The 72,089-nt window shown below is 43.9% G+C and overlaps 1 long non-coding RNA gene across 1 annotated transcript; it reads right to left on the bottom strand.

Annotated features, from left to right (window-relative positions):
* Window positions 1-27,544: 27,544 nt before the first annotated feature.
* LOC120386257 lies at window positions 27,545-49,977 on the bottom strand. The gene is made up of 4 exons (XR_005589619.1): window positions 49,951-49,977; window positions 30,015-30,129; window positions 28,269-28,663; window positions 27,545-27,783 (listed from the first exon to the last, which is right to left on the bottom strand). It is a non-coding gene; the product is annotated as an uncharacterized LOC120386257 (long non-coding RNA).
* Between the last annotated feature and the right edge of the window lie 22,112 nt (window positions 49,978-72,089).

The following is a 72,089-nucleotide window of genomic DNA, read 5'->3' as shown; positions in this document are numbered from 1 at the left end:
CGCGCTCCCGTCGCCCCGCAGGTATTTTTTTTTCTTTTTGTTTTTTTGTTTTTTCTTCCCTTTGCCACTCTGGCCCACCAGGCAGTTTGTTTCATGCCCCTCCCCCACCTCATTGCTCCGACCGGCTGGCAGGTTTCCTGGAATTCCTCCCCGCCCCCATTTGCTGCTCCAGCTGGCAGGTAGGTTGGTTTCCCGCCCCACCCCCCTTTGCTGCTCCAGCTGGACGGCAGGTTGGTTTCCCGCCCCCTCCCCCTTTGCTGCTCCAGCTGGGCGGCAGGTTGGTTTCCCGCCCCCCCCACCCCGTTTGCTGCTTCAGCCAGCTGGCGGGTTGGTACCCTCCTCCCCTCCCCACCCTTTGCTGTTCCGGCCGCTGCGCAGGTTGGTTTTGTTTTGTTTTTTTGCTTGGGGCAGCAAAAAAGCTAGAGCTGGCCCTGGCTCCCTGGGTGCAATAAGAGAGGAAATGGCCACATCTCCCCTGCTTGGGATTCCCCCAGCATGGGAGAGGTGGGTGAAGAACTGCCATAGCTGGCTTCTATGCCAGATCCTTGTGTTTCCCCATCTGCAGCCCTAACCATTAGGGCAGGGCTGTGACATGGCCATGTGAGTGCTCTAACCTCCACAAAGGGCCAACGTCAAACCAGCATGAGTGTGTTCGTTATCTGGCCAATGTGGAAGGTAGCCCTGCATTTGGGGGAGCTCTAATATAGCACCATTTCCCAAAGCAGCACTGAATATATTTGTACATATTTACAGCTATTGATGTGAATGCACATTGATATAGTAGAACTTCGTTTATTTAGACAAAGCCCAGCTATTTTTTTTTACATTCACTGCAAGAAACATGTAGATCTAAGTTATAACCACTTGGACAGATTTTGGCCTGAAGATGTTGCCTTGATTTAGAACCTGACTAAAAATGGCCTGTGTTCAATGACAGCTGGATAGTTCTTTTTAATTTATACCTGCTTTTCTGGTTGTTGGTTGGTTGGTTCTGGCTATGCTGAATCATTTCTGCTTCCTTTTACATCCTCGGGAGTCATGTCCATTGACTGCAATGACATCTAGTTTAAATGAGGGCATAGCAGAGCGGAATACACAGCTGCTGAAAGGAATGGTAGGTTATTGTACACAGCTTCTGAATACAGCCAACAAGCTACCTCCACAGAAGATGCTGATTTGAAGCTAGTGGAAGCCTTAAGGAATAATTTCTCATTGCATTAACTCATTCAGCAAGGATGAGGCCATGAATCTTCTTTTTGAGGAATGAAGTATAGCAAAAAAGAGCCTCCTCCTAAAACTAAACTGGAACAAAACTAAACTAAAACTGTGCTGGAACAAATTCATCTTGTGTAAGACCCCTGGGGAACACTGAAAGGATTTTTACATGGACCGATGGATTTTAAACCTGGGGGGGGTGAGGGGAACGTGTTCTGCAAGGTGGCCTTAGCATGCTCACGCTTGTGGGACAGGAACTGCAGCTTCAAGTTTCAAGAGCCTTCTACAAAAACTAAACCTGTTGGGAATGTAAGAACTCCCCTTCTTTTACTGAACATTCAGAGCTGAGGTTATAAAAAAGGCTGTGTATTGCCCAGTTGACCATGTTTGTTCCTACCTAGGGCTTGCTGAGAATATGGGGACCTTCATTCCGTGCCCTGCCAATGTTATTTTTAGATTAGTTCCCTTTTCCATGTTTAGTATAGTTTGACAGCTTTTCTCTCTGTGTATAGACTTTGATAGCATTGTCATATTTTGTGTGTGTGTGTGTGTGTTTGTTTAGACTGCTATAGCAAAGATCTGCGTGTATTGTGCAAGTGTTATCAGCACACTTTTGTATGGGAGCAAGACATGGACCTTATACTGTTATCAGGAAAAGAGTCTGGACAGCTTTCATATGCGTTGCCTTCGTCAAATCTTTGGAATCTCTTGGAGGGACAGAGTCACCAACACTGAGGTGCTTAAGTGGGCTAGCTTACCCAGCATGCAAACTCTCCTCAGACAGAGATGACTCCACTGGCTTGGGCATGTGTGTCAAATGAATGATGGGCGCATCCCAAGGGACATCTTCTACGGCGAATTGACATCTGGAAAAAGACCTAAAGAATGCCCAAAATTGCATTTCAAGGATATGTGCAAGCGAGACCTCAAAGAAATGGACATGGATGTGGGCAACTGGGAAGATCACACTCAGGACTGCAGCCTTTGGAAACAAGAGCTTAACAAAGGTCTCCGGAGTTCCGAGAGGAAGCTGTCCAGCTTAGCAAAGGAGAAAAGCAGGGCCGCCCGGGGGGGGGGGCAAGTGGGGCAATTTACCCCAGGCCCCGGGCCCAGCAGGGGCCCCCACAAGAGTTTTTCGGGGGCCCTGGAGCAGGGTCCTTCACTCGCTCCAGGGGCCCCAGAAAACTCTCGCGGGGCCCGGGCCCCTGGAGCTTCTTCGCTCCTGGTCTTCGCTGGCAGGGGGTCCTTCCTCTCCGGGACAGAAGGATCCCCCCCCACCGCCGAATTACAGCCGAAGTGGGACCCGCCGCTGGAGTGCAGCCAGGTCTTCGGCGGTAATTCGGCGGCGGGAGGGTCCTTCCGTTCCGGGACCCGCCGCCAAAGTGCCCCGAAGACCTGCGGTGGGGGCTGCACTTCGGCGGCGGGTCCCGCTTCAGCGGTAATTCTGCGGACGGGGGTCCCTGCCGTGGGTCTTTGGGGCACTTTGGCGGCGGTCCCGGAACGGAAGGACCCCCCACCACCGACTTACCGCCGAAGCGGGGCCCCCCACCGCTGAAGACCCTGGGCCCCAGGAATCCTCTGGGTGGCCCTGGAGAAAAAAGCTTGCAGAAAGCAGAGCCCAAAGGGTCAAAACATCACCTTTAAATGTGACAGGTGCGGCAGAGATTCTCTCTCTCCAGTGGGTCTCTTCAGTCACTTTCACGGCTGCCATAAAACCAACTGAGAAAATTCTTTACTTCTCTGGGGTGCATACCCATGATCTCTCGAGACTGAAGGATGCCTACTACTATAGCATTGTCATGTTGATAAAGGTTGGGTGTCAACAGATTAAGTTGTTTTAAAACTCTTGTTTTACTAGGGCTGGCTGGAAACCAACTATTCTGTTTCATGAAAAAGTTGAGGTTTCAACATTTGTTTTCATTCCAATGTGGAACAAAAATTTTCACAAAATAACATATGAAATGGATAACCATAGCCAGTCTAAGCTGGGACTAATATGATTCTATACTTGCAAAAGAGTCACATAAACCCTGCCAGAATGGCCAATGGTGGCCATATGCAGCTATGATCATACATGTAATGGGATATTTGCTCACCTAAGTTGGCTACATGCAACAGCACACACTCTTACACTTGCACATCTGAAAATGTGGTCCCATCCACGGATATGGAGAGAACTACCATTCTGACATGGCATCTGTGGCATTGATACCATGGCACAGAATGCCAGGGTGAGCAACAAAAGATCTAAAAAGCATTATCTCTGGATTCAGCACCTCTGAAAATAAGATCACCAGCAAAGGGCATCTATGCTATAAGTCACTTAAATCCCCTGAGGGACAGGGAACGCAAACGAGAAAAGTTAACAGCATCTCCCTGCGATCTGCCTGGCACCCTCTTCCTGATTCTTAGAAGAACAAAAGGAGCTAGTCCAAGGAGAAGATGGGTTTTCTCATCCACGATAAATTGCTATACTTTTATGCTTCTCGTGTGACAGATTTTACTTTCATCCATCTGCTACTTAAACTAGTTGAAAAACAGGAGCTTTTATTTACTTAGGCTAGATTCTGCCCTAATGTGCCTTAGGAACTTGACAATTTAATGAATTTAGTAGAGTTCATAATTTTTAAAATCAAATGCTTCTAGTCATGCACACAGAGTTAGCAAATCTTTGGCATTAGCACACCTTTCTGTATCAGACCTTTCTTAAGAATGCTAGGATTTTGCATTTTATACTGTGCAGGTCTTGAAAAGTAATCTTTAGATAACAAAGTAATCTTGTACTGAAGGAATGGCTTAAGGTGAGGCAGAATAAGGAGGGTATTATTTAAACCTGATTGTGAAAGATTTATATAACATAAGCCACAAAGCTCAGGAGGTCATTTAAGCTTCTGAAAGGTTACTATTGGCAGAAATAACTTTGCAGAACCAAAGAGTTATGTGCAAATGAGCGCATTCTCAGTATTGTATGGAACATATTGCATACAGTCTTTGGAAAGTCATAGTTGCCTCTCTGTATTCTGTTAATTCATGAGATATGCCTCATTAATATTTACATCAATGTCTAAGACCTCCAAATATTAAGGGTTTAATTAGGAAAAGCTCTGACTAAGAAAATGTTTAATTGTTACGATGAGTTCAGCTGGCACAGGTTGACTATGGCTGACGTTTCCAATTCTTCAGGCTGACTAAGCTCAGCAGTGCACAGGTAATCTCACTAAGGAGAGTGCAGCATTTGTTCTGTAAGCCCGGCTCATTATTGACAAATGCCACAGAAAATTAAGATAGCCCAAGAATCTCATCTAAAATGTTCTTGACTGCTGGACTTTGTGGTTGTCTGGGTTACAGATGAACAAGGCAAAGGGACACGTGCGGGAGAAGGGAGGTGAAAATCATGCTTCTCGCAGCACCGGCCAATCTCAGGCGTTATAGCTCCATCACATCACTCGGGAAGTCTTGTCTTCCCAGAATGCTATCTTCAGGCACAACTTCTAACTCAACAGTTAAAAGCAACAGGGTATCAAACTACCAGGGGCGGCTCTAGGAATTTGGCCGCCCCAAGCACGCCGGTCCCGCGGCTCCGGGGGACCTCTTGCAGACGTGCCTGCGGAGGGTCTGCTGCTCCCGCGACTCCGGTGGAGCATCCGCAGGCATGCCTGCGGGAGGTCCACCGGAGCCATGGGACCAGCGGGCCCTCCGCAGTCATGCCTGCGGGAGGTCCACTGAGTCCGCTGGTCCCGCGGCTCTGGTGGACCTCCCGCAGGGCATGACTGCGGAAGGTCCGCTGGAGCCGCCTGCTGCCCTCCCGGCAAAATGCCGCCCCAAGCGCGCGCTTGGCGCGCTGGGAGCTAGAGCCAGCCCTGCCGGGAGCCCATTGTATTTAACATTGATAAAGCTTGACTAATAAGCTGTCCCTTCTATGGGCATTTATAAATGGTGGCCAGGAGGACAGGAGTTTACAATGCTGCATTTGACTGGAGAGCATCTTTTTAACAGCAACAACTTAATTCAGAAATTAAGATGCTCAGAGATCAGGTGATGCCCCAAAGAAGCATGAGCAGGGCCCTTCTCCCTTCCAGGCACCTGGCAACAGTTGCTTTGCAGGGCTATGGAGAGTACATGCGTCTCCTTTCAGTCTCAGGTGTGCAGTGTGCTCCCGCAGCAGTACCGTCTGCATCTGCCATGGTAGGCCAATTGTCTTAGAGCACCTCTATTCATCCAGTAACTGGGCCACCGTAGCGCCTCAGGCCTCTATGTACAGCAGCCCCGTAGCACTCACATAGCACTTTGCAAACAGTCACTAGTTAATATTTTGAGATGAAATGGTTGGGGGGTGCTAAATCATGTTTCCTTGCATTTTTAGACTGGAAGTGCCTTTTAGCCAGCGGCTTTCAGTAGGATACTTGAGGACCTTAATCTAAGCCGAGAGAGATTGATTTCAGGATGTTTTCATCTTTATGGCCAGCCAATGTTCATTACTGAATTCCCATCAAGTAAATTAACAACCAAGTGAGGCTGTGTGTTGTGCTGACATTTTCATGAGTGAATTCCGGATAGCGAGCAGTACAGTATTTAAAGACCTCAAAGGTTAATGCGTCCTCAGATCTTGGAGTCTGATTTTCCCCTAAAACCTGAATACATAATCACCTCCTTAATCAATCACTTTAACCTTTCAGCATTTGACTGTAGACCTAATGCTATAATGAATGTGAGATTTAAAGAGTGAAATATGCATGAAGCCTTGCTGCAATCTCTCTCATACAGAAGAGAACACGAAGTCACTTTAAAAAATCACAGCTTTCATCATTGCACTGCTCTGCCACAATTTGGGTCTAGCTATTGTTATACCTGGGATAGCAGAGGAGAACTGGCTGAGGCATTGGACAGGATCCAACACAATTAACAAAGGCAACAATGGACATGCCTCCTCTCCCGTGCAGGAAGCCAACTACCTTCCATCACTCCCATCCCTTGCAATGGCAAGAAGACATCTAGCCTGAGAGCCAGCACTGGAGTTTGGCAAGTGATCCTCATGCGTGGCGGATCTAGGCCTCTGGGTTCAAATATTTTTCATTGTGATCATTGGCCCCAGATCACTGATTAGCAATTGATTGACCCTGAAAGCATTTGTAGTGTTTCTCTGCCCTTGTAAAGCGCAAGGCATTTAGGGGAAAATTTTCAGAAGTACTTAAGTGACTTAGGAACGAATGTTCCATTTTCAGATGTGACTTAAGCACTTCAGAGCCCAAGTTCTATTTACTTTCAATTAGACTGGGCCAGTTTCCCAAGGGCCAGATTTTTAGGTGCCTAAAGATGCAGATAGATACTTAGTAGGATTTTCAAAAGCAATTAGGTGCCTAATTCCCACTGATTTCAATGGGAGTTAGGCAACTAGGCTTTATTTAATATCCCACTAGGTGGCTATTTGTCTTTAGGCATATAAACACCTTTAAAATCTTTCCTTGGGAGCCTAATTCACTTTTGAACATTGGATTTTGGCTTCTAAACCACACAGCCACTTTTGAAAATGCCCACTTCTGCATTATCTTGACTCAGTATTCTCAGGATGCCAGCCAGCCTCATGGCTCTAGCTGGCAGGAGTTAGTTATACTATTTGGTTTGGGGTTTTTTTAGACCCATGCTTCTCACTGGGTTTCACAGCCCAAGCAGGAATGTCCACATTGCATATCGTGAGCTCTGAGGGTATGTCTACACTATGGGATTATTTCGATTTTACAGAAATCGATTTTTGGAAACAGATTGTATAAAGTCGCATGCACGCGGCCACACTAAGCACATTAATTCGGCGGTGTGCATCCATGTACCAAGGCTAGCATCAACTTCCGGAGCATTGCACTGTGGGTAGCTATCCCATAGCTATCCCATGGTTCCCGCAGTCTCCCCCGCCCATTGGAATTCTGGGTTGAGATCAGACGTGATGCTGGAAGCTAGAGTCATTGTAAAGAATCAGATGTTTAGAAACCATTTCTGAGAGAAAGGGGACTTTGAAATTTGAAAGCTGACAGGCAGAGTATGCATGTTCAATATGGTTTTCATGTAGAAGCCATTTTGTTGATTTTTGCAACAAAGTACAATAGAAGGACTACAAAATCAAAGTGTTTTTTTCTATGAAAAGTTCATGAGAAATTATTTGGTAGCTTTCTCCAACACCAACTGAAGATAAACAATATGGTTCTTGAAGGAAGAGTGCAATCTGTGAAAAAAGTAATGATAGTAATGTTATTTACTGGAACATCAATCATTCTATTGTACCCTGGAGGTAAGTCCTCTTCTTAGAATTAATTTTCAGTGTAAACTCCTCTTTCTTTCCAAGGACAGAAATAAATATATTTAATCAGTTTTTGTGCTATGAAAATACATAACCTAAATTAACATGAGGTTCAGTTAAACCACATCCACTTTTCAGTACAATCTGTACTCAAGAATCCTACTGCTTGTCATTTTCTATCACAACGGTTCCTCACGTTTTTTTTATTTCCTGCCAACCAGTGGCCATTCAGAGCAGATCAAATATCCTGTGTTTGATCAATAGAGTATTGCTTGCTAAAAGGAAGTCAGATTTCCCCTTGTCCATCACAGTTTGCTTCTCACTGAAGAGCATATTTTCTTCTTCCTAGTCCAAATATTAAGATTATGGTTCATTGACTTTACCTTGAACTAGTAGAGTTGCTGTGGAAGAAAACATTGGAGATCAGACTTCCCCTTTTTCCTTTTTTCACCCAATTTATAATGAGGAAGGGCATCATTATAATTTTTCTCCTTTTTCCAAGAAATTTAATAGGCTTCAGCAAAATGACTTGCATTTTATTATTTTACAAATAAAAAATGTGTTTAGAAAAATCTCCCGGTGCCTTTTAAAAAACATTGTGCTTTAAGTCCTCTAGTCCATGAGTAGAGAGATCTGAGCATGCTCCTAATGTTCATTCTCTGTTCTTCACTCTAGTCCCCACAGCTACCTCTCAAATGTTGCCACTGGCATTTCTTTGAAACTCTTCTTCATTATTTAATTGATTATTGGATCGGAGCCCAGATACTTAACTCTTAATGTTCAAACACCTGACCATCCTTCTGAGGCCCCATCTACTTACCCAGCAAGAGTGAAATTCAACCCCTCCTGCTCTCTGCACCCTACACAAAACCCAAATAAACCACATTTTATATAGGATACTACTTGCAGACTGGGAGATGCTGGAAATTACCGCAACTAACTGTTTCAGCCTCTGGGCTGGAATAGGGCAATGACCCCTCCTACTCACCCAGGGGATTGTGGTCACTGGATCTGCATAACTGTGGACGCAGTGGCCATTACCATGACTCCATTGCCACTCCATGTCACTTGCTGGAGGCCTGGAACAGAGCCCAGCTCAGCCACTCATGTGCAGAGAAGAAGGCATGCCCACTCCACAGTCACCACTCAAACAGCAGATCCTGTACATTTCCACTGTGTGGGGCGGCTTCCATGTCCCCATAACTGAAGGGTGTTAGCCCAAATACAGCTCATACGTGACTTATACGATGTAATAGTTCTGACAGTGGAAAATCTCATCTGTGACAGATGCAACTGAAGATTGACCATAATTATAGTCTGTGGCAATCTAGTCTTCTACATCTGTGAAACATTAGACACCAGTGTTTTAAAGAGGGACCCCTTTGCCTAGCATATTTATGTCAAACGCAAATCATAGAATCATTGGGTTAGAAGGGACTGCAAGGGTCATCTTCTAAATTCCAGCCATCAATATATTACTCCATACTCACCTCTGATATAGCGAAGGCAAGTCAAAGGCAGAGTACAAGCTCCACTCCTGGAGATGATGGAGAGCTGGCAACTGAATTAGGTGCTGAATTGCTGCCACTTCAGTTAGAGGGCCTATGGCAGGCTCGTGTTCTGCTCTGGCCTTCTTCAGATGAATAAACAGCTTGGAGATCTCCTTCAGGTAAAACACCCAGTGATTTATTGATAAAATTCATCCCACCACCTTTTCAGATTGTGCAGCAGCTTTAACAGTATCCTGGGGCTCTAAGGCTTCTGAACCTAGTAGGGTAGAGACCTCCTGTGGTCTTGGCTCTACCAGCCTAGAGCATTTTCAGTTTCTCTCTTCCAGTCTCTGCACTTCTTCCTGTGCCTTTGTGCCTTTTAAGTTAATGAGGTAATTAGCTTTTAAATTTTTTGAGCCTATTCTTCAATCTATCAACTTGGCACTCTTCCCACATTCAGGTGTGCACGGGGCAGCTAATGGAAGTTGCAGTGATCAGAGTGCTGGATCAGCTGATGTTGCCCAGCACTCTGTCACAGGGCCTTTAGCAGCCACGTGCAGCCACTTGTGGGCTTTGCACCATGGAAGCTGGTAGAACTAGGATTTGGCCCACGGTATTTTGCATGCTATGTTTAAAAAACACTGATTAAACAACCTGCCACTAAAAACAGTACCATCTGCAAAGATCTCTGTAGCATGGCGTTTCAGTTCTTGTACAGTGCCTTGTGGAATTTTGAACAGTTTCTATAGAAGCCAAGACTGATGTCTTTTTAGCAGATATGCTACAACTCAAACAGTAGCTGTGGACTTGATGCAGGAATTAATGGGTGAGATTCTATGGCCTGTGTTATGTAGTGGGTCAACCTGGATGATCATATTGGTCTCTTCTGGCCTTGAAGTCTATTAGTCTATGAAATAAGAACATGTTTTTCTTAGCTTGGGATTCAAATCCTAACACATTTTTCCTTTAATACATGTATGGACTTTAGAGGGTAAGTTTTTCCAAAAGTTATACCGAGATTGTGCACACAGAATGTGTACTTCCACATTCAATGTGTATAATAGTAAGTGTAACTGTATATTGTGTGTATGTGTAATGTAGACAGAGCATTCAAAAATTTATCCCCACAGTCTTTGCTGCATGTAGGATCTATAATTCACAGTACCATGCACGATACTCCTACTGAATCCCACCAAATACTGGTTCTGAGCTGATGATTTAAGAGATTAAAGTCTAGCAGATGTAGTACTGGCAGCAGCAGTGCATCCTTCTCCACATTATCTCACCTGTGTTGCCTTATCTGTGACCTAGAGAGACTCCTCCTGCCCCACACCCCCACTTAGGAGTGGAGCAGGCAGTTCAGTTTCCAAACCCTATTGGTTCTTAGCCTTTCTGCCAATACTGCCCACAAGAATGCCAGATTGGGCTAATTATGATCATCTGTGATGTTGACACCTCTCAACTTTACACTGAGACCATCAATTTGTTTCAACCAAGCCACCAAATAGCTTTCAGATGGTGATGATGTGGATTTTTTTTTAAAGATGCCAGACTGATAACCCTAGAGGCTGAAGTATCCATAGACCAGGTATGGGCATGACCCTTACTTCAGGAGGTTCTTCTGAATTTGAGGATCCTACAAAGTAGTCCACACCCCCACATGCCATGCAGCATATCTGTGATGATCAACCACAAACAGCCATTCCCCCTGAGGAGAAAGCTACTTGCAATAGCAGCCATGAAGTTGCTCAAATGATGCTTCAGTCTGGGGGAACAGTTGCTCCCCCAAACCCTCACTCATTTCTTCAGTGCACAGCCTGGTTACTTAGAGTGTGTGCTGGGAACAGGATCCAGGCCACTGCATATTTCATGGACATATCTTGAATTTACTAAACACAGTGGGTTGTTGACTTGAGAAAGCCTAAAGTATATCTGATAAGATATAGTATTCTATTTTACCAAAAGCCAAATCAGTTTCCGTTAATGCTAAAGAGATTAATTGAGTTTAATTATATTCTGAATTTCTTACCTCCTTCAGCGAACATAAAATGAATTCAATTATGCTCCTGTTGTGTGCCAAATGTATGATACAGGGTAAATCTTGGCCCTGGAATTTTATTTAGGATTCATAAATTCTGGACAGGGATGGAAGGAGCAGGACACCAACTAGCTGCTGTTGGAAGAACATTAAAAGAGTCTGAAAGTATGAATGAAGTTCAGATCCTTATAAGAACATAAGAATGGCCATACTGGTTCAGATCAATGGTCCATCTAACCCAATATCCTATCTTCTCATAGTGCCCAGTGTCAGATGCTTCAGAGGGAATGAACAGAACAGGGAAATCATCGAGTAATCTATCCTCTGTTATCCACTCCCAGCTTCTGTCAGTCAGAGACTTAGGGACACCCAGAGCATGGGGTTGCACCCCTGACCATCTTGGCTAATAGCCATTGATGGACCTATCCTCCATGAACTTATCAAATTCTTTTTTGAATCCCATTATACTTTTGACCTTCACAACTTCCCATGGCAAGGAATTCCAAAAGTTGAATGTATGTTGTGTGAAGTAATACTTCCTTATGTTTGTTTTAAACCTGCTGCTTATTAATTTCATTGGGTAACCCCTGCTTCTTTTGTTACTTGAAGGGGTGAATAACATTTTGTTAATAATTCCTTATTAACTTTCTCTAAACCACTCATGATTTTATAGATCTCTATCATATCCCCCTTAGTTGTCTCTTTTCCAATCTGAACAGTCCCAATCTTTTAAACCTCTCCTCATATGGAAGTTGTTTCATACTCCTAGTCATTTTTGTTGCCCTTCTCTTGTACCTTTTTTCAATTTTAAAATATCTTTTTTTGAGAGGGGGTAACCAAAACTATGCACTATATTCAAAGTGTGGGCATACCAGAGCTTTGTAGAGTGGCATTATGATATTTTCTGTCTGACCTTTCCCTCTCTTAATAGTTTCTAATGTTGTTAGCTTTTTTTGATTGCGCTGCACATTGAGTGGATGTTTTCAAAGAACTATCCACAATGACTCCAAGATCTCTTTCTGGAGCAGGAACAGCTAATTTAGACCCCATAATTTTATATGTGTAGTTGGAATTATGTTTTCCAATGTGCACTACTTTGCATTTATTAACATTGAATTTAATCTTACATTTTCTTGCCCAGTCACTCAGTTTTGTGTGATCTCTTTGTAACTCTTTGCAGTCAACTTTGGACTTAACTATCTTGAGTAATTTTGTATTGGCAAATTTTGCCACCTCACTGTTTATACCTATTTCCAGATCATTTATGAATTTATTGAACAACATTAGTCCCAGTACAGATCCTTGCCGAACCCCACTTATTACCTCTCTCCACTGTGAAAACTGACCTTTTATTCCTATTCTTTGTTTCCTGTCTTTTAACTGGTTACTGAACTATGAGAGGACTTTCCCTCTTATCCCATGACTACCTACTTTGCGTAAGAGCCTTTGGTGAGGGACCTTGCCTATGGGCTTTTGGAAGTCCAAGTATACTGTATCAACAGGATCACTCTTGTCCACATGTTTGTTGATGCCCTCAAAGAATTCTAACAGATTGGTGAGTCATGATTTCCCTTTACAAAAGCCACATTGACTCTATCGCAACGTACTGTGTTCATCTATGTGTCTGACAATTCTGTTTTTTTTTTTTTACTATAGTTTCAACCAATTGGCCTGGTACTGAAGGTAGGTTTACCAGACTGTAATTGCCAGGATTGACTCTGGAGCCTTTTTAAAAAAATCGGTGTAACATTAGCTATTTGCCAGTCATATGGCACAGAGGCTGATTTAAAGAATAGACTACATACCACAGTTAGTAGTTCTATTTCATATATGAGTTCCTTCAGAATTCTTGGCTGAATACCAGCTGGTCTTGGTGACTTATTACTGTTCAATTTATCAATTTATTCCAAAACCTCCTCTACTGACAGTTCCTCAGATTTGCCACCTAAAAAGAATATCTTAGGTTTGGGAATCTACCTCACACCCTCAGCTGTGAAGACCAATGCAAGGAATTCATTTAGCTTCTCCACAATGGCTTTATCTTACTGAGTGCTCCTGTTGCTCCTCAGTTGTCCTGTGGCCCCACTGATTGTTTGGAAGGCTTCCTGCTTCTGATGTACTTATTATTTTAATTGTTGTTGTTGTTACACAAACCTTTGAGGGAATATATATTCCTCCATTCTCCCAAACCTTGAGCAACGACAAGGTCTTAAAATAGGCTGCTGCCAATATCCACCCAATTGTCTGACCCATGCTCACAATTCCCTTCCAAAAATCAAACTCCCAATCTGTGGGGTTAATCCAGATTGATTTACAATCAGATTATAATCTGGCTCTGATTGTGTCATGGGTTAAGGAGGAAATTTAAGCCTTCCGCTAATTTGTCTTCTGTTGCTTCTTTTCAGGCTGTCTCTACTACTGAGTAAACTCCAGGCAAATGCTTGGTGCTGTGTGCTGAGAACTGGCTGGGTGATAACTACCATTCAGACAGAGAAATGCTCCTAATTCCCTGTGCTGAAAATTTGCCCCCTGCCTAGAGTCCATGTTAGGCTTTGCCATTCCAAAGGCATATGGGGCCTGATGGAGCACAAGTTCAGGAGCACACTTCCAGGAAGCATGCGGCTCCTCACAGGACCAGGTCCTGAAAAAGTGAGTTTCCCAGAAGTCTGACTTCTCTTTCAGTGCAAGTCTGTCAGAGAAACCAAGAAAACCCAGACATGTATAGCAGGAATCAATGCTGAAAGTCAGAGAGAAGAAGAAAAACAGCCATGTCATCGGTGTGGATTTTCTCTTGGTTCCTGATTGTAAAGATGTCTTTGGAGCCTGACGCTGCCTGAACATTGCTGTTGAATTGCCTTTATTGCTTTGACAATTCTTGACCTTTTTTAATCCTTTACATTTAACTTTATCTACGCTTCATTTAAATTTAATACCTTTAGGCAACTGTGGGCACTCCTGCCTTACTCTCTTTAGACTTTTTTGTTATGTGTGAGAACTCTGTCTCTGGTTGTCACCAGTCTCCCTGTTTCAAAGAGACCTCAAGAGTATCACTAGTTCTGACTTCAGTCAGAGTCGTTCATATTAGCCATAGTCTGGAAAAACACAAAGTAGCTACAGCCAATGTAGCCTGCGCAGACCTACGTATATTTTTGCAACTTTTCTTTTTTAATGCACTGCAAAGCTTGGATAATCATCCTTCTCATTGACTAGACATGAATAAAACATCCTGATTGAACTCGGCTAGGTGAAGTACTCTCAGATGCATTCTGTGATCATTGACCTATTTCATGTCTCTGGAAGATCAGATTTAACTACTCAGGAGCAAGAATGATAAATAAGTGAAGGTGGAGAGACTCCTGATGTGCAGGGTTTTTAGGGGGGGGAGTTGCCCATAGGCGCTGGAACTAGGGGTGCTGAAATGGTTTCCATTATATACAGGGTTTACAGTTTGATTCAACGGCTCTCAGCACCCCCACTACACAAATTGTTCCAGGCACCCCTGCAGTTGCGCGTGTGTGTGTGTGTGTGTGTGTGTGAGAGAGAGAGAGAGGGGGGGGGGGCGACAATATTTAAAGCCCCTGGTGGTGATAGCTTACATGAAGATGCCAATTCCCTCCTGGCAGTGCAACACATTGACACATGTTAGCAGAGTTAGGGTTTGAGTATGAGCCATTCTGGATTGGTAGGCCCAGGCAACCCTGCAGTATATGCAGCTTCTAGCTGGAGGGATGGAATGCCTCATGCCACTCATCAGTGATCTTCTCTGGCTCATGGAAGAAGAAGCAATACAGGGTTTTTGAGGATAGGATGGCATGTGGAGGAAATTTGGGCTTCTTCTCACCCTTCCACTGCCCAAAAGAGCCTCTATATAAATAGGAATTTCTATATTTCTCTTTCTTTATTATTTATCAACAAGAACGTTTGCAGAACAAGAGAATTTTAGTTTTTAAAAATTAATTTGCTGCTACTTCCCACGACCCATCTGAAGTCCATAATCCTCAGACCCACTCCAGCCCCTTTATGCTGAGTAAATGGGCTGGAGGGGCATAAAAACTCTTGAAAGCCCCAGATCTGGCCAGGGGAGGATTGGTCTGGTGCAGAAACTTCAGAAGACACCCAGAAAGCTGCCCTATGAGAACCCCCTTGCAAGCCCTGGCATAGGGATCATGCAGGGGACAGAGCTGGAGGCAAGAGAGGCATAGCAGGGACACGGCTATGGCAGACTGAGGAATATGCTGTAATTTTGAGAGATCTCCTTGGGCTATTTAAATTGTGACAAGGGCTAGGGGGCATCCTGGGATCAGAGGGTACAAAGGGGATTTAAAGCCTTCTTTCTCCTGCCCCCTGGGTTGCAAGTGCTGTGCTACATCTCTTAAAGAATAATTATGTCATAAATAAGGCATTATGACTACAGGTGAGGAATAAGCAAGGTGGGAGGGAGAGATGAATCCTTGAGAGAGACAGAGACTATTTTAATGTAAAAGATTTTTCTAATTAGAATCCATTCAAGGATTCATTCGCAAGAGCAGCTCTTTAGTATCCAGTGCACTGAGTTCTATGGACCAAATTAGTGATTGTATAATAATTACAAATCTGAATATGAGCCATGAGTCCCAATAGTTTACACTATTGCATTAGCAGCAGCAGTTTGAACTGTGGCTATAATTAATGCTAGTAAACATATATTTTATAAGCAATTTAATCACATTAATATTTAATCCCCTTGTAAGCAGAAAAGGTTCATTTCCACTTGTGTCAGTCTTTGACATAGAAATAGTAGGTGTCTGCCTTAGAGAAACTGCATAGGCTTGTGTATATGAACAAAAAATACTGTCTGATATTCAGTACTGCTATCATCAGAACTACCACCAAACTTTGCCCTGGATCACACACTGAGGCCATCTGAGTTGTCTGGGGTGTAAATGAACACCGAATTTGGCCCTAGTATATATTAATAAATTCCTGGATTACAATTTCCACTTCTCTTTCCCATGTAGCAACACAAATTCATGTGACTTCCGTTAGAAAGGCCCCTGCAGCAAAATGGTCTGTGGTGTTACCTGCTTAATAGGTGTGGCTGACAGCATCGTTTTAAGTTGACCCTGTATGACATTCCAGGGTGCAGTGCAGACCAGTGAGAGGTTGTGTCACCACCTGCCCTGCAACCTTGGGTGCCTCACAATGCTTTGCAGCTGTAGTTCCCACCTGGTCCGCTCACAAGCAGCCTGCCAGCATGTAGGTCACACCTTGAGTGTCTGTGCATAGCCACAGCTCTGGTCGAGCAGCTCAGACCCAGCAGCCTGTCAGCAAACACCAGCCGCACGCTGGCTTCCAGTAGCCTTGGTTACCACCTGCAGGGTGACCCCAACACACTCTCAGTCCCAAATTTCTCCCCCCAGAATGTGTGTTCTGCCCTCTCCTGGACAGTTCAGATATATTAGATACACTGCCCTTGTATGGGGATCAACATACAACAGTTTGCAACTGTGACCAGGGTCCTAGGGCTGGGACCACATTGAGATTACTCAATCAGGGCAAACTGTAAAGAATGGGTCAGGTGATCCCGCAAACTGGGGGTTATTCTGATAATTAGATTCACCAAGCTAACAACAAAACAGCTTCTACAATACCTCACTGGTTACCCAGAAGCCAAAAACACAGTTTCCTTAAAGCAATCCAGCCTTGGGCTCCCATCCAGACCACCAAGTAATTTATGATGAGGATTACTGAAAATCTTGTTAATTCATATATAAAGTTTTGCCAATCCAAAAGGATTGGGCCCTTTACCCCCAGGTCACTGAATATTTCAGAACTTACCCACATACACGCTCAGAGCCAACTCTTATTAACTAAACTAAAATTTATGTTTAAAAAGAGAGAGAGAACTGTGGTTAAAAATAATTATACATACAGACATGAATAAAGTTATTAGGTCAGTTTCATAGCGGAGATGGTGAGCTTCAGAGTTGCAAAAAGTTCTTTCCAGAATCAGTTCATCTGGTTATTGTGCAAAATAGGCAGTCCATGTCCAATATCAGCGTGATCCAGACTGGAGCTGGAGATCTTTGATGACACCTGCATAGAGGTGACAGCTTGTCCTTTGTCTTTGAGACATGTGTGGTAATCACATTTCAGACCTAATTTCAGTTTGTGTTTATAACTTTATATATAATGTTGCAACACACATTTCACCGTGACATTATTGACCTGTGAGTTATTAGTTTTCAAATGATACCTCACAAGACGTATTTTGTACAAAGATTATTACAATGGTGTTTAGGGTACAAATACAGAGGTTCATTTAGTCACACCCTGTCAATATTAATCCATCACAGTTCTCTATGTCTCAGCAAACATCTGAACAGTAAAAGGGCTTGGAGCTGTAACAGTTGGGGTGCACTGTGGGTTGGCATTGAGGGAGGAGAGGGTAACCAGCTAGAAGCATAGAGTAACCACTGCTTCACAGATGGCTGAGCCTCCAACAGATCTAGAGGTTTCAGGGTTTAACCACCTTAACATTTCTGCAGAAGGGCAAACCCTTCCAGGCCATCCAAAAGAATGAGCAGTCAGAAACGTCACATAACCAAACATATGACGTTTCCTAGTCTCCTTCATGGTATCCACATGAATTTTCTGTCTCCTAACTTACCTGGGAATATTTGACCATTAATATACTGCACATGTCCGACGAATGTTTGACAATATAAATTATCCATACAAAACCTATAGTGTACCATTGACTCCTAAGTGAAAGTGAGGCTTTGTCTACACACCCCGAACAACAAAAGTTTTGCCGACAAAAAGCGCCGGTGTGAACAGTGCTTTGTCAGCAGGAGAGCTCTCCTGCCAACAAAGCTACTGCTGCTCGTTGGGGGTGGAAGTTTTTTGTTGGCAAGAAAGCTTTCTCTCCTTCTGACAAACAGAGGCTACACTGCGCTCCTTTTAGTGGCACGGCTGTAGCGGCACAGCTGTGTCACTAAAAGGTGCATAGTATAGACATAGCCTGAGTTAGGGACAAGGGCAGATGTTGGTTTTGCATTTTTTTCTATGTGCCTTTTTCTACCAACTTGACTTAATCTTGGCAAAGTTCTTACCTCCTAGAATTCATAAAATCATGAGGGGCTGTTGTCTAAGGTTTTAGACTGACTTCTTTATTCATTCATGCCAACTTGTGTATGCTTAGGCTCCATCCTAATTTGATAGGAAGCCTAGCAATAAAGAACTCTTTGATCTTAAAGGATCTTGCTTTATGATGTGATCAAAGGTATTCTAACCACAAGGAGAAGCATGGCAGAATAATGTCTGACTTGCATTACTGACTTTCTCTAACTCAGCATTAGCTGCCTACAGGATAACCTTGAATTTTGTCTCTCATCCTGTTTGGAGAATAAATAAATTAATAAATAGGTTATGTATTTTGTTGCCTACAAATGAAGAGATTTGTTGCACATTAGTACATTCCAAAGCCTCAGAATCTGATGTATGATTTAAAGAGCCACCAAGCATAAACATACTGGCTTATTATTGTTGTGTGTTAAACTGGACAATTCGATGAATATTGTTACTGTTATTTGGTAACCAGGTAATGTGTGTGGTGCTGTACTGGACACAAAGGGTGAAATTCTGGCTCCATTAACGGCATTGGAAGTTTTACTATTAACTTCAGTGGAGTCAAGTGTAGCGGGGTGGTCACCCACTCCAGCCTGGAAGGGGGGAAAATCCCTGCAGAGGGCTGGGGCTGGGCAAGGTAAAACCCTGGCTGATTGGGGGAAGTGGCTGTAGCTGGGGCCACACCCCAAACTAAGTAACTGGGCCTTATAAGAAGGCCAGGGAAGCCAGAAGCAGCAGTCTCTCTCTGACTGGAGAGGGAGACAGGCAGGCAGGCAGGCAGGCTGCTGGAGAACTCACCCAGGGGACTTAGAGTGAGACAGGGCTGGGGGAAAGGCCTTAGGAGCTGGGAAGCCCTAGGCCAGCAACTCCCCAGGCTGTAGGGCCTAGTTCTAGGCCCACCTAGGTATTGGGCTTGCAGAGGGGCAGCCTGAGGGTGGGCAAAGGCAGCCAGTCCAGACCCCTTTGCCTATGATGAGTGGCTGATACTGCAGTCTGCCCCAGTGGACGGGGGATAGATGGAGACTGGGCAGTAGTCAAAACTGAGGCAAAGTGAGGATAGCGGGTTGGGTGTTCCCCAGGGAAAGGAGACCCAGATTGGTGGGGTACTGCCAGGGGGCAACACCCCAGTTAAAGGGGCACCGGGGTCCAGGGAGGGACACGGGGGCCAGACAACAGGTGGATCACTGGCCTGCAGAGGGCGCTCTGGAGCTGGAACGAGCTACTTCCCGGAAGTCACCAGCAGGAGGTGCCGTAGGGGTGAGTTTGCTGTCTACATCAAGATTTCAGCCTAAATGAATATGAGATCTGCAGTCAACAGCTTGCAGTGCAAGAGATGTGACACAGAGAAGACTAGATGCACTGAGAGAAACTGAAAAGGGAATTAACTTGATGTCAAACAAAATTAAGTCCTGATGGAGCCTAATTGGAAAACTATTGGGAGCAGACAATCCCCTTCCTCTGTTACCATAGGAAAAGGATGAAAACCTATAGAAATAGCCTGGATTTGTATCAGAAAGAGGTTAAGTGGCATCATCCCCTTCCTTCTGATTCTGTGGAAACTTCTGCTTGTGGTCTCTGTGTATTTGGGCCTCTGGGTGCGAGGAATGGGAGAAAAGAAAGAGAAGTGGCTAGAAGTGGGGAAGGGCTAATCTGGATGGGTGCTCTGTGCAGTCATATTTCTTCACACCTAAGAGGAACTACCACTGGAAACTAATGTTGACCTTATTAAACATGTAAACCTTGGCTGTTTCCATGGCCTGCTTCCAGGGGTTAGTTCCACATGTGACTTCATTTTGGTGTGGGAGTACTCCAGAGACATGTGTCTGCCCTCAATGAATGCCTCGAGACTTCTGGAATTTCCCCCACAGATTTCCATGGGCCCATTGCACACTGCAAAGGGGACAAGTTTGAAACTTTTTTGATGGGATGATTCCAAATTAACTCTACATTTGAAACTCATGAAGTCTGCTGGCCTTTCCAAGTGTTTTCTCCCAAACAGGCATGATCTTGTCCTGGAGATATATATATCGATAGATAGAGATATATACACATACATACACACATTTATATACATATCAGCCACGTTTTAAATATTCATGAAATAAAACAAGGGTTAAGTTACCAATGAATAGACAATATTGACGTGTTTTCTCTTTCTGTTCGGCAGAATGCCTCACAAATTACATAGGACGCTTTTGACTAAGTACTTCAAGCATTTCTCAGACCTATGAAAAAGCTAAAGGAAAAAATTGTTTTGAAGCTTCCTTTGAAATTGCAAGTACCATAATAATTTGACTGTGCTCATCTTGCAGAATAGCTGCATGTCAGTTCATAGGTCTGGCTGGTACAACAGAGGAGCTCTTTTTTGCTCTTAACACAGCATCTAATTTTTCTGACAGTGTGTCCTTTGCTATTAAACATATCCGGTATTTTTGGCTTTGTGTGAAAAGCGATCTGGTAGTTTAGATAAAAGCAGTCAAGTTTATCCCTAGTGTAGCCCAATTTTTGAACTATTTAAATATGAATGGCACTTTGACCTCGTTTGTCTGTAGGAGGGAGGTGTAAAACACCAATCAGTGGAGACAGTGCAGCCTAGTGGCTAGGGCACCACACTGGATGTCGGAAAACTGGAGTTTAATTCCATGCTTTGCCATTGACCTATTGGGTAGCCTTGGATAAGTCACTTCACCTCTTTGTGCCTCTTATTTCCACTCCCCTTGTCTGTGTTGTCTATTCAGTTCTGATTGGAAGCTCTTCAGGGCAAGGACTTTCTCTTACATATGTGTGCAGTGCCTAGCACAATGAGGCTTTTAACTTCAGGGTCCTCTAAGTGCTACCATAATGTCAACAGAAAATGACCAATAGTATCTGGATGCTGAGATACAACAACAAACAAACAAGAAAAGCATCCATATTCTTCAGTACCACGGAAACCATCTGTGAGGGAGACGATGTCACAGACTCACCTGTGCTGACCTCCCTCTGGAACAAGATATTGCAGGAGGAAGATTGGGTCTCAGCCCCATGTCTTGCTTCCTAAACAGACATAGGATGGGAGTGGTAGACCTGTCGTTCTAAGCCAGGAGACAATGAGACAATGCCAAGTCAGCTTGCTGAGTCCACTTAGAAGTGCTTGATGCTGAGATGCTTCTGGCACTGACTGTCTTGAGCCTCTTTCATTTGGGCAAGGTAACACACATCAACACGGCCAATTGCCAGGTCTGAAGAAGCTGCTTTTAGAGAGAGATCGTAGCAATGGAGATGGACTTTTACCCCAAACATACTGAATGTTCTGTTCTAGACTCAGTTGATTGGACCTTAAGAGCCTCCTCCATGAATAGGAATTTGAGGCAGCTTCCCAGTTCTTGCAGGCTAACTGGAGAAGGCAAGGTATATAGGTCACCTCTGCATTGTGCCTTTTCCCTAGGCACTAGAGACACCAAACACAGAAACTAGTCATTGATGTCACAGCCAAGACACTGCTGGGGCCAACTCTTCACTGGGGTGAGAATCCATATGAATCTTCACATTGAAGAAGAATGCCTTTCTTTGGTTCCTGTTAGCTTTAGGAGTAAATCTGTTGAAGTCAATGGAATTACACTGGTGTAAAACCAGTGTAAGTAAATCAAGCACAGTGTGCAAAACCAAGGTATTATTCAGTAGTGAAGAAAGGTGGAGTGTTTTTCAGGAGTAATGGCTAGCAAAAGCATGTAAGGTAAAGCAAGCTTCTCTCCAAACATGGACTTGGGGTTCAACATTTTTTTCTTTCTTGTCATTAATCCAGAAGGAGTTATAAGAAAATTTACTTGCTGGTCCTTTAGGGCATTTGTCTGGTCTGCCGGAATGTTCCTTTGACCTGGAAAGTTAGAAAGTCTGAAATAAGGATAATATTTCCTTACCTCATTGGGGCTTCATTCCAGATTTTATTTTATAAAAATGAATGTTTCAATATATTTCTCAAATACGTGTTACCATTCAGGATGATCTGATCCATCCTCTATATTATTAGCATTGTATTTTTACTCCCTTACTTTTATTTTGCTTTTCTCTTCCTTAAATTGTATCCTTAAGACAAGGTGAGAAAGCAGACAGCTCCTTATTCAATAGACCAGTTTCAGAGAATCATAGGTCTGGAAGGAACCTCAAGAGGTTATCTAGTCCAGCCTGCTGTACTAACATCAGGAGTAAATATTGGACCATCCCTGACAGATGTTTGTCTAACCTGCTCTTAAATATCTCCAATGATGGAGATTCCACAGCCTCCCTGGGCAATTTATTCCAGTGTTTAACCACCCTGACAGGAAATTTTTCCTAATGTCCAACCTAAACTTCCCTGGCTGCAATTTAAGCCTACTGCTTTGTGTCCTATCCTCAGAGGTTAAAGACAACCACTTTCCTAATTATAACAATCGTTTATGTACTTGAAAACTGTTATCATGTCTCCCCCCCCCCCCTTCATTTTTTTCTTCTCCAGACTAAACAAACCCAGTTTTTTCAAACTTCCCTCACAGGTCATGTTTTCTAGCCCTTTAATCATTTTTGTTGCTCTTCTCTGGATTTTCTTCAATTTGTCCACATCTTTCTTTCTAATCAACACTGAGTAAAGTGGAAGAATCACTTCTTGTGTCTTACTTACAGCACTCTTGCTAATACATCCCAGAATTATGTTCACTTTTTCGCAACAATGTTATACTGTTCACTCATATTCAGCTTGTGATCCACTATGACCCCCCCAGATCCCTTTCCACAGTACTCCTTCCTAGCTAGTCATTTCCCATTTTATGTGTGCAACTGACTGTTCCTTCCCAGTGGAGTACTTTGCATTTTCCTTATTGAATTTCATCCTATTTACTTCAGACCATTTCTCCAATTTGTCCAGATCATTTTGAATTTTAATCTTATCCTCCAAAGCACTTGCAACCCCATCTTGGTATCATCCACAGACTTTATAAGTGTACTCTCTATGCCATTATCTAAATCATTGATGAAGATATTGAACAGAACTGGACCCAGAATTGGTCCCTGCGGAATTGGTCTCACGTGATATGTCCTTCCAGCTTGACTGTGAACCATTGTCATGTGCTAGTGTAGGAAAGAGAAGCTGTTTCTTTTGCAATGAGACTAAAACACACTCATAAGGTTGATATTTTTCCACTATATTTTCCACTGTATTTTTTCCATTGTATTTCCACTGTATTTCACTCTGGACCCTATCCCTACCCTCCAGTGTATCTAACTCTCCTCCCAAATAAGTGTCATCTATGAACTTGCTGAGGGTGCAATCCATCCCATCATCCAGATCATTAATGAAGATGTTGAACAAAACCGGCCCCATGACAGCCCTCTGGGGCACTCCACTTGATACCAGCTGCCAACTTGACATGGAGCCATTGATCACTACCCATTGAGCCTGACAATCTAGCCAGCTTTCTATCCACCTTATAGTTCATTCATCTAATCCATACTTTTTTAACTTGCTGGAAAGAATACTGTGGGAGACCATATCAAAAGTTTTCCTAAAGTCAAGGTGTATCACATCCACCGCTTTCCCCATATCCACAGAGCCAGGTCTCATCATAGAAGGCAATCAGGTTGGTCAGGCATGACTTGCCCTTGGTGAATCCATGTTGACTGTTCCTGATCACCTTCCTCTCCTCCAAGTGCTTCAAAATGGATTCCTTTAGGACCTGCTCCATGATTTTTCCAGGGACTGAGGTGAGGCTGACTGGTCTGTAGTTCCCTGAATTCTCCTTCTTCCCTTTTTTAAAGATGGGCACTAAATTTGCCTTTTTCCAGTCATCTGGGACCTTCCTCAATCACCACAAGTTTTCAAAGGTAATGGCCAATGGCTCTGCAATCGCAGCCAACTCTCTATGGACTGCGTGTCCAGCTTTTCTAAATAGTTCCTTCACCATTTAGGGCTGCTCACCTCCTCCCCATACTGTGCTGCCCAGTGCAGCAGTCTGGGAGCTGACCTTGTCTGTAAAAATCGAGCCAAAAAAAGCATTGAGTATTTCAGCTTTTTCCACTTCATCTGTCACTAAGTTCCCTCCCCCATTCAGTAAAGGTCCCACACTTTCCCTGACCACCTTCTTGTTGCTAACATACCTGTAAAAACTGCTCTGCCTGGCCTGAGGACCTGAACACTAGGAGCAGCTAATTCCCTTTTGGAGATCACTCTCACTGGTGCGTGCTGGTGAGAAGGCCTGGCCTCCCTCTGAGATTGACAAGGAGGGATGGCCACACTCCACTACAAACTCCTTGAATTTTTCCTGTAAACTTATATATTTTGAGTCTTCCTTCCTAATGGATTTGTCTTCCTTGAGAATAATCATTTAGTATGGTCAATGAAGAGACAATGACATTGTTCAGTAATGTTTTAGTCTCTAACGCTAGCATATAGACTGAATGAAAGATGGAATGAAGAATTTTATTCTGAATCATATTAGGTTTTTTTCCCAAAACAGTTCTTGCGACTTTACAGCAATAGAGAAAAAGTTAGTGTATGGCAGCCTTCTGTATCAGCAGTACTATTATATACTGTAGTTCCTTTTTGGCCTGAGCAGTTAACCAATATTTGAGGCCTTGCTGGGTTGTTCCTGTTGCAAAAATAAATTGATATAAGCCAGGTATTTCTTTGGTGTAATCCTATTTATTTACCAAGAATATATTTCCTGAAATCAGTATAAACAAACTGCAGTAGGCAGTTCCTTTGTTCACAATTTCCAAGCCTGCCTTTAGTGCCCCAAGGAGCTTTCTCTTTGCTCCATCTCCAAGCCATGTTCATGACTGCTCTTGATGTCTGCTGGCTTTCTGCCTCTGACACACAGGCACACACATCCGAAAGCAAGTAATCCTCTAGCCCCTGTATTTGCAGCAGTCCCACGGAAGCCCCTCAGACCACACTGTTTAACAGACTCTGCTCAGGCTATTCCATGTGGTGGCTTCCTATTGCTGTAGCTACAACTACACAGAGACATTTAATTGCAGCTTCCATTTAGTTGAAAGAAGGGGGCTTAGTACACCCATCAGCTTTACCTGGGTCTGTGGCTGATGACAGCCATTAACACCTTCCAGCCTATCAATAGTTTTAAAACTGAAGTTAATGGACCAGATATTCAGCTAGTGTAAATCAATATAACTCCATTGATTTCAACAGAATTATGTTGATTTACACAAACTAGGGCTCTGGCCCTAATATTACTTACCCTTCTGCATGACGATCTAAAGCCATTCCATTACTGTGTCTGCCAAATCTCAGGGTAGGTCTACACTACAGCCAGGATCGACCCTCTGAGATCGATCCACCGGCGGTTGATTTAGTGGGTCTAGTAAAGACCCTCCATGGTGTCGACATTGCGATAACTTGACCTAAGGTATGTCAACTCCAGCTAGGTGAATAACATAGCATAGGTCAACTTACCATGGTAGTGTTAGACATGGCCTTATTCATGGCATAAGCAATAGAAGATGTAAATACAGCAGCAGAGGATATAAAGGAAAGCAGATGAGAAAGATCACTGGCATGAGCAGACTTCATTGAGGTCAATTTGCTATCTACATTAGGATGCCAAATAATGTGGGTGATCCAGGTGTTGATGAAGGCTTCTTTGCTTCTTGAATATCGTAATAATATCCTGGTATATTGCAAAGGCGTGATGTGCAGCTCCTTTCATATAGTGTAAAACTGACCCTGAGCTGACTCTGCACTTCAAATCTGCATGCAAGCATCGTGTGAGCCAAATTACACTGAGCCCTCTCAGCAGCTGAGAGTTCTGCTGAATTTCAAGCAAGCAGATATGATTTGGACTCGTGGAGCAGAGCTGGGGTGTGAAATGTTTTCTCCATCCTGTGAAAATTTTAGACGTTAACAAAAATTCTAGTTGTGCATTGAGGTTCAAAAATGTTCCAGAGAGCGAGAGAGAGAGAGAGAGGCACCCCACACTAGTCTGGGGAGCGGGGCCAGGACCAGGAGCAGCAGAAACCCCCTAAAAGTGTAGGGCCACATGTGCCTGAACTGTGTCCCTGCCCCCCAGTGCTGCCCCTTCCCCATGGGCCCCTGACTCCCGTGCTGCCCCTTCCCCGAGGCCCCTCCCTCGCACCGCTTCTTCTCCCCGACCCCCACCCTCATGCCACTCCTTCCCCCCGAGGCCTTGCCCTCGGACCACTCCTTTCACTGAGGCCCTGCCCCCGCGCCACCTCTTTCCCCCCCAATACCCCGCTCGGTCCTCTCTACCTCCTTCCCCAGGCCATCGCCCTTATGGACAGTAAAAACTGGAAGAGCAAAGCCTTCCCACTTTTAAAAGTGATGGGGCAATGGTCCCCTGACCCACCCTGTTCTGGTGCCCCTGGTAGGAGGCCCTAGTTCAAGTTCCTATCCTGCCTGACTCAGAGCACAGATTGTCCTAACCACTGGGTTACTGGCTATTCTGGGGGCTCAATTCATTTCACCAGCAATTCCATCCTGGATCTGAGAAATATTTTCCATAAAATTTCGGGGTCAATGTACCAGTATTTCCAACCAGCTCTATTGAGGAGTAGGTTATTTCCTTGTTGGGGAAAAAAAGAAACAAGATACTATATTTAAGCTCCTAAGCATAGTAATGACAAAAACAAATTGCTGCTTATGACTCTCAGATGTAGCTTCATTTTCCTATCTCTAGCAAAACAGCTGTTTTGCTAATCTTCATTCAAGATTCCTTAGTAAGTTTGTGTTAGTTCTTCCAAACAAATGTCACCCTCTGTTCCTCCAGCTCCTTGCATGCTGCAACTATGGGTGCTGGAGGTGCAGCAGCTCCCTCTCACTTGAAATAATAATAGCAACCGAACGAATGGCTTCCATAATATATACTGTTCACAGTTTTGTTCAATGGCTTTCAGCAGCCTCCCCAATAAAAACTATTCCAGTGCCCTGCCTCCAGCCAGCCAGAGGGGATGTGTGACTTCAAAATCACCTCAGACTTTTGGACCAGATTTAGATCTCACACAGACATCAATCCGGTGTATCTTAATTTACTCCAGGTTCCACAGGGCAGCAATTTTTATCATACTTCTGCTTTTGGAGACAATGGGCCTAATTCTGATTTCATTTATGCTATCTTTTGCCCAATCTGATTCCTTGGAGTGAACCAGTATGAAATCAGAATATGGCCCACTCGACAAGTTGATGTGACAATAATCTGCTAAATTCCCCACTCAAGATCCTTAAGCAAAGAGTCATTAATGCAACTCATTCAGGCATTGAGTGTGTATCCTGTAACAGTTGATTGTATGTGCTCTTCTGTCAAAAGTCTCATCTCATATTAACTTTAGAAAAGGTTATTTAAATCAATATCTTTACCATTTTTTTACAATCACTTTTTTATTCTGTTTGCTGAATAATCGTCAGTGGATGTACCTGCCTTATGCAAAGAACTCTGGAGAAAACATGTATGTTAACATCTGTCTACAGACTAAAGCCTCTAATAGAATAAGTGAACAATGAAAAGGAAGGCATGTTTGTCTAGTCCCCTTGAACATATGACAAAATATTGTAACAAATCTGTGTTCACCTCAAACTTCATTTTTGTCACTATGCTTCATGGCGGCAGCAGCAGACAATGAACTGGCATACTTCTGTTCCAAAATCACAGGCTCCCCCACTACTTGATCCAAAAGAGAATCTCCATTAGCTGTTAGGAATACAGGACTTTTGACACACAGTTGAACAGTTCTGATTCTATCCAATAGAGGGCACTGTAAAGCAGTCTATGAGCCCTGGGCTTCAGTCAGGGCGGGGTAGCAAATAATCTAGGGGGCTCTGGCTTGCAAGCAGGGCAGAGCAACAAAGTCCCTCAGGCAGGGATGAGCACCAACACTGTCTGTGTCCTAGCTCTGTGGATGATAGACTAACACAGGCTTCCTGGCCTAAGGTGGGGAGGCTTCCACCCCAGGGGTGGAGAGGTAGGGGTAGGGGGCCAATCGGCCCACACAACTCCACTGCGTCCCAGCCCAGAGCTCTTACAGTGGCAGAGTGGTCCGTCAGTGGGGATGCGCCCACAACATGCTGGCCTTGTAACAGGCCAGCACTCAACAGACTGTTGTCAAGTTTCTCTGGGCTGCTTTCTAAATCCCCAGGGCTTAGTACCTCTACATTGTAGTTGTCCTCCATTTCCCCAGGGCAGGTGGCCAGCAGCAGCTCGTTGGTGTCCTGGTTGGCTGGTGACTCTGGCCAGTCCTCAGGGGGCAACCCCAGCAGCTCCTCAGCAGCTCCATCAGCCGGTGACCTGGGAGTGCTTGCCAGTCCTTGGTGTGGCTGGGGTCCTCTTTGGGATCCAGAAGCAAGCAGGATGTGTCTATCTCCCTTGGTAGTTCCAGCCCAACTGAGCAGCAGGGCCAGCCTTTTATATTTCCTCTTCCTGTCCTGCCCTTCCAGTTCTGGCAGGCAGGGCGTGGCCTTCCTGGCTCTGCCCAGCAGGCGGAGGGTTGTGGTCCCTCCTGGTCAATCTCAGAGGGAGGCCACACCTTGCTACGGAGCTCAATCTGTTTAGTTGAACAAAGAGAAGGGTAAGGGGTGACTTGATCACAGTTTAAGTACCTATATGAGAAACAGAAATTTGATAATACAGAGCTCTTCAGTTTAGAGACAGTGGCATAATATGATCCATTTGCTGTAAATTGAATCTAGACAAATTTAGTCTAGAAATAGAGTGCATATTTTGAACAGTGAGGGTAATTAACCAATGGAACAAGTTAAGGGCCATGGTGGATTCTCTGACACTAGAAGTTTTTCTAAAAGATATGCTGTAGCTCAAACAGGAATTAATTCAGGGGAGCTCTATAGCTTGTGTTATACTGAAGGCTAGATTAGATGATCACAATGGTCCCTTCTTGGTTTTATAATCTATGAATCTATAAAAGATATGAGAGCCCAATTCTGGAAAGGAAGGTGATCTGTGTCACTATAGTGGAAAAAAAATCAATTTTATCTATATCTAGATAGCCTCTCTAATTGGACCAATATCTAAACATACGAATCCTTAGGTTTCTTTTCATATGGGTGTGCAACTGATGAGTTATGCTTTCAACCTCACTCAGCCAAAATCCTCCTGATGGCAGATGAGAGATTTTGCAACCACAGTCTACTAAGGATGTTTCACACAGCAGACACATTGTACTGTAGCATCTAATCCATAGACACCAAGCCATTGGGCCTGTCCCTCGCTGCTCACAGTCTTCCAAGGCTAATGCATGGGGCTTATCCTTGTGAGCACCCTTAACTCCCATTAAGTCCGTGACATAGAATCATAGAATATCAGGGTTGGAAGGGACCTTGGGAGGTCATCTAGTCCAACCCCCTGCTCAAAGCAGGACCAATCCCCAGACAGATTTTTTGCCCCAGATCCCTAAGTGGCCCCCTCAAGGATTGAATGTGCTCAGCACCTTGCAGAATTAGATCCCATGTTCACTAATGCAGATACAATTAAAGAGAAATATATACCGATGTGATAGTAGGTAGCCTGATGAATACAGGTTCTCCAAAAAAGGTTGTTTAATAAGTTATCAGGTATTTAATTAATAAATATAAATAAGATCAATGGATGAAGAATTAAAATAGCCTGCTGGACTCCATAAGGACTTTTGCTCCCATTGGATGCTGATGTCTATTTATCACATGTATTCCTACACTAATGCTCCAAAGTTATTATTTCTATTTGATTTTAGGATTGTTCATTCACCATTCAACATCTGGCTATTACCTCTACACTCTGTTTCAAAGTACTGTAACCTATCACACTAGAAGAGCTCACAAGAAAACCTGTAATTCAAAGGAGATAACCTCACAGAATGACATAATTTATTATAGAGACTGTATGAAATGGTAATACACTACTCTTCCCATCCAGACTGGTGGAAGAATCTTAATTAATTTGGCAGAGTTCTCTGGTCCTCAATTCTGACATCTGTTATGCTGTACAGTGATCCAAAACAGCCATCTGTCTGTCTACCTGCAAAATGAATGGATGAGCAAAGATTTAATATTTTTTGACAGCAAAAGATGGAAATGAGCACGATACTAAATCTAAAGATGTGCACTTCAGATTGTCAAGGTTAACTGCTGGAGTAATGCACAGATTCAAATATTGGATTGGTACTAAGCGTTTAGTGCCAGAACACTGATTAAGAACTACTAGCAGCAAATAAGTTATATTGAGTCATGCAGGTTCATTATATTTAACTTATAAATCATTTTATCTAGGCCAGCCAATCACCACTGATCCCAACTATATACCTGAAGCACTCACTTTTTGCCAAGAATATCTCTCATGCAAAATATAAATATATCACAACCATCTTAGAGTATAGCAGCCCTTTGCAGCTGTCACACTTTAAGGGTCTGATTTATGACCGTCCCTCAGTGTGACCTTATTGTTGTGAATGCAGTTTTGTGCAGGCACCATGCATGTTATTGAGCTATTGAGGCCAGAACTATCAAGTGTGTCTACTAATTTGAAGTGCCCAAATTGAAACACCCAGAATCTAGTTTTCCCAACTACCCAGTGAGTTCCCAGTGAGTGCTGGGGGTGCTTAACATATCTGAAAATAAGGCCTATGTGTTCTAAGTAGAGCTGGTTGAAATATTTCACTGTAAAATTAATGACAAAAAATGACTTTCTAATCAAAATGAAGAGGCTCAAACAAAATTTTTTGGTTAAAATTTTTTAGTTTTACCATTGAAAAACTGAAAAGTTTAGAGTTTTTGTAATTGTTCCTCCCACTTATTTTCTCCTTCTCCTGTCAAATGAAACAAAAAATTCATTTTAGTCTGTTTTTTTGCAGAAATATAAAATGTTTTGACCCACTGTATTCCCAAAGTTGTGTGTCAAAAAAGAAGGCATCTAGAATTCAAACACTTCTGAAGTTTTCTCATAATGACTTGATGTCATGTGTGCATCGAGTATGAAGAAATCAAAGTGGCAGCTGTGATCCCTGCACATAGTTTATGCCTGAAATATGTGAGGTCAGATTTAATCAGACAAGAGAACATAAGAACGGCCATACTGGGTCAGATCAAAGGTCTGTCTAACCCAGTATCCTGTCTTCCGACAGTGGCCAATGCCAGGTGCCCCAGAGGGAATGAACAGAACAGGTAATCATCAAGTGATCCATCCCCTTTCGCTCATTCCCAGCTTCTGACAAACAGAGGCTAGGGACACCATCCCTGCCCATCCTGGCTCATAGCCATTGATGGATCTATCCTCCATGAATTTATCTAGATCTTTTTTGAACCCCGTTATAGTCTTGGCCATTAACATTAAGAGGTACCATTAACAGATCATCCTTTGTAAAATACGTAGGTCTAGCTTTCAAAGTAGAGTCATTTATTTCTTTGACAAAAGTTTTTTTAAGTTTTCACAGTATATGGGAATATAATGGAAATGTCTATGTATATCAAACATTTAGATCATTAAATTATACAGAGCTCCAGACTTGGGGCTGGCAGTAGGTGCAAAATGCAGCAGCCACCAGGTGAATGTGCACCTCCAGGTATCTGGGAAGACCCATTGGAGTCAGATATACAAATACATATCAGCCCCAAAATATTCCAAAATATTACAATGTGTGCAGAGGAAGCTTCTCCACATTGTGTCACAATGTAAGATAGAGGTCAGAGAATAGTATCATTTTCATGGCCATTCATTTATTCAACTTTCTCTGCTGGCGTGGCCCCAAGAATTTCAGTGTCGACTTTGGTAATGAATTTTGCGGCATGAGGCCTGTCTGCAGAACATGAACTGAGACTATCAACTAGTTTCACAAAGTTTTAATTTCTCCTATCATACAGCACTTTAAACCTGCAAGCAGAATGCAGCTAAATTTACTATAGCTCTTTTAGTTCATTGGTCTGTTTCCCATACACCATATTATTCTCCATATTTCTTTTTCTCTATTCTTGTTTTGCTGTTGGATTATTTCCCTGTTTTCCCCTCTGATTCTCTGAGCTTTGACTGTTTTGTTTTTTTTTTAATCTGTTTACAGGTTACTTTCAGCTATTGCAGCATAAATTCAGTGAGAAGACAGAGGTGTGGCAGCTTGCCAGGATGCATATGTTGAAAAAAAGCCTTCTCTCTCTCCCTTTCTATCTCCCTTCTGGGTGAATGTTGTCTTCAACATAGCAGTTCTAGCAACTGTTTACTGTTGGACAGAATAAAGAGTGAAGTGTTGATTGGCATAAACTGTACCTTCTTAATCACATTAGGGATGTGTTGCAATGACTACATTGGACCCTAGGTTTGTAAGATGCCACTATATTACATACACAGAGATGCTAACTAATTAGATAAAAATAATAAAAGGAGGAATCAGGGGCCTTATTGTTAGTTAAAATGTTGCCTTACCATTCTGTGGCTGCTGGTGGGCACAGAAACAGAAAACACCAAAAGTGCAGATGAGAATAAGTTTACCTTATTTTCTCTCTCTGGCGCTTCCGTAAAGCCCTGGTTTGCATAGACTTTTGTTTGGAAAAGGAATTTAGCATGCCAGCTGGCTTTTCCTGGATTTAATTTTTGTTTAGCCTTTACTTTCATTGCTTTTGCATCAAAGAAAAAACTAGATCTGTTCCTCAGAACCAGAAGGAAATGTGATAATGAAAAGAGAGGACAGATAAAAATAACCCACTTCTGACTGGCAAATATCTCCTTAGCACACCAACAGCTACCAGCTGTCAACAAGACTGATTGGCCATATTTCCTCAGCACTATTTTAGTATCACACATTTGTTATTGAAATTTAATTTTAGAAAGAGATGGAAGGAAACACTTGTTTTTAAGATAGTAGCACTGAGTCCAAGTCAGATTCCATTGAAATCAATAGAAAGACTCCCAATGACTTCATTGAGAGTTGGATCAGGTCGATTGCCTTGTTCACAAATATTAAAATAACCATTCTTCTCCCCACCAATCACTGGCACTTTATCATCAAGCTGCATTCATAAAAGAAGCTGGCATGTGCCTTAATGGCACAGCTGGCAAGTGTGGACGGCTTTCGTTAGAAAAGTTTTCCTGACAATCAACATGCCAAAGCCATGACACAAAAATAACTTATGTTCAATGTCAATTATACACTCTGCCAGTTCAAATACACATCCTTCCAGGGATGCTTTTTATCCGAACCGACAGTTGGCATATAGACAGCAAAGCCGCTATACTTAAAAAAAGAAAAAGAAAGAAAGGTATAAATACACGTGTAAAACACCACAAAGTGTCAAGACAGTGGGCAGATAAAACTACATGTCATCTGGGAGGTGTGACGAAGTGGGACTGTTCTTAATGTTTCCTCTGAATACTTTAGGGGTGCCTCAGTTTCCCCTATGCATTTCTTAAGTCTCTAGGTGGTGGTATAAGGGGCTGTAATTGTTGTACAGAAATGGCTGACACTCTGTCTCCTGGCAATTAATGGCCGGGGCCCTTACCCCTTGCAAGGTCATAGCTGAAGGTGTTGGAGAACAAAGGAATCAGGTGACCTCCTGGCCCGGGAAAGGGACAAAGGCCAGAGAGGAGGAGCTGGAGAGTTTCAGTTTGGGGCTGGCTGGGGATGTGGAGTGAGGGGCAGACTTGGTTGTCTGGCTCACTGACCCCCAAAATGGACCCGGCTGAGGGGTCTTTTTCTCTGTACCTACAAGCTCTGTTTTAGCCCATGTTCCTGTCATCTAATAAACCTCTGTTTTACTGGCTGGCTAAGAGTCATGTCTGACTGTGAAGAGGTGGGAAGAGGCGGTCCAGGGGTGGGGGGCCTGGGGAAGAGGTGAGGCAGGGGCTGGAGCAGCATGCAGCTGCGCAAGGCACCAGGAAATTTGGTGCCCCAAGTTTCCTGGTGCCCTACGCAGCTGCGTACTTTGCATATAGGTAAGGACGGCCCTGCTTATGTACATGAATTATTTCAAGCCTAGTGAAGTGTGGGCATTAAGCAGAGGTTTGATTAAACACAGCAAATGGTAAACATCAAAATTAAAGAGATAACTGCCAGGCTGGTTCATTTTCATACAAGGTGAGGCCCCAATAACTATTTATATTTCAAGTCCAAAGGCCTTTAAAATAAATTAAACACTCTATGGAATCCTACTGTCCATCTGCACCCTTGCCTCTTTAAGGACACGATCCCTGATCCCTCCAAAGTCCTCATAGCTACTGACTCCTTTCTGCTTAAAAAAAAAAAAAAATCTTACTTCACTAATCTGCAAATACATCAAGACTCACCAAAAACCAAAACTACCAATCTCACCCACTTTCCCAGCAAAGACAGAGTAACAGAGTACTGTGTGAGGTATTGTATTACTAAGAAAGCATTATGTTTATAGGAAATCCTGCAGTCCTCACTCAGTTTTTTAGTTCAGTACTTATAGAAGTCAGTGGGAGTTCTACCCGAGGAGTGCCTAAGTATAAACTGAGTATGGACCTGAGAATTTAGCCTACAAAATATAGTTTCCTATTTGGTAATATACTATGAAGTACTGTAATGGAATGGCTCTTCACATGACTTTCTCGGTATGGTCATATTATTAGAACGAAAGACCAGTGAATTCTGAAACATGTTTATCAAGGAAAGCTGCTACACAGCCAGTGATCATATGGTTACCCAACGCTTTGGTGGTGCATTAAGATCATCATTGATGTGCACCATCTGAATATCAACCCAAACCACTTTAAGGATCTAGCCAGAGAATGATCTGCAAGCAGGCCATGTCCCGTTGAGATTTGCCATAATGATAAGGATACTGCTAAAAATAAATGAACACACAGCTTCCTTCTGAGTTTAGAGAAGGGAGGACAAATGTTCCAGGGGTGATTGTCAAGATAGAAGGGTGCAGCGGAATTTCATTGTCTCCCATGCACCTGAGGGGATGGCTTATAAGACTTTCCCTTGCGTAGGTGTCAGCCTGTACCTGGGAACAACCTTCCCATTTCCCAGCTTTGGGATTAGGACTGGGTTTTGGGGCCTTGCTGTCACCTTTAGCAGGCTGGGAAGGAATTTTCCTATTACCAGACTGGGCAGCAGCCCAGGCACCCAGTGGATAGGTTAGGTTGCAGTGTGTTCATATTGCTGCAACTTGGCGGTGCTCAGTGCAGGTACTTGTTCAATATGGGGTTTGGCTCACTGATACACCAGAGCTGGAATAAAGTTCAGGGAAGGCATCCCCTAAAGAAGGTGGGGAACAAGAGTGGAGCTCTGGATGTCTGCTACAATGAGAGGCCAATCTGTTCTCCACAAACCCTCAACTCTCATATAAGGGGATGGCCATGGAATCATAGAATCATAGAATATCAGGGTTGGAAGGGACCTCAGGAGGTCATCTAGTCCGGCCCCCTGCTCAAAGCAGGACCAATTCCCAACTAAATCATCCCAGCCAGGACTTTGTCAAGCCTGACCTTAAAAACCTCTAAGGAAGGGGATTCCACCACCTCCCTAGGTAACCCATTCCAGTACTTCACCACTCTCCTAGTGAAAAAGTTTTTCCTAATATCCAACCTAAACCTCCCCCACTGCAACTTGAGACCATTACTCCTTGTTCTGTCATCAGATACCACTGAGAACAGTCTAGATCCATCCTCTTTGGAACCCCCTTTCAGGTAGTTGAAAGCAGCTATCAAATCCCTCCTCATTCTTCTCTTCTGCAGACTAAACAATCCCAGTTCCCTCAGCCTCTCCTCATAAGTCGGATCGGGATATTCTTCAGGGAGATTTAGATGACCTTGTAAACTGGAGTATTAGTAACAGGATGAAATTCAATAGTGAGAAGTGTAAGGTTATGCATTTAGGGATGACTAACAAGAACTTTAGTTATAAGCTGAGGAGGAGAAGGACCTAGGAGTCCTGGTTGATCATAGGATGACTATGAGTAGGCAATGTGATGTGAAAGCTAATGCGGTCTTGGGTTGCATTAGGCGAGGTATTTCTAGTAGGGATAAGGAGGTGCTAGTCCCGTTATATAGAGACCTCATTTGGAGTATTGTGTGCAGTTTTGGTCTCCCATGTTTAAAAAGGATGAATTCAAACTAGAACAGGTACAAAGAAGGGCCACTAGAATGATCCGTGGAATGGAAGGACTTTCGTATGAAAGGAGACTTGAGGAGAAGAAGGATAAGAGGAGATATGATTACACTCTTTAAATATATCAGAGGGATAAATACCAGGGAAGGAGAGGAATTATTTCAGCTCAGTGCTAATGTGGACACGAAGACAAACGGATATAAATTGTCAGTCAGGAAATTCAGGCTTGAAATTAGACAAAGGTTTCTAACCATCAGGAGTGCAATACTGGAACAGCCTACCGAGGAAACAGTGGACCTCCATGACTTTAAGATTAAGCTAGATAAGTTTATGGAGGAGATGGTATGATAGGATAACGGGCTTAGTCAATAGGTCAATTCACACTGGTAAATAGTACAATGGGTCAATGGTATGATATAACCTTTTCCAGAGGGTTTGGCTGAGAGTCTTGCCCGCATGCTCGGGTTCAGCTGACCGCCATATTTGGGGTCATTTTCCTCCAGGAAGATTGGCAATGGCCCTTGTGGCCTGCATCTTGCAGGAGGTCAGACTAGATGATCATAATGGTCCCTTCTGATCTTGAATTCTATGATTCTATGATTAAGTCATGTGCTCCAGCCCCCTAAACATTTTTGTTGCCCTCCGTTGGACTCTTTCCAATTTTTCCACATCCTTCTTGTAGTGTGGGGCCCAAAACTGGACACAGTACTCCAGATGAGGCCTCACCAATGTCGAATAGAGGGGAATGATCACGTCCCTCGATCTGCTGGCAATGCCCCTACTTATACAGCCCAAAATGCCATTAGCCTTCTTGGCAACAAGGGCACACTGTTGACTCATATCCAGCTTCTCGTCCACTGTAACCCCTAGGTCCTTTTCTGCAGAACTGCTGCCTAGCCATTCGGTTCCTAGTCTGTAACAGTGAATGGGATTCTTCCGTCCTAAGTGCAGGACTCTGCACTTGTCCTTGTTGAACCTCATCAGGTTTCTTTTGGCCCAGTCCTCTAATTTGTCTAGGTCCCTCTGTATCCTATCCCTACCCTCCAGCGTATCTACCACCAGCAATGGTGCAGGGACCAGGTGAAAGGTGTGTATGGGAGAGAGGGGGGAGGCAATGGCACCCCTTCACCAGGTGGTATGGATTAGAGAAGGAAGGATGAGCTGCACTTGATGACTTATTGCTGGATAGTTCCCAGATATGGCCTCAGAGTGCTAGTGAACGTGAGTGGGAAGGGACAGTTCTCGTAATTGTAAAAGCATTTTTTTTTACCATACCAAGGGGGACCCAATGAGTCAGTAGGCTGGTAACAGGACAAAGCTCTTTTCACATATGCTGCTGGCTAGCTGTTCAAATCTAGCCCTGGCCTGCCCTAGAATAATACCATTTAAGGCCAGAAGGGACCACCAGATCATCTAGTCTAACATCCTAGAAATCAGCAGTCTGCTACCGTCCGAAGGACATTTGGCTGCTTGTGCAAAATGACACTGGTGGCATGGACAGTGGGTATCATAGGCTGGGGGAGGCTGTGCCTCCTCAAACAGCCTGGCATGGCCCTGCCCATCCTCTGCCCCCAGTCTGCCTCTTACTATTCCCAGTGCTCTGCCCTGGCTCAAGCTGGCTGGGGCTAGCCAGCCTGCTGCAGAGACTCGGGCACTTGCTTTTCTGCAGGCTTGTGAGTACTCCAACCACAGAGGTCAAGGACTGAATGGAATGGAAACTAAACTACCCACACACCCTTAGAAGTTGTCCACGTGGGTCTAGCTTGAGGGACAATGGGATTGTCTCATGTAGACATACCCAAGCTACCTTCAATCTAGCTAGGGTACCAGAGCAGTGAAGTCATGGCAGGATGGACGTGCTTCAACATGGGTTAGCCCCACAAGTAATTACCCTGGGGTCCGGGCGGGCTCGCACTGCCTATGCTGCAATGTGTGCTGCCACAGCTTCACTGCTCCAAGACCTAGCTAGAGAAATCAAAGCTAGCTCAGATAAGCTGTTCAAGCTGCAAATACACCCAAAGGCAAGACAGCATGGGGAAGCTTGCTCTACTATTGCCAGTTCTAAAGCATTCTGGGCCTAAGAGCTCTCTGGAATGGTTAACCTGGCACCTTTCACAAGTGCTACATTCACTTCCAAAACGAATAAAAATAATAAAGTGTCATTATTACAGTGCAATGACATGAACATTGACAACAGATCATTTGACTTCATTTGTTCAAACCTTAAATACAAGACACCTTTATCATAGGTGAGTTGTCTTGTAATTTAATGATTTTATATGAGTCTTCCATTTTCAAAAGTTTCCATTGACACGTATCAGGTTCAGTAGTTCCCACCTTTATGTATTGTATATATATATTAAAATCATATTGGATCTGCATAGTGCTTGGACATGAGATTCAATATTAATGGAATTTTTATGACTCACCTGATGCCAGTGAAAGTATATAAAGATATTACAACCACAAGGCATAAAATACTTACAACATATTGCCAAAGTGCTAGAGCTGTGTGACCCATCAGGAAAGATCTTACAATAATTCTTTCAGTTTATGTAATATCTAATCCAGTAGTTCCCAAACTTTTCCTCTTGCACCTCCCCTTACCAATGATAGAATGTGTCCGCCCCCGCCCCCTCACCCCGCCAGAAGCAGAGCTGCAGCTGGGGCCAGAATCAGGGGCAGGGAGCAGAAAGCAAGCGCCAAGAGCAGGGGCAGGGAGCAGAAAGCAAGCGCCAAGAGCAGGGGCCGAGAGCGGGTGCAAGCTGTGGCCATGAGCAGGGCTGTGGTTGGGAGCCAGGAACAGAGCCAGGACCACGGCTGCGGCCAGGGATGGGGCCAGAGGGGAGCTGGAAGCAGAGCAGCATTGGCTGGCACTCCCTCCTGCCCTCTTGTGGGGCCTGGCCCAGGCCAAGCAGCATTCCCCGCAATGTTCATCCACAGCCCTAGGGGGCATGTCCCACAGTTTGGGAACCACTGATTAATCTCTCTGACAAGGATTTTAAGCCATAAGAATCAGGTCTGGGATCTGGCTCTACATGCCCAAATGATATGTTCATTGTTTGGATGGTTAAAGGAAGCTCAGCATTCAAACATTTAAACATGGATGATTAGTTGTAAATTCAGAGCTATGTAATGTGATGAAAGATACATCTTTTGAGTACTTGAGATTAAAATGAAAAGTAATGCTTGGCTCGGTTGTTGAGAAAAAATAAAGATAACTTACAATGTTGTATCTTTCATAAAGTTTGCACTACTCTCCATCTCTCTTTAACCTTAGAATTGGACAAAGTTGCTAGAAGGTGTTCACAATGAGATCATAAAGGATTGCCCCAAGTATCGATTGAGAGAGTCTCTGTAATAAAAAGCTGCAGGTCAGAACACGGGCATTAGAGTGTGCAGTCATTGTCATTTACCGTCCCTGTTGTTGGCCTTCTGAAAGCAGCTCCTAAAAATGATAACAGTTGTTGTAGAAGTCAGTGACAAAACCCACAGGGAACTGTCTAAAAGAACTCTCCTTCTGATCCAGTAAAGATAAAATCATCCTGACAATCAATGTCAGAAATGACTGTCAGCCAAACACTGGCGTACAAAAAAAAAAGAAAGGCTCCCAGGGAAAAGAAAGGTAGAGACAGAAAATTGAACTTAACTTGATACCATGCCTAAGGACAATCCTCAGCAACTCTGAGGTCAAGTCATCTTCAATGGAGACCACTGGGAAATGCAGCTCATATAAGCGGTGTCAGATCCTGGTCTAGTTGTAGGCATTAAAGGGGAGCTCACAGGTAGAACCAGAACTAATCAGGTCTGGTATCTGGGGTGGATCATGGTATTTGCATATACACAATATGTTATAAGAATGGTAACAGGAATATAAAAGAACTAGGGCTGTCAAGTGATTAAAAAAATGAATCATGATTAATCGCACTGTTAAACAATAATAGAATACCATTTATTTATTTATTTTTGGATGTTTTCTACAGTTTCAAATATATTGATTTCAATTAAAACACAGAATACAAAGTGTACAGTGCTCACTTTATTTTTATTACAAATATTTGCACTGTAAAAAACAAAAGAAATAATATTTTTTTCAATTCCCCCATTACAAGTACTGTAGTGCAATCTCTTTATCATGAAAGTTGAACTTACAAATATAGAATTATGTACAAAAATAACTGCACTGAAAAACAAAACAATGGAAGCGTCCACTGGAAAGGTGGTTGAAGCATGAAGGGCATACAAATGTTTAGCATATCTGGCATGTAAATACCTTCCAATGCTGTCTACAAAAGTGCCATGCAAAATCCTGTTCTCACTTTCAGGTGACATTGTAAATTTGAAGTGGGCAGCATTATCTCACATAAATGTAAACAAACTTGTTTGTCTTAGCAATTCGCTGAACAAGAAGTAGGACTGGGTGGACTGGTAGGCTCTGAAGTTTTACATTGTTTTATTTTTGAGTGCAGTTATGTAACAAAAAAAGCTATATTTGTAAGTTGCATTTTCATGATATTTAATAAATTTCAATTGGTATTCTATTGTTTAACAGTGCAATTAAAGCTAAAATTAATCATGATTAATTTTTTTAATCACGATTAATGTTTTGAGTTAATATCATGAGTTAGTTGTGATTAATCAACAGCCCTATAAATAACTAGTTTGTGCCACTTCTTTTTATTATGGTAGTAGACCCTTTTGATACATTTTTCCATTAAACTTATCATCATACTAACGGGTGAGCAAGTCTTGTTAGTGCCAGGCCTGAGAAATTCTCAGGAATTTTTGTCACAACTGCACAAAGGGAACCTCTGCACTCTTCCCTAATATAAGACGTTTCCTGAGTTGGATAAACATGGTGACTGTTTTCTAGGAGGCATGGATGGTGCTCTCTAGTTTCATCTATGCATGAAGGATTCCATACACTAACTGCAAGGTGCTACCTGAAAGTTTCTTGATCCTTAATGATTAACACATTTGTCTTAAATAAGCTTTTCTTCATTTATTACGATTTGTATTGTTCAATTAATTGTGAGGGGAGACTGTGTGTGCCTGTAACGGGGCACGGTGTCAGGATCCAGACAAGGGCAGTCAGGACCAATGGTTAGAGAGGGGCAAACCTGAGGCTGAGAGAAGCACAGGAGTTTGTAATCAAGTTCCAGGCTGGGGTCAATACCAAGGATCACAGTCCGAGTCAGGTGGCTGGGTCTGGTGAGAGAAGGAATGATCAACATGTGGTTTTAGCAAGGATACATGAAACACCAAGTGGATTTTGAGGGATCTAGGTAACTGAAGCCTCATAGTCACTGGACTGATTATATGACTGATGGAATAGGGCTCGAGGTATCAGTAATCCAGTTTATGACACAACCTGTTGGTGTGGAGGTTTGGGGCTGAGAGCCATACTTCTTGGCCAATGACGAATGCTGAGCCTTCCTGGTGCTGGTGATCCTCATATTGGTTGTAATCTTCCTTGGCCTTGCCCAAATGTGCCTTGAGTTCTTCTTGGACCTCACTGATCCAGTCAGCAGTCCTGGGATTGGTGGAGGTGACAGGTAAGGCTGGGTGGAGACAGACGCAGAAGCCAGAGTTTGCATAGAAATGGACTCTGTCTGGTGGAGACATGATTAGTATTGTTTTAAGCCAGCTCCTCCTGGACTAGAAGACTCAACCAGTTGTTCTGGTGGAAATTTGTGAAGCAGTGCAAGTATTGTTCTAACACTTGATTCACTAGCTCAGATTTGCTGTCTGTTTGTGGGTGATAGGCAGTGGATGTGTAAGCACGGCCCCTGAGCAGACATAGGGCTTTACACCAAAACTGTAACACAAACCACAGACCCTGATCAGTTGTGACTCACTCCGGGATGCCATGGTGACAAATGACGTGAGTCATCAGGAGTTGGGCCATTTCTTCCACAGAGAGCAGGAGCGTAATGGGGATGAAGTTGGCCATTTTTGTCAATTGGTCAACCACAGTGAGGACTACAGTATGCCCATCAGTATACCCTCAACTATAAAGTCCAGGGTAATGGCATCCAGGGTCTGGACTGGGTCTCAGAAGGCATTAGGGTGCTCAGGGGTTTTGAGTGTCAAGTCTTGGTGTGGGTGCATATCTCACAGGAATCAATGTATGAGTGGATTGTCATGTGCATTTTGGGGCCACCAGAAAGAGCCACAGATAGTAGCAAAGGAGGAGGTGCTTGGGGATCAGTTTGGAAGAGTATGGTCCCTGTCACCATACTGGAGGTGTCATTCTCAATGGCAAAGAGTCAGGCAGAGCTAGGGCATTGGTAAACTTCATATTGAGCCTGTGGGATGGTCATTGAGCCTCTGGAGACCAGGTGACAGTAATGTTTTTGTGGAGAAGTGTGGTCAGTGGGGCAATTTGACCTGAAAACCTGGGAGATGAAGCACCTATAAAAGTTGAAAACCTCAGGAAGAATTGTAGCTCTTTGATGTTTCAGGGTATGCATAGGTCCATACCATCTCCACCTTCTTGGGGTCTGTTTGGAGGCCTTTGGGAGACAGGATGTAGTCCAGGAGTTCCATGGAGTGCTTATTAAAACTGCACTTTTTCAGCTTCACATACAGGCCATGTGGGCAGAGCCAATCCAGGACTGACTGGATGTGCTGGGTGTGTTGCTTGGATCCTTGGAGAAAATGAAGATATCATCTAGGAAGACTACAATGTACTGGTCTAGGGTGTCATGGAATACCTCGATTGTGAAGTGCTAAAATGTTCCAGGGGCATTTGTGAGGCCAAATGGCATTACCAGGTATTTCTAAAGGCCATACCAGGGTTGAAAAGCTGTTTTCCATTTGTCCCCTGCTCAGATTCAAATTACGTTATTGGTTCTCCACAGGTCAAGTTTTGTGAATACCTGGGCCAATTGTACATTTCCCAGTTGTTCCGGGATGAGCTGAAGAGAGTACCAAGTCCTGATGATTACTTGATTGAAGGCCCAGTAACCCACACATAGGCACAGGATTCCATCTTTCTTTTTAACAAAAAGAACTGGGGTCTCAGCAGGTGAGGTAGATGACCGGATGAAACCCTTGGCCAGATTCTCCTGGATAGGAACACGGGGCAGCCAGTTTGGGTTGCATATAGAGGACAAAATGGCATGTTGGCCCCTGGCTTCAGCTTGATCAGGCAGTCATAATCCCGGTATGGTTCTTCTCAAAGACATCACCGTAGTTGTTGTACTTGGCGGGCAGTACCAAAGTCAAGTCTGGGGGTGGTCCCACCTGACCCAGAGTCAGAGTGCCAGGTGTGGGGAGAGTCTTGGTGCTAGGATTCATCAGGCAGTATGCATGGGCAGACTAGCTGGCAGAAATCAGAGCAGAAACCAACCTTGCACTCATGCTGAAGGATGTGCAGATCATGAGCCACCAGCCACAAAAAGCCAAAGATTATGGGGAACTGTGGCAAGATAATCCTCAGAAACTGAAGCACTTCCCAAGGTCCCAAATGGCACCTTCCAGAGCCACTGTTTTTTGTGTCACTGGCCTTGATGACAGGAATGAGCCATCTACAGTTTCCACTAGATTGGAGTCTATCTTTGCCTGTACTGGAATACTCACTTTGGAGGAATTCAGTATGGCCCCCCTGGGATACGGAAGCAGACTTGTACTTTGAGGGGTGGAGGATTTTTTGCCATGCCTGGGTTATATCTCGGTGAGGAGTGGGAGGGGCATTACCTTAGGGCTCACCCAGGCCAATGCCTTCTACTGGGCCTGGGCAAGGTGGTTTCCTGAGCTGGGTCATGCCAGAGTTCCTGACAGGCATTTGGTGAGAGCATGCCTGGATCCTCCACAGTAGAAACACAGCCCATGGCAGCGACAGCACTCTTTTCCCTCTGGGGTCACATAGCAGTTGGAGGCATCCAGTGGCATAGGTTTCGTGTCTGGGTTGGAGATGGATATCAAGAGGTGCTGGACAGGTGGTGGCCTGGTCCCTTTCCTTTCCTCACATTGCTTATGTATTGCATCATTTGGTACTATAAAAATTGACATAATCTTTTGATAATAAACAATTTATCAAAGATTTATTATGTAACCAGTGTACAAAAATTAAGAGTCAATGAGAGCTAGGACAGGAAATATTTCAAACAACATGTCACAAGTGATAAAATTTTGTTCAGAAAAAAAAGTATAGTATTTTGGATCATGGAGATAAACAAAGATAAGTGTTTGAGTCTTGGATCTCAAATTTCTCTGTTGTTGCCTGACACATAATGAGAGATCAGATTATGGTGGGCGGATTCATCCATCCCTAAATCTTCAGAGTATAGTACTGCCTTCCTAGCAGTGTGACTTCCAGTCATTTTAGTGGAAGTCACACAGTTGAAACCCTTTAAACAATTTGAAAACTGAGGGGATATTGCCTGTCTAGTAAATATAATCTAATATACATATATGCATTCCTTGCTGGAAGGGGTGGGGGTTATCTGACAGGCACTATGATCTAATGAGGGGATGGGGAACCTTTTTTCTATCATGGGCCACTGACCCACAGGAAAAATTAGTTGCAGGCCACACACAGCCCCATGTCTGGGGTGTGGAGGCTTGGGGCTTCCCTTAGGCTCTGGGGTGGGGCCAAAAATGAGGGGTTCAGGGTGTGGGAGGGGGATCTGGGCTGGGGCAGGGGGTTGGGGTGCATGAGGGGGTGAGGGCTCTGTCTGGGGGTGCAGACTCTGGGGTAGGGCTGGAGATGAGAGGTTTGGGGTGCAGGAGGGGGCTCCAGGCTGGAGCCAATGGGTATGGAGTTCAGGAGCAGACTCAGGGCTGGGGCAGGGGGCTGGGGTGTGGAAGAAGGTTTGGGGTGCAGGCTCTGGGAGGGAGTTTGGATGTGGGAGGGGGCTCAGGGCTGGAACAGGGGTGCAGATACAGGTGGGGGTGTGGGATCTGGGATGGAGTTGGGGGAAGAAGGGGGTTCCAACCTGGGGCAGGGGGTTGGGGTGTGGGTGGGGGTGCAGGGTCTGGGAGGGGGCACAGGGCTGGGGCAGAGGATTGGGGTGCGGGGTCTGGGAGGGAGTTTGGGTGCGGGAGAGGGTTCTGATCTAGGGTTGCAGGCGCTTACCTCAGGCGGTTCCCAGTCAGCAGTGCAGTGGGGCTAAGGAAGGCTCCCTGCCAGCCCTGGCTCCATGCTGCTCCTGGAAGCACCCCTGTCTGGCCCCTAGGTGAAGAGGCCAGGGGGCTCTGCACAGTGCGTGCTGCCCATGCCCACAGGCGCAGCCCCCACTGCTCCCATTGGCCATGGGTCCTGGCCAATGGGAGCTGTGGAGCTGATGCTGGGGGCTGGGGCAGTGTGCAGAGCTTCCCTGATCACCCCTCATCCGAGGGGCCACAGGGACGTGCCGGTCACTTCCGGGAGCTGCACAGAGCCAGCCAGATTTTTAACAGCCTGGCAACCCCAGCTTCCCCCCGCAGTGGGGCAAGCTGGCACTCGTGGCTCCAGCCCCATGGCGGGGGGGGGGGAGCACCAAGGCTTGGGGCTTCCAGATGAAATGAAGCAGTGGGGGCTGGATGGATGAAATTAAGCGGTGGGCTGGATCTGGCCCACACACCGTAGGTTCCCCACCCCTGGTCTAATGAATAGGTACTGGGCTGGGAATCAGGAAATTTTGGGGCAGATCCTTAGGTGGTGTAAACTGTCATATCAATCAGTCTGTGCCTCTCTTGTATTTAGCTCAAATACTTGGGTTACCATTCCAGACCTGAAGACGAGCTCTGTGTAAGCTTGAAATCTTGTCCCTTGTCCAATAAAAGATACTACCTCACCCACCTTGTCTCTCTCATATCCTGTGACCAACATGGCTACAACAACTCTGCAAACAACTACTGGTATCTATGTTCATTCTCCATATTCTATGTCCAAATTCTTCCTTCAGTCACCACCAGTTAACTCTACTGACTTCATGAGAGTCACAGAGCGAAAGATTGGTCCCTTTTTACTACTACTTTGGATACACTTGTCATTTTAGAGTGACTTTTTTTCTTAATTTTTAATTTATTTTCCTTTTTTTCTCTCCTCACCAACCAGCAGCCCAGCTAAATGTTTAATGGCAGATTCTGGCTACTATGCTTCTATTATAAAAGCTAAATTAGAAGCCATTTAGAACTCCCTGTTCAGCTTTTGCTATACAAATTGAGTGATAAATGTCATCAAACCAGCCAAGAAGCACTCTTGAAAGCAGCAGCTAATCCCTGTGGGGCCAATTTAAAACCACCTCTATGAGATGTGCACTCAGCTGCCCTCCTCTTCCCCTGTTTTCAATGTTTCATGGGTGACTGAGACACTTCCTGGTCTGTTCCATAACCTTTCTGCAGCTGCCACTGTGCAAGTTGGTGCATTATAGTTTGTTTACATTAATGACAGAAACAAAGAATAAAATTCAGTTTTAATCCCAATTCTGGCACCTCACTTGTGACTCTCTTACTATATCTCATAATTTCCCCAAAGAAGCTTTTGTCTGCATTATGAAAGCATTTTCCAGTCAGACACTCTCTGTAGCTCACTTGGACAACTGATTCAAACACAAAAAGACACTGCTGTGTTTCAGTAGTATAAGGAAAAGAAGTTCTTGAATTGTCTGGTATTCTGATTGAGCAAAAAAAAAAATCAATTCAAATAGTTAATTCTCCATATTTCTCTGTAAATCCTCATTCCTTCTGTTGGAAAATAATTCCTACAATCAGTTTATCTAGTGAACAGTAATGGGATTGCAAACCGAAAACCAACGTGATAAAAAATTCATTTAATGGACACTAATTTGACCTGAAAGTGTTCTAATCAAGTTTTCAGGAGGTAAAGGGAAAAAACACAAAAAGCTCCAAGTATTTTAAAAAAAATCCTAGCTTGACAATGCTCAACAAGATCAACTCCGACCATGCCGCAGCTCAGAAGACAATATCTTCCAGTGACTAACAAGAAATGCCTAATGGAAATAATTTTTAAGTGTCTCAATACCATTGGTAGAATACCTTCCCAAAGGGAAAAAAATCTCACTCTCCCCATTCCAAAATATAGTAAATAATCCATCTGAACCATAATTTACAATTTTTATTTTGTAATCTTCATGTGTGAAATTAGTGGATTCATCTTTAATTCCGCCACTCCCAATTTAGACAGTGCTGATTCACTATATTGTTTTAAACCTTTCAATTTGAAACAGATAACAAGTGGAAAGACTAAGAAACCCCACACAAGGAATTAGAACAGGCCATGTCTTACATTAGATTCTTTTTTAGCCTGGTGCAATCACCATGATCAAACATAAATGCAATTTTGGGGCAGACCTCTACTCTACTGTTGAAAAAAAAGCATCATAAATAGAAAAATAACAATACCAATCTAAACTAGAGACAGAACGGACACAAACATACCCTATCATTGGGAATTAGAGCTGGTCAAATTTCACCATTTTTTAAATCAAATCCTCCTGAATATTTTTGATGAAAGTAGTGGGAGTTTTCAGCCAAGTCCATTGAGAACAAAGCAACCTGTTTGAGTTAAATTCCAGATTGGAGCAAAACACGGAAGATGTATCATTGCAAAATGTATCACAATATCTGGAAAGATGGCAGCTAAATGCAGCTAAACATGCCACAAATGCAGAGATCTGAAAAGAAGATCGAATATTAAGAAACAAAAAAGCTCAGACATTTCCACATTAGTACACCAAGAACAAGAGGACTTGTAGGGCATAACTTCTAGCTGTTGTCCAAAAAAGGAATAAACTTGTCACTCATTGGTAAAGCTGGTTGAGAATTTTCTAACAATTCTTTTTTTTCCCCTCTCCTCTGGAGTACCAGAAAAGTGGCCAGACTTGCCCATCTGCCAGCACTCCATAGTCATACAATACAATCATAGATTATTAGGGTTGGAAGGGACTTCAGAAAAAATCATCTAGTCCAACCACCTGCTCAAAGCAGGACCAATCCCCAAATGATCCCCTCAAGGATTGAACTCATAACTCTGGGTTTAGCAAGCCAATGCTCAAACCACTGAGCTATCCCTCCCCCCATATGTGTGTGCAGGTTCAGCTGTCTCAGAGGTACGCCATAACACCACATGCATGCTGTGGAGTCAAGCAGCAGGTGCTACAGAGAAGCATGCCGCACCATTTTGGAACAGAGTTAAGCAGTGCTATGGAGCACATTATCCTCAACCATCTTGCCTTGAACAAGTGAGATGGGCTCTGGGCTTTCCACCCAGCTGCCACTGCTTATCCTTGCCCTACCAAGCTGAGGGAGAGCTATAGCAGGATTTTAATCTCAACGTTTGAAACAGTAGCTAATCATTGAGCAGCAGAATGTCTTTTAAACAGATAAGCTGAGCAACCTGCCGTAAAAACAGGCAAGTACATTCAGAAAGGCCTGAAAGTGATGTGCAAGTTAAAGTTCACTGTAGGTATCCATGCTTTGGTTGCTACTCAAGAAGAAGACAGCCAACCATGTGTTCTTTATAAAGCTGTATTCATTTAGGGGTAGTGCTTAAGGCTCCCCCTGTCATTACCAACAGCTGGGGGCCCTTTCAGGGTGTTGTCAGGGACTTCATTACTCGCAACCTGACCCGTTCTCTTTCTCTTTGGCAGCAGGCCCAGAGGGGAAGGCAATTCACCACCTGATCATCCTCCCCAGTAGCTCAGGGAAAACCTAATCATGGAGCTGGCCCAGGGTTCTGGTGACTGTCACAAACCTTTTAAACTCCACTCCTGTTTTTATCACCTTTGGCAATAATCACTAAGTACACTCCCAAAGCTGTGTTTGGGGTTAAGACAAAGTAAAATGATGAATTCTCTTTTTTACTATAACAGCAGGCAATTTGCCAGCTGGATTTTGAATCCTGGGAGTATTGGGTTCTGCCTGGCCATGTTTTCCTCTTTTGATAAATTATTGCTCCCTCAGTTGCTGTCTAGCCCTTTAAAATCTTAGCCTCAGAGGGAAAGAACCTACTACAGGAGATGAGTTTATAACTATGTATCCAGCTGCTTTAATGGGTTGAAAACTGGGGTCTTCTCTCTCACAAAGTGGCTTCATGGTAGCCCTGATGTTTCTGAACCACTCCATGGTACAAAGCGTCCATGCTCTGTGAATTTGCAGGGAAGGGAATGTCGCAAAGCACCTTCTCGAAACCATGTCAATTTCTCATCTGGGCAATTTTTTTTTCCATTTGGAATGTCTGTACCAGGCCTATAAAAAGAAAGCAGCAAAACTAGACAGCATAAGGAAGAGAGAGGGCAGGTGGCTTTCAGTCTACAAATGCACATTTTTATATCAAACTTCTGCACTACTGTACCTGCAGTACCGAACATAGGAACACTTGTTTTTACACTTTTACTCAGTGCTTAGAGACTTCAGTGTCTGGATAAAGCTGTCACGTAACTATAGCCCAGCCAAATGCATTCAGGTAGTATGATGTGCATGATTTCATAAATATTGATGTCAAATTGAAAGAGAAGAGATCACAACCTTTACAGCCATGATATTGCCCTCTCAGTGTTTTGATTGTATGTTATTTTGCCTACACGCTGTATTAAATTCAGATCAGCTTGCATGGTATTTCAGTTTGATGAATACCTAAATTATAAATGAATCTGTGCAGTTGGAGGTAAATCTTTTCATATAAATGTCATCTTTGGTTCCATCTAAATAAGGAAAGCTAGAGCCCATCACAAGTGAGATAAATTACTGAGCTATGGAAGATGTACCAAATAGACTATGAAATACATATTAATGTGAAAAAAAATGTATTTGTTGCTGTAACAAGGTCCTACCTCAGCTGGTATTTGACCCTGCTGTTTTCCCCTTTTTTGGCTTCCTAATAATTGCAAGCAGGCTCTCAGGTGAATTACACCCTGTGGTGGGGCAGTTGCCCCACCCCCTGAGAAAAGGGCTGGAACAGGCCTTTGAGGCTGTGCAGGCCAGCAGCCAATAAACAAAGGCCTGTAGGAGCCAATCAGGGCCGGGTAGAGGCAGCCAATCTGGGCCAGGCAAGGCCCTATATAAGGGCTACCTAGAAGAGGAGAAGTTAGTTGCTCCCTGGTGGGCAAGGGAGAAGGACTGGCTTCTGAGGAAGGCACTAGCACGCTGGCCTAAGCAGTGCTGGGCAGGCCCAGGGGAGCAAGAGAGCACTCCAGCCTTGTTACCTGCCAGGCTGCAGGCCCTGCTACAAAGGGCCAAGAAGGTATATAGGGCCAAAGGGGAAATGGCCCAGGGAAGGAAAGCAGACAGGAGGGGAACAAAAGAGGGGAGAAAGAGGCTGCCACTAGGGGGTCCCTGGGTCAGGACCCAGAGAAGCGGGCAGGCCTGGGTACCCCTGTTCTCCCCTTATCTGCACCTGGCCATAGAAGATGGTGCCCAATACAGACTGCAACTTGCCCTGAGCTAAGGGGCTAGACTGTGGGTTGTGATTGGCCACTGAGGCAGGTGCAAGTCCCAAAGACTGCTATTAAACCCCTGCCCTGGAAGGGGGTAAGTCTGGAGTAGTGGGCAGTGTCCTGAAGAGGATGCCACTAAGCGGGGAGCAACGTTAGTCCGAGAACAGCAGCTAATTCCCAGAGCAACCAGTGGGAGGTACCAGTGGTGGTGAGTCTTGACCCCATCACACATCCCTTCTTGGATTCTGGCCTATTAACATAAAATAATATTTTACCTCAAAGGTAGAATCTTCTGGCTTTCATCTCCAGGCTCACCAAACCATTTTACCCTCACAGATTTCTAACCTTCTCTTAAGGGTTTTGCTCTTGCCCCTTCACTACAAGTATCTCTAGCCAGATTTTTTTCCTTTTGATTGGTGTGGAAAACAGCCTGTTCACCACACTCACCCACCCTGGCATTAGGGTCTCACTCTTGGTGTCCCAGATTGTACTCAATGCACAGCATGCAGCAGTAGCTGTGGGAATATTTTTTTTCACTGAGATCGAGTCTTGTCATGAGACACCTTCACCTCCCTTCCATGCCCCACAGACACACTCCACCTTTATTTGGCCACTGCTCAGGAAATAGTTAACACTTTACATGCATCTGCCCACCTTACCAAGTATATGGCTTTATATCACCCTGAATCATTAATGGCACAGAAATCCACTCAATGTCAATTGAAGGGTCCAAGAAAAAAGTCCTGCTTTCAGCGTTTTCAGAAGTCCAGTGTTTCTAAAAATCCAGGCATCATGGACTTTTCCTGATCACTCAATACTTGTCAGTAAATTGTCCACAGTGAACCACCAAGGTCTGCACTCTGCCAAAACAGGTTTGTTGATGGCACTATACTGGCAGAACTTTACAGCTTTTGCTACAACTGGTACAACTTCTAGGGTAGACAAGGCCTTGCTAGCTGGTTTGTAAATGAAAGTTCGAAGTGAGCACAACACAAGTCTGCATTTGAAAAACAAGGAGTCTTTTAAATCTTTCAGGCTGTTTTTCACCACAATCACTTGTTAATAGTCTCTGTTTAGGCTTTCAGTTTGCCCTTGAACAAAAACAAGGGTTGGGCATTTATACTGATAATGAGAATACTTTCAGTTACACTAGATAGCTTAATTTCCATATGTAAACCAGGAATAAAAATTCTAGGCATAACTCAGTCACTGGGGGTGCAGAGCTGTGGCTGGGAGCAGGGCCATGTCTCCAGGTGTGGGGGACCTGGACAGGGATAAGGGGGCTGAGGCTGGGGCCAGCAGCTGGAACCCCAGGTGCAGGGCTGGCAGCCAGGACCCCATGTAAAACCTGGGGATGCTGCAGCAGCCCCTGCACTCCTAGTTCCCATGCCTATGAGTATATTAGTTCACAACTGCCTACTGCAGGATTTCTTTTACCCTCTCCTGAAATGCCTACCATTGGTTATTGCTGGACACAGAATACTGGACTAGATAGATCCCTGCTCTGATCCAGTCTGGCAATTGTCCCTATGACAAGTCACATAACCTTTTTGCACCTCATTTTTCCCATCTGTAAAATGGAAATAATACTTCCTTACCTGGAATGCATTGGGAGGATTAATTCATTATTTGTAAAGTGTTTTGGTGCCTTTTGAGGAGGAAGGTATACAAGTGAAGAGTGTATTAGAGAACAAAGTGATTAATTGCACACTTGGAATAAACATCTGAATTTCTTGTTTTGCACACAATATTGTGAGTGTTGAAATTCCAATAGCATCAGTCTCCCACTTTCAAAAGCAACTAATTCTCAAAAGGAAAAAAAAAAAACCTTTAAAAAATTCCCAGAAAAACAAAAAGACGGACATTCAACTGCCTCAAAGATAGTAGATAATAAGACATGGAGTTTGGGTAAATATATACAGGAAGCTATCAGCAAAGAGATTTTATTTTTACAGATTTACCCCTTTTCTGGAGGTTCCTGAGATTTTCTGTAGACAGGAGACAACTGGCGGACTTTAGAAATAACAAGATTGGTTACCCCACCAACTTAGTGAATGCTGAACAAGAAGTCATCTCAGAGTAATCTCCTGGAATGTCTGAGCTCTGGCACAAAACTAAGTAAAGCCGCTAAAATCCCTCCAGCTCACCACTTGTAAAAAGGGGATGGGAAATCTATAAAGGCCTTAGATGAATCTTTGAATGGGGATTGCTTCAAGCAGAATAATTAGCTGTTCTGGCTGAAAAGGGCATTGTTGAGAGCCACCCCGCAGGTTGGGAGCTTACCACATTAAAGGAAAACATCCTGCTGATCACATTAAGGAACTCCCACGAAAACAGATAAGCAGGATACTGAGAATATGAACCAATCAAACAGTGTATGGTACATCTGCAGCTATGTACCGTTACAGTTATTTCTTAACAGCCCACAGGTAAAATAATGTCTATAAGGGGAAATAGATCAAATCCTTTTCCTAATGGTTGGAACGGTCTACAATTTAAAAGAACTACACTGAAGCTAAATCTAGCATTTGTGTTCTCACCTGAAAAGGGAACAGGGATGCCAGTGTTCGATAAATCTCTGGATCAGAGCTTGTGAATGTAAGAAGATTTGGGGTGTTTCCATACTGTATCTAACTGTTGATTTGACTTCCTCATTGGATTGCCTTTTTGGCAGCATGATTTTAAAACATGGAAGAACTGTAGAGAAGTGGTAGAAGTAAGAACTGAGAACTATTTTTTTCTCTCTCTCTTCAGTACACTTTTCAGTGGAAGATGCTGGGATTCTAGAATGTCACTCGCTCACTTTCCATTAGTGAATGTGGAAAGGATGGGTTATAACTTATCATTAGAGAATGGAACGAGGACACATCAGAGCTATTATCTTTTTGGGGACTACTACTGTGCCTCAGTTTCCCTCCAACTGGCTCGGGAGATTTTGGTCTATTTGGTGCTTTAGTCCTCTGGCCAAAGCAAAAGTCTTATCCTTTTGGGGGGAAAATGAAAAATAGAAATCCAAATGAAACAGCTTTTTAGCTACCAATGGCAAATTCTATAAGTTTTTTTTTTAAAACCTCCCCAGGCTGACAATTCTTTTTTCCTTGGCTCAGAGATTTCCATACTACCTCCATAAATAGCATCATAGGGGAGCCCCAACCCTAGTACCCAAAATCAGGGGCAGCGGTATGTGCAAAATTGCCCTGTTCTGCTGTTTTCCAGGGCCACTTCACACTTCGTCAGAATTCTCCTCACCCACTTCATGCATACTTCTTCCAAGCCCATGCCCTGTCCCTTCCCCTCTGCAGGGGGACCACCTCCAGAATCCTTACATGGTCAGCTGCTGTCCAACCTGAACCACACTTCTCCTGGCCTTCTCCAGGATTCTCTAAAGCCCCTCTCCAAACTCCCTTCTGTATCCTCTTCCCTGAGCCACTATAAAGAAACTCTTCAGTCCATTCAACTCCCCCCCTCCCCCCCCCCGGCCCATATTTCTTTCTCTCAGCTGAGTCATAGGACACCGTCAATAATCTTGCTGTCACATGACCTTGTACCGCCTACTCTCCTCATTAGAAGAAAACCCAGGCAAGGGTCAGAGATGTTATTTGAACAACTTTAGAGGCCCAGTTCTTCCTGTGACACTTGCACAATGCATTATTTCCGCTGTTCTCAGGGGACAGAAGCTAAACATTCTTCACTGATTTTAGAGACAATATTTGCTAGAATCTTTATTAATAATGTCTCAGGGGAGCCAAGGACAGACAGGGATTCTTGGATGGCAAAATCCCTTCAAAACACTCAGGGCCAAATTCTCTACCAGTTAAGAACATTGATTTAGTGGAGTTACATCAGCAGAGAATTTGGCCCAGTATGTGCATGTGAAATTTCAAGCCAAAGTTGTGGCTCCCTCCTATTGTCTTTGGAAGTCCCATGTTTCCAGAACTTTGGAAGAGAACTCTGCAGAAACATGTCAGGAGCAGAGTTCACAGCTGGGTCAACAACTTTACAATGTCCAACACATTGAGGGTCAAGGAAACAAAGAGCAAAGACATTCAGGCAGAAAAGGTCAGAGTGGTAAAAATAGGTAAAGCGAGTTGGGCATGAACTTTGTTATGCACCGAGAATGGATAGTTAAAATAAGCCATGCATAGGTGCTGGAAGAGGGGTGCTGAGGGTGCTGCCGCAGCCCCTGGCTTGAAGTGGGTTCGATTATATACAGGGTTTACAGTTTGATTCAATGGCTCTCAGCACCCCCACTATACAAATGTATTTCAGCACCCCTGAAGCCATGGAGCTGCTCCACTGTAACAGGGAGCAAAACTGTAGAATAGTAGTAAAATTCCACTGGAATCAGAGGTAGAAAAAGTATTCAAGAGGATGTTTTGAGCGTTGAGGTAGTTTGCTAGATTAAACAAAATATGTAAATAAAAAAATCTGGTTTCTGCACTTCTTGTATTAAGAAACTAAATTTATAAGATCACTAGAAAAGAATCGGGAGCGGGAACTTTTGAAAATAGTTCTAATATCTATTGCAATTTGCCAAGGATTATGGAAAGACAATGCTGAGCTATTTTAGCATGCTAAAGTATTTCCTGAGGAGGTCTGCTGACAAATGTTGAGACCGTGTGCTCAGAACATTCCAGAAGTTCAGATTTCAACCACAACGGCCATTTAACTGAGTTGCATATCCTATGGTCAACATTTTATGGTATGAATTAATAGCAAATTGAATAATTCAATACGCACATAATATCATTGCCCCTTTTTGATCCAAGGTGCTAGTCAAAGTTCGGGGCCCTCAGGATGTTCCAGCTGGAAGTAGAAATTGATGGAGTCTGGTATTTACTCTGATGCATTTTTGTTTATTTACAAGGGATGTAAAAAGTTCACCTCCAAATGCAGAAGGAACCAAGAACAAAAGGAGCAGTTTCTTAGCTTAAAGCCCCAAGCCTCCTTAGCCAAGAGACCCAAAAGTGCCCTTTCTAGCGTTTTCCAGGGTCACAATATGTTCACAAGCTACTGCTTGTCTTATTTGCTTTTTTCCTCTTCCTCTCTCTGTTCTTGGCTTTTTCAGTCTTTTCCCTCTTCTGCCTTCACACTCACCCACCCAGCTATCCAAAACAACATTCAGCAGAAAGCTTCTGGGTGGGTTCACACACTCCTTTTTGTCGTAGGTGGGGGCCTACGCTTACAGTTACGTTAGCTGAACAGTGAGTTCACACTTATTAGTCTCAATGGGGTTTTAACACAGTCCACAACAACATTTCACTTAGCTCTTAACATAACACAATAATATAATAATAATACTAATAATAACAGGAACTGAAAATATTAGGTATCAGTAACAAGACTTAATTAATGGAATAGAAAAGAGAGAATATTTACCCTGTAATAACTGGAGTTCCATGAGATGTGTGGGCCCTGTGGATACTCACTGTGGTTGCATGTGAGCTCCCAATCAAGGGCATAAGGGTTGGTGTGGACCAACCATGTCTCCCATTCCTGCTCCGTTGCATCCGACAAAGTGGGTATTCACCCACGAAAGCTCATGCTCCAAAACGTCTGTTAGTCTATAAGGTGCCACAGGACTCTTTGCTGCCACTGCAAATAGAAGAGGATCCATGAACTTGGAGAACTCCATTTAGTATAAGGTAAGTAACCATCCTTTCTTCTTCGAGTGCTGGTCCCTGTGGTGACTCCCAAGCAGTGTCTATTGAGGGTGAGGGTGCAAGGAAGTGCTTTGCACCATTATTTACAGTATCACTGACCCAAAGGAAACATCTTGAGCCAAAGTTTGAACCAGGGCATAATGCCCAGTAAAACTATGACCGGAGCTCCAGGTTGCTGCTCTACAGATATCCAAGAGTGGAATTCCTTGCAGCAAAGCCACCAATGCAGCTTGTGCTCTGGCTGAAAGAGCCCTGACAGAGGAAGATACAGCTGGAAATCAATCTGGAGAGTCTTTGGGAAGAGATTGCTTCCCCTTTCATCCTCTCAATGATGGAGATGAATAACCTCAGAGAGCTGCCAAAAGAGCTTCGTCCTGCTCAGGTAGAAGGTTAGAGCTCTGCATATACTCAGGCAGTGGAGTTTCTTGTCCTCACTAGTGTTGTGAGGTTTGGGGTGGAATACAGGTAGCTGGACCATTCAGTTCAAGTGAGTATCAGAAGAAACCATAGGGATAAACTTGGGGTGTAACCTCAGGCAGGCTTTGTCTCTGTAAAAGATCGTATAAGGTGGGTGCACCATGAGGACCCTGAGCTCACCCACTCTCCTGGATGAGGTAATAGCAGTTAGGAAGACTACCTTCACTGAGAAGGCCATGTGCTCAAAAGGTGGGAGATAAGTGATGCTGCTGCTATCACAGGGAGAACGTCTTCCATTTGTCTGCATAGCACCTCCTTGTAGAAGGCTTCCCGCTACTGAGAAGAGTCAATTGGACCTCCTCCAACCTGGAACTGGGGTCTGCATTCATGTGGTAGTTTTTTAGAGAACTCTGACAGCTTGTTATAATTAATAAATTCAGATATTGGCCCGAATACCAATACTGAATAGTAGGCTGGCTGATGAAAAATTCTTTCTACAAAAGAAATCTAATTTCTTGGTGTCCTTGTCTGAGGGAGTTGACCTAGGATGGTGCAGCCTGATTTGCTCTGTGATCACATGGATAACAAGGGATTTCAGGTTAGCCTGGGAGAGCGCAAATATTCTGCCTCTTTGGAGGGCACAAAGTACTCTCCTTAGCCTGCTTTCAGGACCAGGCACAGATGGCTGGTGTGTGCCAAATACCTTGGTAGGTTCCAGTATGGCCTCAGGGATAGGGGGTGGCACTTTGGAAGGAGCTGAAGAGTGGAGAATGTCCAGGAGTTTATGGGTGGGATCCTGAACCTCTTCCAATTTGTTAACCCCTGCATTGCCAATGCCAGTGCAGGGTTGATACACCCCATCACAGGGCAGCTGAGATTCCTTTCTTGGAGGTGATCTGAGTTGAAAGCAGTGTCAAAGGTCCTTGTAATCAGGGGCTTGAAAATATGGATTCCAAGGGCCCCAGTATGGCCAGAGGTTGAGATCATAAGGATGAGGATGCAGGCCCCATTGCGGTACCAGTCATCCCAAGCCCAATAGTACAGGTCATGGAGATGCAGAAGGCTCTGGAAGCCTTGCCTAGGCTGATGTCTTGTGCCTGGACTGTTGGGGGAATATCAGCACCACCTCCTATATGTCTGAGTAGGAGCTCTCCAATTAAATAGGCAGAGCCGACAGTGCCGTCTGTCATAAGGCAGCATGGCTGAAGGCATACACTGGCAAAATGTGCCCCCATACTGTCGGAACATTCACAGCACAGCTAGTACATGGGACCAGCGAATAGCACATTGATGGAGTAGTGATATCTCCCAATAGAACTGGGTCTGACAGGCTTAGCAACAATTGCCAGGCTCTCGAGAAGGGCGTACTGAGGCCCAGCAGAAACAGAGCTTGCAGGAGTCTTATGCGTTGGCTGGACTGCCAGTGTGAGCTCGGACACAGTGGTCTTGGTGCGGTGCAATACCACCTGTGCAGAAGGTGAATGCTCCATCCTATCCTTGCACAATGCAAGAGTTGGTTCATCCTGCCTCCTTCATAGATGGTTTAAGAGCACTGGAAACTCCCAGTACTGTTGGTGCCAGCCCATGATCCCTGGACAAACACAATTGCTCTGGGGCAAAGAGTCTCATCAGTGGGAGAGGCAATGCAATCCTTTTTTAAGCAGACTTATAGTGATTTTTGTGTCTCTCTTTTTATGAGGGTGTTTCTCCTTACCTTCCTCATGCCTCCATTTAGAGGAGTCCTTGGGTTTTCTAGAGGATTCCAAGCTGGAAAGCGGCAGCACCGATGGGATACTACCCAGAGGTTCAGATCGAAGAGATGGAGGGGGCGCTGGGTCCTGGGTCAGAGAGAGATCTCATAGAGAGCTCTGGGAGACTGAGTATGAACTCCCAAGACTGTGTAGTGGGGGGCAGGGGAGAAAAGAGTGGCAGATGTCACACTTTGAGAGAATGTGTCATTCCTCAAGGCAATACAGGCAACTCATGTGGGTCATGCACTGGGAAGATCCAAGGGCAGGCCAGCCAGGACTTGAAGCTTGGAATCCTGGGCATACTAAATGCTCTGAAGATGAAGGAGCAAAAAAAAATTGTGGGGGAAGCCCCTGATCTCCGAACCATCTAATATAAAACAATTTTAAAATTATTTAGAGAGCTGACCTTGGAAAGTAACGCTAGAAGGCTATGAACACTGAAGGGTTCCATAGAATCATAGAATCATAAAATCTCAGGGTTGGAAGGGACCTCAGGAGGTCATCTAGTCCAACCCCCTGCTCAAACCCCCTGGGCTCCATCCCAGACTGTGAACAGTAGACAGGAACTGGAGAAGTGGTCAGTTCTTGCCACCCCTTATGCCTTCAGTTAGGAGTATGAGGCAGCAGGCAAGCATAGAGGAAACAATTTTTTTTATTTGCTTATACATGGCATGAATAAATACAGATTTACAGATCCTAGAGTGCAAATTTATCATCCTATATGAAGGGAAAAATCATGCATGTAAATTGTGCATCTAAGCCCTGGTCTACACTAGTAATCGGGGGAACTAGGGTGGATGCATTCAGCAGCGTGAATAACGCTGTGGAATTTCAACTACCTAGTTTCGACTTACTTTCCCGGCCGCGACCGAGCGCGAACTCCCCTCTCAGGTCGACTCGGCAACTCCTCCTGCGCGGCTGAGGTGGGTGAGAGTTAACTAGTCGGCGGGTCGCACTATCGATCGATTCTCGATCGAGAGGCGCGAACTGAAAGCACTCGTCGAACTCCAAGCAGCAGGTAAGTCAGGCCGCAAGTGAGTCATGAAATGGGCTACAAATGCAATAAAAAACAAGATATTCAAAAGTTTAACAAGTGGAAGGGGAGCCCCGAAGACGCTTCCCAACTGGGTGCCATTTGGACTAGGGCCAGCCCTGCCTAACCAGAGCTGAGTTCAGAGGAAAAGGACTAGCTCTCAGTCCCCGGAACACTTCACTGCAGCTGCTCCTTCTTTGACTGTAGTCCTGATACAAAGACGTTACAGTAAGAAAACTGCAGGGAGCTGGTGACTTGCTTTCTCCCCTTCTCACCATACTTCTGTGCAGGCTTGACGCTCTTATGAGATCCTCTGAAAAGTCTAAAGACATAAAGGATCTGATCTTAAGCCCTCTCAAGTCAGTGAAAAGACTGCCACTGGCTTCAGTGGGTTTAGGAGCAGGCCCATGATTGATGTTCAGAGAGTGGGGTGGGGAGGGAAGCTTCTTCGTGTCTGAAAGAGAAAAGGAGGCAGTTAGCTGTAAAAGATTACATTTTCATTTCACTGGCACTTCACATTGCACAGCACCTCTCTGAGAGAGAGCCAGCCATGAGCCTGAATTCTCAGTGACAGAGGGATTATAGAACAGCACTGTTTAATAAGCAGGCAAAGCCTCTTTAATTCCTTCTGTAAAGGAATTTTTAATCCCTTTCTCATGATACATCTCGATAACAATAATACATGAGGGCTGCAATGGAGACAGAGTGTACAGAGCATCTTCTGTTTTCCAAAGTTGCTGCTTGTTGCTGAAAGATTGCATCAGAAATCATTAAAGCTCAGGCTCCAGAGTTTGATGAAGTAGGGTAGCATCCTGAGAAATAATTTAGTTGTGTAAATATTTGTTATCCAGAACATGGGGAAGTTCAAAGGCTGCATATTGCCTTTGCTAGACTTTGTTCAAAATGTTATCCGTGTTCGGTTACTCTAGATCAGAATGCCCAGATCGCTTGGGAACTAGGTGCTTACCTTCCATGGACAATATTTGCAAAACTGGTCCCTGGGGTTTGGGTGCCCAATTTGAGACACCTTAGACCTGATTTTCAGAAGTGCCGAGTACCTTTCGATGTAATAGAAAGGAAGGCTGCTTCAATGATTAAGGCCCTGACCTGAGACCGGGGTTCAAATCTTTGTTCTGCCAGCCTTCCTGTGTGACCTGGGACAGGTCGGTTGGCCTCTGTGTGCCTCCTCTTGTAAAAGAGATACTAGCACTCCCCTACCTCACAGGAGAGCTGTGAGGATAAACACATCAATAACTATGAGGTGTTCAGTTATGATGGGAAAAGGTTCCATACAGACCATCTTAGACAGATAAAGTCAATGGACACTGCAGGTTCTCAGTCCCTCTGAAAATCACAGCCAAAGTATCTAAAGGCTGGCACCAAAAAACAAAACAAGAACAAAAAACCCCAACCAACCAAACACGCAAATAACGGTCACTAAGATCAGTGGGCCCTTTTTCAAGTTAGGGTGTCAACAGCTTAAAACTGTTACATCCAGGGCTTGTCAACATTAAAAAAATTGCACCAGTGTAAACTTGCACTGCCATTGATTCAGGGTCTGTCTGCACTGCAATCGGAGATGTGACTGAAACTTCTGTAGGCATACCAATGCAGGCTTGAATCTAGCTCGCACAGCTAAAGATAGCAGTGAAGGCAGGGTGCAGGTTTCAGCACAGACTGCCCAAGCCCACCTGGAACCCTAAGTATGTACTTACAGTACTAGTCTACACCACGGTCCATGCTGCTGCATCTTCACTGCTATTTTTAGCCATGCTAGCTAGCTTAAAGCTTGGGCAGGTGTAACAGATTTATGTTACCAATCTGCCTGAGGCGTCAGGTGAACAGGCTGAGGCCGCAGGATTGTTAGAGGAGGGGATGAAGGATCACACCAAGTGTCTAACTTTTACCAAGGGTAGACACCCCCAACCCTCCCACCCCACGCAATTCTCCACCAAAACTGTGACTGAGTGAGGGGGCCAACGAGCATGGGATTCAGTGTGCTCCCAGCTCCAACAATATTTGACCCAACAAGTCCGGAGCATCCAGGAGGATGTGCTCCATGGAGCCTGGCCTGGGGAAATCCATCCCCACTCAGGGATTCCCCAGGAGCAATGGCTGTTTCGCTGTGCCTGGAGGCTCACAAATTGGAAGTGCACAGGCATAGCCTGCTACTTCATGGCCTTTGGTCCCATGAAAGGAGTGTGGGCCCCTGCTATACAGATCCAACCAGGCCTTTGGGAAGGCTGCCTTTGGGAATGGGTGGTCCATCGCGACATGTGGGAGGTGGCTCCTCCAAATGACATGGCTAAGCGGTATGTGCTGACTGCAGCCCCTGATTATCAGCACATATGGATTGCAGAGGGCAAAACTTGGCAACTATGGCCTATGGAGCCCCCTTGAATGATATGTAAAGAACAGGTAATGCCGGGCCACTTCTATGAGGTGGGTCAACACATCTGCTGGGAGAGGGAGGCATCAGAATATGCCCCCACTAAGGCATATTTGTTTACCAATACCTCTGCATGTGTGTGGAAAACCACCTACCCCAGGGTGCCCCTAGATCTGTGACTGCAATCTCAAGCACAAATTTTTTCAGTGCATTGGCCTGCTGTTATCCAAAGTAGTGTTAATGTTTTTAATTATATTATGTTTAATTGTTTATGGATCACGCCCAATGTTTTCCTTCCACTGATGCACACCCGGGAACAACTGACTGTGTTCCAGACAGATGCCTTCTCCTTTACAGCGTTGCAGCACACGTTTAATCTGGAGAAAGCCACCTTTGCCACAGCCATCCAGATGGGGCATCTATGCCAACAGGGGGGTATGTTATGCTATGTTACTAATGAAGCCAGGAGCCACTACTGGCCCTAACAACTTTGTTTGTGCTATATTGTAGTTTATGTAGGAGACCAACAGTAACCCTAGCCACCGTGTCAGGAAACCTAAGTGGTGACCCCTCCCAACACAATGTTGATTCGGGGTCAAGGGGCAGAATGTCACAACTCAGTGGCCCCCTCCCTCAGTCACAACCCAGTGGCCCCCACTCTCAGGGGGTCCCCTGGGGAGGCAGATCAGCACTGTATGTTGCTAACATTGTTGCAAGCATCACAAGGCATTTTGGGAAGGGTTAAAGGTGTGAGTGTGGAGGGGAAGATTCCTTTGCAGGTTGTGAGAGGCCGAAGGGGGAGGAAGGGAGAAGAGAACGGGTTAACGCAACACCTCAGCTCAGTCTGAAGATAAGACACCAGCTCCAGTCCAAGGTCACTGCGCTCGAACAGACTCTATGCAGCCAAGAAGCCTGCAGCCGTACCTGGATCTTACCCAACTCCAGCCCACTGTCAGAAAAGAGAAGTAAGCTGAACCAGACTGCAGGGGACTGCAAAGACTAGGGATACGGTGAAGGCCAGCATGGGGAAAAGCCACCATCTCATGTCCCTGAAGCCGGTGTGTTTTGGGCATGCTGAGGAGGCCACAGAAAGCAGGTTTGGACTGGTACAAAGAGCACAGGGGACAGAGGTCCCTGAATGAAACACCCCCAAAAGATCCCAGGACTTAAAACCCTCCTGAGAGCTGAAGCAAATCGGAGATCAACAGCGGACCCTGGATGGCCTGTGCACAGGAAAGAACACTCATCCTCCCTTCCCCCTCTTCTTCTTACGTTATACTCAGGCTTGGCCAGCCTTGGGTTGTGCGTGTGAGAGTATGAAAGTGGGTTAGGGCACAGGCACGAACGCTTTCTTCCTTCCTTTGAATGATGTGGGGAGCCCCGGCACTCACCTCTGTTATTTAATTAATAAAACTTTAAAATTAGAGACTTGGTGTGCTCCTTCATCCCCTCCCATAACAATCCTGTGGCCTTAGCCTGATGATCTGACACCTCAGGCAGATTGGTAACATAAATCTGTCACACAGATATGCCCACCCAAGCTGCAATCACACCTCTGATTGCAGGGTTGACATACCTTTGTTATGCTGGTTCAAGCAGCTAATGTAGACAGGCTACATTGGACACTGGGACAAATTTTGTTTTTGTAGACAAAGCTCCATTCAATCACTCTACTAAAAGAGAAAGCACCTGAGATAGCATCTGGTGCCCTAGGAAGGACCAGTCTATACTTACGAGATGTTAAATTGACTATGCACTATATGCTTCTGGGAAAAAGAAACACTATTGCAGCTTTTATGGAGAAGCAGAGTCCTGTTTTGGATGAATGAAGCACTCCACGATGAATTGGAAATTGGTGTTCAGTTTTAATTTTGAATTCTGATAAAATTCAGAATGAGTCCACCCAATCTCTCAGTTCAAAACTACGAATTGTCATTGTGTATACACTTTACCCAGCACTTGGATTTCTTAATAGTATATGTCATACTTTGGGGGCATGCTTTTTGACAGACAGGGAAATAAAATTTGCATTGAAAAATGATACCCTGACAAAAAGCTAAAAAGCACAACATGTTATAAATGTTACTGAAATCCAAACAAACTTTTGCTTTATTCAGATTTCCCATGTCACTGGTCACTAATTAGATACTGGGTAAAATGTTCAAAAGTGGCTAAGTAATTTAGGGTAAAACAGCACCTAAGTAACACAGGCCCCTAAGATCTATCCAAAGTCACACCCTACTTTGAATGGATCTTAGGGGCTTGCTTACTTAGGTGCTTTTTTACCCTAAATTACTTAGCCACTTTTGAACATTTTACCCTTCCTATCACACACTGCACAGTCCCACACTGGCAAGGATTAGAGAATCTCTTAATTTCACTAAGAGTGCCTCAACCACGATGAAGAAGTGTTAAAAGATACAAGTAATTGAAATGTCTGGGAAGCCAAAAGAATTATTAGAAATTAAAAATAATTAAAATATACATTTGGAAGATACTGAGAATGGTCCTGGTCTGTATTGCTTTAAGAGTGTGGTGTTATACCACTTTAAAAAGATAGTAGTTTGGAGCCCATTTAGGTTGCTTGTTTTGTTTCATTGTAGTTTCATTTTTTATTTTTAGTGATTTCCTTCATTTACAAGTTGAATACATAATTAAAGCTACTTTCAGTGCAATAACAACCTGAGGGTTCTTCTTGTTAACTCCATAAAAATCATCTGCACTGCTGTTAAAAACTTGGATCTCAGGGTTTATTCACCCTAAATCTCACACTAGCAGGCAGTGCGCTCAGATTATCACAGCGATACATGTTTACATGGTACTCTTCATACAGAGTAGAACCTCAGGTCCAATCCTGCTGCAGTTCTGACTGACAAAATTCAATGGGAATTTTGCCTGGGTGAGGGCTAGAGTATCAGAATCAAAGTGATTTGTACTTAATCACTTTGAAAACTATAGCAAACAGGAAGGATTTAAGGCAGAAAAATCCCTGGGGATAGATTCATATCAACCTTTCACTCAGAAGTCTGCAAGCACCCAGCAACACAACAGAAATGGATAGGCTGGTGGGGGAGGGACATTCATCAACCATCCAAAGGACTGATTCAGTATATACCTGGTGTAACCTCTATGGAGAGGCTTTTGGGGGGCTGCTATCAAAACTTAAAACTGCCATTCCTCAGGAGCAAGCTCCCCATAAGGGTTGCTCTTAATAATGCAAAGAGGTGCAAACTGCATTTGCAGACACCAGTGGGAGAGAGTTTTGTCTATGGAAAAAAACTATCAGTAAAATATGTACATATTGGGTATTAATATCATTGCCTCTTTGCCAAGCAGTAACAGATGTTCAGGCCATGCACATCAATTTCCCCTAGTAGGAAAAATCTGTGTCATGGAGTCTGGGTATATTTTTAATATAACTTTGTTTATTTACACATATACACCAGTCCTGGAACAGAGGTGGTCAAACAGCATATAAGCACTAGCCTCTGCTGGAAATTGCTTTTTGCTTTAATCTGTCTAGCTAGAGCAAGTTTTTTAGTCAGAAATGCTTACTGAGAATCCGGTATTAGTATTATGGCAGCAATCTCCCTTGGTACATGCCATAGCTCCACAGTAGAAACTGCATGTCAAAACTAACAATACGAGCATTTCTTAAAGACTGAACAGGACTCAGACTCAGAACTTGTTTGGCAATTTATAACAGTGCCACCTGTTAACTCCTGCCATAACGGTATTAACTATACAAGAAAACTAATGTGTGTGTATGTATGTGTATATTAATCCATGTATATGTGGAGGGATAACAGGGAAAGACAAAGAGGGCTGAAACTGAAAATCAGGATCATCAAGAGCAGGGGGAGGAGGTGCAGTTTTAAAGTGAAATGAACTTGGCGAGTCCAGTAAAATGGACAGATAAAATAAACAGCTCTTTAACGAAACTCAGCTCAGAGCCTGCCTGTGTTCTTCAGTCTTTTGAAATGAGACCAACAAACAACAGACGCTTTTGTATCCTGCCAAGTGGAACAACAGTTAAGGGGCAAATTGAGAGATGCTGCAGATGTGCCACCAGTGGTGCAGACACTGGTACCAAGCATAGTGTTTACTATCATGAGCAGGCCTATTGAAGTAATTGTTTACAGAACTGGGTCTAGCAATGCTACAAACACTCACCCACCCTCCTCAATTTAGGGTTATTCTGCTATGTGACAATCACTGCTTGGTCTCCTCAGAACAATGAATCATTTCAGTGAGGATTTCACTGGCCACGGTTTGCACATCCCTCCGCACGCACTGCTTCCCGCAGCCCCCATTGGCCTGGAACAGCAAACCATGGGCAGTGGGAGCTGCGATTGGCTGAACCTGCAGACGCTGCAGGTAAACAAACCGTCCCGGCCCACCAGCAGATTTCCCTGACGGGCTGCATGCCAAAGGTTGCCGATCCCTGCATTAGACCTATTCATAAGTGTGTGCAGAACCAGGGCCTATGTCTGTAAAGTAGCAAGTAAATATATAGTGATATAGAAATTATTTTAAAATCATGATTAATATACTGTGGGAGGAGGGAAGGGAGCATGCGAGTGGATGTGCCATACCCACAAGTCTAGCTGGAATAACGAAAAGCTATTGTTACAATAAAAAGTTGGGATAATCACTCTTCCCCCGCTCCCCATCCTGTTCAAACACAGCTGTGTTCACCACCTTACCATTTTTAAAAGATTTTTGTCATATCAGTCCCCTGATACAAACTTATAAGGAAAAGTTACAGTGGTCCAGGGAGTTCAAGAGGTAAAGGGCCCTGCTCTTCTGTAATATCAGCTGTTAGATTACAACATTGCATCCTGCCACAACGTCATAATAGCTTTGAGATGTTGCATCATAGCACTGGGCTACTAGCATGTTACTGGGTGGTGAAGCAACGTGAGCATGTGACAATAATGCTCTGACACTGCACTTCATATTCTTCACAGTGATATTATGATGTTCTGATTATGATATAGTTATGATGTATTTTATGCAAGATAAGTCACGTTAGATGTCCTTGGAAAGGTTATGATTTGCAGAATATGATTATCCTATTTATATGCATTAATCATTTTTGTATTTGAGTTATGAATATTGAGTATGTGTGTGTATTTCAAATGTAGTTACACCTGGGTAACGCCCACTAGACAAGATGCTTTCTGTCTAGATAGCTGGGTGGGGAAGAACCTAGTCAAGGCAATGAGCCATTAGAAAAAACAATAGGCCTTAGGATAAGCTTATCTTCCATCTGGGGAGCCTTCCTGAGAATGCTACAGACAGCCTCTGAGTAATGGCTGCTATGACTCTACAAAGGCATGTGATTTGACCACATGTCTCTAGAATCCATCTTGGGATGTCAGTGATTTTCCACAGACTGTCTGGGAACCAAGCTTTGAAACAAAGGATTCTTGCCATATGCAAAAGCTATATAAGGCAGGGAATGACATCATCTTGGGTTCTTTGCTCCCCACACAAGAAGACTCCTGGAAACACCTGAAGAACAAAGACTGAACTGAAGGAAGTGCTGGACCCAGGCAGCTTGCCCCTTAAAAATCTTCAGCTTGCTTGTATCATCTCTAAGGCAGTGGTGGGCAACCTGCTGCCCACCGGTGTAATCTGCTGGTGGGCTGCAAGCCAGTTTGTTTACATTGACCGTCTGTAGGCACAGCCGCCCGTAGCTCCCAGTCACAAATGCCATGTGTCACAATGATGGAATGTTATCCTGTCCCAAGGCAATCCAGCTGCAGTCTAGAGCACAGTAAACCTATGTGAATTCTCTCTCCCTTTCCCCTATCTGAGATCCTGTAAACTTTTCCCTAAGCTTCTGGCTTAAATCTATTTTATCTTGAATCTACGCTTGTTTACATTAAACCCTCTTGTAATATTCTCACCTTATGAAACTGCTTCCATTTACTGCTCAAAATGTATAAGGTAAAGTGTATTTTCCATGGCAAACCAAAGTTGTTAAAATATATTATCAAGAATACTGTTCAAATTGCTACTTCAGCTGATTCCTTAAAGCTTTCTCAAAATCACAAGGCCTCTAATTAAATGGTTTTATTCACCCCTTGTGGAGTATGTGTAATTTCCATTAGCCTTAATTGGAATCATGCTTGTGCTTCAAAGGGCAAATAACCCATAGTTCACAAGGTGAGCACTTTCTTTGCAAGGTTAACACATAATTGTGTATTCTAAAATGTTCCTGAAAACTGAATGGTTTCCCCCTGAGTTACTGGAAACTTTGTATAGCAATCATGTCTCCAGAGTGAGCTGGTGGTGCACATTACCTGAATATTGCAAAATAACTCAAGTAGAAAGTTCTGTAAGAGTCTTGGTGAGTAAAATATGTCATAAAACATTAAAGCGTTTGTTTAATTGTGCATAATTACTTTCAGCTTCTCTCCAGTAGGCATTATATTGGGCAAATATCTTTCTCCACAGGCTCTGGGAAGAGTACTATTTGAAAATCTTTCCGTCCATTTGCATCCAAAAATGAGCTCATTTCAACCAATCAGTTATCATGTGAGACTTGAACCCTGTCATGCTACATTTCAGAATTTTTCAGCACCACAGCAGTGATTCACTTGGCTAAAGACTGGAGGCAAATGATAAAAAGTTGCTATAGTATATGCATTCCACCAAGGTGGCCCATGTGCTATTTTGTCTCCTTTTGACTCATTTAAAATGGGGTCTGAGGAGAGGACATGCTTGGGAAAATTACTGCTGCCCTCTGTCACTTCCTCATGAAAAAGAACAAAGTGTATGGCTGCACCACACAGCTGTCCAACCTTCTCCCAGCTTCATTTTGAACCCTAAGTGTATTGTTTTGTTTTCATGTACAAGTAAATCTGCCTGACCCAGATCATTAATAGACTGAGAGCTGTTTTGGCACACCATGAGCTTACATACAACATTCTCTTCACTCATTTCTTTTAAAGAGAAATGCAGCCGTTTTAAATCCAGTGGTTGGGGGCTAGCCTTGGACTCAGGAAACCCAAGTTCAATTCCTGTTCTGCCACGGACTTGTGTGACCTTCCACAAGTCACGTAGGGCTTGTCTAGACAGCAAAGCAATGCGCACGATGGGAATGTGATTTCTAAAGCGCACCAATGTCTTGCCCACTAACTGGCCCATGTCGACCCTGTTGTCACACACTAAAAGTTCCCTGGAGTGCTTTAATATAGAACAGTTTGCAGTACTACATTAATGCGCCCTAGGGAACTGCTAGTGTGTGCTAGCAGGGTCTACAAGGGCCAGTTAGTGCGCAAGACATTGGTGTGCCATAGAAATCACACTCCCATAGTGCGCATTGCCATGCCATTTAGACAGCCCTCTGTTTCTCTGGCACAGACCCTCAAACATATGTAGGCTTCTAACTTCCATTGATTGATTTCAGTGAAAGTTAGGAGTCTAAATACCTTTGAGGATCTGTACCTCAGCTCCCTCTCATACTTCCCAACCTCACGGGGTGTTGTTATGGTTAATAGATCAAAAGATTGTGAGGCACTCAGATTCTGTGGTGATAGTGACCATATAAGTACCATAAATAGAGCTGTGTGGGGATTCTGGCTGCCACCCCAGACTCAACAACTGGGACATCTGAGGTGATCCAGAGCCCATAAAACTGGCTGGCTGTCAGTGTGTACTGAACACCCTTATAGATTTTCCAGGACCCCCAGTTACCTCAAAAGAGGGAGGATCCTGGGAAAACCTGGACAGGAGGCAACCTTAGATAGGAAAGCTGCATGAATGTCTGCCGCCCCACATGGGGGTTCTGGCTGAGACTGTCATTTTCATGTACAGTAAAGAAAATTCTTAAGGACACTTGTATACTGACTCCTTGGTAAAATAAAGCTGAAGCAAATGTATTATTTAGATTTGACATAGTGCTTCACATTCTGAAGAGACTGCACAAACATGAACAAGTCCCATAACATCTATATACCTCTTGCACCCTCACATTGGCTCTTCAACATGGAACTGAGTTTATCCACTAATTTTCAGTCCCTCAGCTTCTCTTCCACCAGAAGTCCTCACTCCATGAACATGCCCCCATTCACAAGCCTTTCTATTCCCTCCCCAAATCCCTTCAGAGAATGGCAGATGCACCCTCCCCAAAGAGGTGGACAGTTTCATGTTATGGACCACCAGCACTGCTTCCAATATGCAGACCCACTTAGACCTCTGTGCTGGTTCTTTCAAGTTCATAGCTGTGGCTGTGCGCACACCATTACTGGTTCCCATCTGGAGATGTCAGGAATCTGTGGCAGGGGAAGTAAGTCATGTAAGGAATATAAGGTAAGAGGAGCAGAGAGAGACAGAGTCAGATAAGAGTCACTCAAACCATGAGTCTGCACCCAGTTCTACCTTTGAGTGGTCATGACTTCCCATTCAGCAACATCCACCTGGGGATTAAGCTAGTTTCTTAAGTGTTACTTTCCATTGTCTTGTTTTTAGGTTGAAAAGTTGCAGTCTGTCATAAGTACACATGTCCTTGGTTTCCCTTAAAGCAAATTATTCAGCCTCCAGTGTCTCTCTCTTTTCCTTCCAAAGTCTCCTGTCAGTAAGCAAATAATTCATGTGCCTTTTTTATTACAGTGTTAAAATAAACACACACTGCCTCTCTTTATAGAGCACTTTGTGTCTTCTACACCTTGTACAATGTGTGTAAGCCTCCATATCTATTTGCATTCAAATAGCTTTTATTTAAAATATTATTAGTTGCTTTGTCCAACTCCACTGGTTCTTGGACCCTGATTCCTGCAGTCTCAGCATTTCTCAAGCTAAAAAGTCACTCTCTTTAGGCCTTTGGCCTCTTTCCACTGGAATATTTAGTTTTCTATCTGTCATGGCCTCACCGCATGTTTCTCAGCTGGCTTCTGAGGCTTGAAAATCTTGGAAATGATAGTTCTATACATCATCATGGATAGTGGAGAGTGGTGCTCAGAATACTGTTTCGCCCACCCAAATTTACTCAGTCTAGCTCTAGCAGAATGTACACTGTGCTTCCTTTAGAACTGAGTTAACATCCTCTGGAGACCAGAAAAGGAAACATCCAACTCCCAATCTAGATACTAGTGGACTCTAAATTTGTATTTAATGGAAAGCCACAACACAGAGGTGTAATTTATAGCTTGCTCTAAAGGTCTCCAGGCTTAGCCCCAGCCTTATCCTGAGTAGGAACAAATAAAGATGAAGGACCTAACGTTGAGGCCATTCTTCTCCTAGTTCCTGTGAGCCTCACACCTTGAGACAGACAGCTAATGTGTTCCTGGCCATGGTTTCCCTCAGCAGTTCTACTCAGAGAATGAGCATCTACAGTCTGCACTTTAAGTTTCCCAAGAGCCATTCAAGTTTAGTCCCAAGTAGAGCAAGCTACTGAGTTTAATTCAGTTAAGAAAGTATGATACTCTTTGACACCCTTTCGTGTGTACACTAAGGTATCACAGTCTCTTTCCTCTTTAGTAAACTTCAGGAAAAACATCTATATTCAGAACCCATGAATTGCATCTGGAAAGGCTTTTTGAGTGTATAGAGTCCAGAAAACAAGGATTTCAATCCAAATGATAAAAGCCAGTTGTGTTTCATGACTTAATCACAAACAGGAGCTAATGCTATTGAGTACAGGTGCCTTGGAAATCAAATATTGAATAATGAATCCTGTGTGAGAGAGAAAACAGGATGATTTCACATAACTGCAAAAAAAATATGGAAGTCCCCTTACACATCACTATAAGCTGTCTCACAGCCTGCAATCTATTCATGGCATTCTTTTCTCATTCCCTCCTTCCAGCCTTATTGTTCCATTCAGCATTGTACCCTGAGAACAAACTCTCAATCAGTGCAGAGACAGTTTTAACCACCTGAGGAGGGCTGGCTGAAAAATGAAAATATTTTTTGTGTGAATATTTGGCAACGAAATGCCCCAAATCATCAGATAAATTATTTAAAATGAACAATTTAACCAGTCACCTCGGGAAGGGGGGAGAATAAAAAAGGCCATTTTCTAACATATCGCTATTTTGCAAAAGGACTTTTACTTCTGAGGATCTGAAACTGCATTGCATCCTTTACATTGTTCGGGCTTAGGATACAATTTTCAGAAACACCCAAGTGACTTAAATCCCTTTTTCAGAAGTGAATTAGGCACTGTCTCACTGAAAGCCAATGGGACTTCGGCTTCTAAGTGTCTAAGTCATTTTTGAAAATGTGACTTTGAATGCGGGGAGGCAATTCACTCATTCCCCATCCACCTGAAT

Source organism: Mauremys reevesii, linkage group 1, assembly GCF_016161935.1.
Source record: "Mauremys reevesii isolate NIE-2019 linkage group 1, ASM1616193v1, whole genome shotgun sequence".
Taxonomy (NCBI): domain Eukaryota; kingdom Metazoa; phylum Chordata; order Testudines; family Geoemydidae; genus Mauremys; species Mauremys reevesii.
The sequence above is the reverse complement of the archived record's forward strand: the minus strand, read 5'-3'. Positions and strand labels throughout refer to the sequence as shown.